Source organism: Gordionus sp. m RMFG-2023, chromosome 1 (assembly GCF_954871325.1).
Source record: "Gordionus sp. m RMFG-2023 chromosome 1, tfGorSpeb1-WG-v2, whole genome shotgun sequence".
In the NCBI taxonomy this organism is placed as follows: Eukaryota; Metazoa; Nematomorpha; class Gordioida; order Chordodea; family Parachordodidae; genus Gordionus; species Gordionus sp. m RMFG-2023.
The window spans coordinates 1-53,519 of record NC_088775.1 but is presented as its reverse complement, the minus strand read 5'-3'; the positions used below and the strand labels follow the sequence as shown (position 1 = coordinate 53,519).

Sequence of the window (53,519 nt, the reverse complement as noted above, 5' to 3'; positions counted from 1 at the left end):
AAAAAGGGGGAAAATAGAAGGTATAAATAATTATATTATAAAAATAATAAAAATTAAATTAAAGGAATTGATAAGGTATCGAGAAGTAGTGGTTAATAAATAATAGAGATAGGAAGAAAAGAATGAGATAATAAAATTTAGTGATAAATGAATTCACTAAGGGATGGGAAAAAATAAAGAAAGAGTTACTTATAAGGGTTGGAGATTATAAGTAGGATAAGAATATTTAAATATTTGAATATATTTGGTTATCTTCTTAATTATTGGTTATGAAAGAAATATATGAGTATAATTGTGATATCAGTACAGACAAAAAAAATATATAAGTTGAGTATCTTGTAGAGAAAATTACATTAATGTGTAATTGATAATATGAGATAAAAATTGATAAGGTAATCTAAAAAATAAAGAAAGGAATAAGTGAAATAAAAAGTTAGCCTGAATCTTGAGAAATGAAGAGACATTGAAATTTTAATTATTTTTTATTCACTCTTATTCATATTCAGAAAGTTGAGGGAATATCATCATCCATTTTTCCGCAGAATTTTCTAGCCCAAAAATATTTCCATCTGTTTATATAAAATAAATAAATAAAATCAACAAATAAAAAAAATAAAAATAAATACGTACCGATGACATGACGTAGCAATGACATGACGTCACGATGACGTAGTGAGGACATCGGAAAATTATAATATAGATAATAGATCTATAAAATTACTAAATAATATAATATATCAAATATAATTTTTTATAAAGTGAGTAATTTTAATTTATTTATCTTAATAGTAAAATATAGTTATAAAACTAGTGATTAAATCATAAATTAAATAAAAATATTAAAGCACAATCAGTGGAATATTATATGTCGTAGATTTACAGTATATCTAATTTTATCAATTATCATATGACAATCAAGTAATTTTTACCAATATAGCGAGTTATATATTTTACAGAAATCTACATGTTGATAGGGACATCAGAAAATATCTTTTAAAGATATTGTGGGAAAATATAATATGAATATTATATTTTGATATTATTTTTTCCTTAAAATAAATAGATGGCGTTAAATTATTGCGTGCAAATTGTCGCTATATTTATTTTCAAGAGCATTGATTAGTAAAATGTGTTAAATTATTAACTGTAATATATTCTCTAACTGTCAAACATGTCTGTAAAAGTTAAATTTTACCTAGTATTTTGTAACTAATTCTATATAATAGAGGAATATCAACTATATGAGTACTTACTTTTTATAAATAAATTTTTTATAATTGTTTGGAATAAATTATTACCATGCTTTTATATTAATGTATATACAAGTAATTTATTATATTTTATATAAACTAATAAAAATGAATTTCATATTTGTTCCAGGCTTATTTTTTTTGTAAAAATATTTTATGACTATATATAGACTAAGATAACTTGGCGGAAGGCCGGACAAAAGCGGGCCGAAGGCCCGCCCAAAAGAGGGTTTGGAGACAAAGTCCCCACTTATTTTTTAATTCACCACCACCTTTATGAAAATCCTGGCTAAGCCTATATAATGGCATATAAAATAAAATGCAATATTAGTTTTTCCAAATATATAAATAAAGAATTTTTACACATCACAGGGGTCACCCAGGCCGTGATGTTAGTATTACTATTTTATTGCTTGTGCCTGCCCTAAGCGACCATGATGTGTGAAACTATGTTAATCAGTGTCGTGGATATCAAACAACACGATAAGGAATAATTGTAACTCCGTTATACTCTTGAATATACCAACAATTCCGTAGAAGCTGATGCATATAGATTTTTTAAGATCTATGGATTCGTTTTATTGATAAAACAAGTGGATTCATTTCAGTGGAATGTGAGTTGCTAAAATTAATGAAAACTAATAATTTAGTAAATATTTTGAAAAGTTGGAGTGCGAGATTGTCGAATAATAGACAGCAATTGATTTTGGCATATATTTCGATAATAACTATATATACTTTCCACATTATTACAGGTACTATTTACTTAAATATTATAATAAAGTGCTAATACATTTTTCAAAATAGTATTTAGTTAACGACGTCCCATGTTTTTGTTATAATTTAAAAATTTTATAAATATATTCCTTGTTGATAAAAGTGTTAAAACATGTGTAAAAATTATTTTTAAAAATGAGAATTGCAATCATAGGAGCGGGTGTAATTGGCCTTTCTACTGCAACAGTTTTACAATCTCATTTTAAAGATGCTGATATTACAATTATAGCTGATAAACTAAATAAAAATACACTAAGTGATGGTTCTGCTGGCTTATTTAGGCCATCACATAATGTAAAAGAGGAGTATGAAAAGTATATTTTTAGCAATATTCAAAGATTTATTATATAATTATTTAGAGAAATTTACAGAAATTCATTTGCCCATTTTTTACGAATATTTCAGTCTGAAGAAGCAGGAGAGTATGGTGTACAAATGGTTTCAGGTTACATAATTGCTGAAAAATTAGAATTTGTTGCTGTAATATATTTAAAACTTTATTTTCAATTTTTATATATAATTTTATATTTTAGGATTTATGGTATAAAGATTTGGTATTAGATTTTCATTTTTTAGATAGCGAGGAACTCAAAAAATTGAATTTAAACAAAAAGTATTGTGCATCATAATTTGATTAAATTAAAGATTAAATATATATGTTTAGATATGGTTGTTTTTTTACTTCTACAGTAACAGAATGCAGGAAATATTTACCAAAATTGTTAAAAAAATTTCTGAATAATAATGGTCATGTCATATTAGCTAAAATAAATGGCTTACATGAAGTTTGTTAATTTAATTTTTTCCATATAATATATTTTTGGTTAGTAATAAATAAATATGGATATTTAAACAAGGATAATTAAATATTTACAATAAGATTAAAAAATAGAACTTGTAGGAAAGGATGTAAAAATAAATTTATTTGGTTCTAGATCAACAAGCTACCATATAACACAGAGAAATCTGAATACAACTTTGTTATAAATTGTGCAGGTCTCAATGCTGGTCAAATTATAAATGATAAATCATCAATGATTCCCATTAAGGGCCAAGTAATAAGGGTAATATAATTTTATTTTATATCTTTCCCTCAATGCTTATTTTCATTTTATTTTTCATGTTTCTATATTGGCTAATCAAATTCAAAGTTATTTACATTTTTAGTTCATTGAAAAATTGTTATTTTATATAAAACAATATATATTTTTGTGTCATATTTGTTTAATGAATTATTAATTTACATATTGCTAGGACTGCAAATCCATCTAACTTGAAAATTATTAAAGATATTTCTTTTTCATTTATGGTTTATTAATATGTTTTGGCAGGGGAGTAAGCCAGAGAAAGCCTCATATTTTAATCATGTGGATATCTATCATATGTCCAAATGATACAAATCCACAAATTTTTAACTGATTTGATCTTATTTTTTTTAATATATTCATACAATATAATCCTATAACCAATACTGATACAATATTTGATTAATTTTTATTTACCTTCTATATTTGACAATGCCATAAAGAAATCAATATTTTGTATGCTAAATTTTTTAAAATATATACAATGGGAAAAACAAGAAATTTTAAAATTTCCCATTTCTATTGATAAAGACAATATTTAGGGCATTCAATCAAAATAATGATTTATCCCCATTTTTTCAAAAATATTCAACTTAAAGCTGTGTCATTTTAATCAGTGCTGCTAAAGGGAGCTTTTATAAAGAAAACCACCACACATCAAGGTGCCAGCTGGCTACCTAAGGAAAGTAATGAGAGCCAAGCTAGATGGAAATTATGATCACTAGTTGGCAACTAGAAAATTAACAGACTTAAAGGCATTGCCTTTGCACAGTGTATAAAAGATATGCCAAGCAATGCGAGAATAAAGCCCACTGCTGACCTAACACTGAGAATCAACAGCAATCCAGCTGGAACCACTTGACACTTTGTCGCAAACACCTTCTTTAGTTGCATGGTCAGAAACACAATTGTTCTGTTGCCTAACCTGGATGAATTCAGTGCTTTAAAATATAAAGTCACAGAAATTATGAAGCATCCAGCATTTTAACATGTTGGTGCTAACTATCTTTGTGAGGGTGTAGCGGGATATACAGATAAGTTGTCTGGTACAAGCACTCATTTGGCAACTTATAAGAAGATAGCAGAAATGTGTGGGGTAGAACCTAGCAAGGAAATTATTGTGCTGATGTTATGGCCAAAGAGGAACTTGAGGAAGAAATATTTAACCCTGATGTTATTGAAGAGGTTCCAATGCAAATTATAAAATATAACTATAAAATGTATGATTGGAAAGAATGAATGAACACATTTGATACCTCATAGATGATTTAAAATAGAGTCGATGAGGAATCCCTTTTAGGTAAAATTTGACCAATCCTATTTTGGCATTGTCAAGATAATCTTCATTTTAAAAAAATCTTGTTTTTTTTTATTTTGAAGAGCATTTCATACTTTGATTTTATTATTTTATTTTATAGATAAATGCCCCTTGGATCAAGAATTTTTGGTTTCTCAGCGAATCATTGGAAAATGATTTTAAGACCTACATTATTCCCACGTAAGAATCATTAAAGATATTATTTATATTACCGTATCATACCGTTATAATAATAATTATTATTTGTTATCTGGGTAACAAATCATCATTAATATGATTATATAAACAAAAAAACAATTATTATAAATTGAATGTCCTAAAATATATAGTATAAATAACCTTTAAATTTTGTGTTTATCGTGGAATTATTTGGTCGCTTAGTTTACAATTTCAGAAATTAATCTAAAAAGTCATATCCCTGTCTTGTCCTACTAACCTAGAGGCAGGTTCAGGCCAGCTTAGCTCTTGAAAATCTCTGATCCAGAAAAAGTTTGAATTTTGAACTTTAAATTTTTTTTGCAAATTTATAACCCAACCGGTAAAAACACGTCTGTCCAGCCCAGTCCAAAATGGTCGTGCCGATTTGACCTCTAATCCACCCAACATTCTTGCTGATCTTCCTTTTCCTAAGGCCGAGAGTTCTTCCAACTACCTAAGAAATCATTTCTAATTTCGGATCGGAGTTATGAAAAATTAAGTGGGAAAATTATATTATAAGCAAGCTTGTGCAAAATAAGATTTTGCACTGAGTAAATAACTAGAACTTTATAGTGTTGTTAAAATTAGATATTAACAGATACATAATTACTTAATTGTAACTAGACAGTTGTAACTAGAAGCTTACTTGTAGCTAGTTATGACTACCTACTTTATTAATACTCAAACTCATTCTATATAAATATTTAAATTTAACTCGTAATTCTAACTTTTTTTAAACTACTTATTATTTAGAGATGTAAATTGTATCAAACTTTGACAACACTACTAACTGTTACTTTGACAGTAACTTTTATTAACACTATTAAAAACACACTGGGAAAAAAATTAGAGTAGCTTCAGTCTAAAAGAGAATATTTGTCCAGTTCTATTCGGGTCGAAGAGAAAGTCATTCCGATAAATATGAGTTTTGACAGATAAAACTCTATAGCAAGATCGCTATAAATTTATCCATACTTAATTTTTTTTTTTTGAAAACTAATTTATAGCATTTCCTTTAAAACTTCAAAACAGAGATGCTCTAATAGTAATTCTTATGCCTTAATTTTTTAACCATCCTAATCACTAAGATTCATTTTTTTTCCAAAAAGTGAACATTGAATGGTATAATACTCAGGCCCACGATTATATAGTAATAATTTTTCTCCAAATTATATTGTAAAGCTTCCCAAAAAATTTATAAGTTAATTACGTTTTTCAAAATCAAGTTTGATCGTAAAATTTTCATGTTTTATTCTGTTAAAAACTATTTTTTATTTTTACTTAAACAAATAATTGCGAGCATATTCTTACAATTTAAACAATTTTACAATAAATCAAAAAAACACATGATAATAATTGTAAAAAGAAAATAATTTCAGCAGCACTCACGGACGACAGGTCCTAACTGTAAAAAATTTAGCACAGTGGTCGCTTACAGATAAAAATGACTCTGGTTAACTCCTTCTTATATTCAGCCGCCTTGCTTAAAGAAGACTTCAGTAACCATTTTTTTAAAATATTAAGCCTCCTCACTTTGGAGCGGTAATTCCTTTTTTTAATATTTAATTATAAACAAAAACTCTTAGTATAATTTAATCAATATAATCATTTTTCAATAACACGATTTAAATATCTTTATACAAATACGACTTATCTTAACCCTAACAAGAATATGTGTTATATATTATACTATGGAATATGATATTAATATTCTAGATTTCATCTTCCTTTTTATCTTTTGGCGCGTTATCCTCTTTTTCCGATTCATTAGAATCATATTTTTTTTTTTACGCGTTCCCCTTTCTTTTTGAGCTGTTTTGCTTCTTCCAAGTTCTCAGTCTTGGCAATAATTTATCTTTGTTTAACTATAAATTTTATATTTTTTACTAATAATTTTAGCTTTCATGAAGCATCTGTGCCCCATTTGCTCTGGAATTGCACGTTTTAAACCCACCCTACATACAATTATGAAATAACAACTCTCTCTACTAATCTTTAATCAAGTTGTGTCTAGAGGTACTTTGAAGATCTCATCTCGAAGAATGGAAATAAGAAAAGCGCCATAATGCCTGATTATATTTATTGTGAACCTTGCTTAAAATTGGGAGATAATCATGCAAATCAATAAATCTGATTTTAGGAATGGAGTGAAGAAGAGCAAATGGAAGCACAAATGCTTCATGAAAGCTGAAATTAGTAAAAAAAAAATTAAATTTATAGCTAAACAAAGAGAAATTAAAGTAAGTATTGCCAAGACTGAAAACTTGGAAGAGGCAAAACAGCTCAGAAAGGAAAGGGGAACGCGTAAACAAAAGATATGATTCTTTAATGAAAGACGAGGTCTGACAATTTGATGGAAAAGGAGGATAACGCGCCATAAAGATTTAATCGGAAGTTGAAACATGCTCCAGAATATCACTCATCATATCCCATATTGTGTAATATATGAACACATATTATTGTTATTATTTATATAAGTCATATGTGTATAATATTACACACATTATTGTTGTAAGTATGATTAGTTATTTAATCGTGTCATTGGAAATGATTATTATTGATTAAATTATATTATTAGTTTTTTTTTATTAATCGGACACTGAATATAAAAAACGGGATTACCAAAGTCCTCTTAAGTAAGGCGGAAAGGAGTTAACCAGTTCCATTGTATCTATAAGCGACCTTTTAGCTAAATTTTTTACAGTAAGGTCTGTCATATTTTTTATAAAATAGTTTAACTAAATATGCTCGCAAAATGGCAAATTTATCTTGCATTCTTGAACCCACATTCTGCATAGATAAAAAAAACGCCGCCCTGACTGCAAAACTATAGTCCCCTTTATATCCAGCGAACCCTTGGTCTGGGATTTTACTTTCATAGACCCTCTTGCCCCTTTTAATAATATACATAACCCCTCTTCTCAGGGCTGAGTCAGTGAAAAGCCAAAAATATTCCCACCTGATGGGCGATAACCGCACTTTGTCACCATCGGCTACGTCATCCTGCTCCTTTGGGCAAGTCGCTTTGAATCATCTCAAAACGGTTTCGAAAAATGCATAAGGAATAAAACATATATCTCTCCTTTGTATAAACTTAAACAAGGGTATTCAAATACCGTGATAAAATAATATATTCAATATTCTTTCTTTCTTTCTTTCTTTCTTGCAAAATTTTCAGGCTTGCTCAATATTATTCTAGTCGAGCTGTTTAACAAACACTAATTTTTGTTCGCAAGAAATTAATTTATTTTTTTAGTTTTTATTAAATATTAATTTTTTTTTCTGCCAAAGTAAATATTGTTTTTTTTTGAGTTTAATTTATTTTTTAAAATAACCTGGCACTTAAAGGATATTACCGTAAAAAGGTAATTAAAGTATTTTAATAATTAGCTTTTACTTAATTTCCTATTTAAATTATATATTTTTTTTTACAAATAATATTGGTATAAGGTAATTTTATTTTGTAAAATTAATAAAACCAAGGATTTCTTCCAAAAAATTACTTAAGCCGGAAGTTGAACGAATTCTAAAAAAAAATGGAACGAAATTTAAATTAACACAAAAGTAATGTTTAGACCCTTGTTCCTTTTATGAGTAAAATCTTCTGTGCGTAATAATTTTTCTGGATGAAATATTGAGTTAGCTGTTTTTAAACTACGTTTAACAACTTATAGGAACACTAATGAATTCCTTTTTAGATAAACGAAGGAAAGATAGAGGAAGAACGAACGAAAGAAACGATTAAATAAATTCTCTTTTTGAAATTCTTTAAAAAAGGGTGAATATTGTTAATACTAAAGAAAATATCAATGAACTAAATAACAATTTTTAAGAATATTATTAATATAGTGTGTATAGAGTTGAAAGATTTGAGCAACAACCATTGTAGAAGATAAAAAAAACCATAGTTGAAATCGAAATAAATAGATGATAGATAAAATAATGAAGGGTATGAAGATTGAAACAAAATTAACATTCCTTTATCAAAGTAATAATATACTAAATTAATATTATAAAAAGTTTATAGTAAAAAATTAATAAAATTAAAATTAACTAAAAGTATAATAATATTCACAAAATCTCAAATATATATATTTTTTCCTTTAATCATCACCTCGTATACATAGTCTATAACATTAAATAATATCCTAATTAATCTTCTAGTTCGAATAAGACATTTTTTGCTTAAAAATATTCATCTGAATATTACAACTAGTGTTGTTAAACGGCTGGCTCTATTTGAGCTGATTTTTAAAAACGGCTAGCTTGGTGGACACATATTAGTGAAATGTTGAGTCTTTACCAATATTTTTCTGGCTAAAATATTGAGTTGGTCGTTTTTAAAAGTCGCCTCATCGAGCCGATTAACAACCCTGATTACAACAGTACGATTTCAAAGTAGGGTAAGGATTAGGGTTAGAATTCACTGCTAAAAATGCATAATATTTTTGAACAATATGTACTCTCTTAACTTTTAAAAGACCTTCACTCATATCTAATAGAACTACTATTCATTAGCCGAAATCGAGCCTTGTTCGAATGATCTATGTTTTAAGAAAAATATTCTGATTAAAACCAAATAAAAAAAATAATATTATATTTAACCGACGTGATAAAAACGGTTACAGCCGCTATTACTATTATTAAAAAATGTTAAAAAAGCAAATAAGCTAAAATGGCTGACAAAATGGCCCCTATAAGTTTGAAGCGAGAGATTTAAAAATACTAAAAATTTAAACTTTACAGATTAGACAGATTTTACTATTTAAAGTAAATTATTTAATATTTAAAGTAAATTATTTAATATTTAATTAATTTGATATAAAGAAAAGTTTATAAATATTAGAAAATATATAATTTTAGTATTAAATATTTATATAAATTAATAATATAATATAATATTGAAAATACATATTTATTTAAATTAGATATAAAGAAAAATATGTAAATTATGATGTAAATATATTAAATTGTAAGATTATAAGATTTTATTAAAATATAATAATTAATATAATTTATTTAATATATTTATAATATAAATTGCATATTTTAATATTATTAACATATTTAATAAATAGAATTTATTCAATATTATATATATTTTTTATAATAATTCATAACAAATTTTTCTTCTGCATTAGATAACTTATCTGTTTAATAATAAAAATATAAATCAATTTTTTTGTAATATTTATTCTAAAAAAATAACCTAGAATGGTAAACTAGGAGTCATTTATTTACCTCCTTTTCTGTATATAATTTCATGAGACTTGTAGCTGGGTAGAAAATAATTTGAGGGTAAATGGAAAATAGATATTTATTATTTCTATAAATATCACATTTACTCATATATTTTAATATTTTTTGTTATTTCTAATGATTAATGAAATCGTTAATTTTTTTTACTAGGAACTATATAAAAAAAATTTTTACAGTAGGTATATATACTTATTATTCCTTTAAATATCTGATTAACATTTTTTTTTGTTATTTCTAATGATTAATGGGATCGTTGATTATTTTTTCTTACTAAGAACTCCTTTGATAAAATTTTTATAGTAGGTATTTATACTTATTATTCCTTTAAATATCTGATTAACTCATTTTATTTTGTCATTACTAAAGATTAATGGGATCATTGATTATTTTTTCTTACTAAGAACTCCTTTGATAAAATTTTTATAGTAGGTATTTATACTTATTATTCCTTTTAATATCTGATTAACTCATTTTTTTTTGTTATTTCTAAAGATTAATGGGATCGTTGATTATTTTTTCTTACTAAGAACTCCTTTGATAAAATTTTTATAGTAGGTATTTATACTTATTATTCTTTAAATATCTGATTAACTCATTTTTTTTTGTTATTTCTAAAGATTAATGGGATCGTTGATTATTTTTTCTTACTAAGAACTCCTTTGATAAAATTTTTATAGTAGGTATTTATACTTATTATTCTTTAAATATCTGATTAACTCATTTTTTTTGTTATTTCTAAAGATTAATGGGATCGTTGATTATTTTTTCTTACTAAGAACTCCTTTGATAAAATTTTTATAATAGGTATTTATACTTATTATTCCTTTAAATATCTGATTAACTTATGGATACATATTAATTTCTTTTTATTTCAAGTATAATTTGACAATACAAAACATTAAATTATTATTCATTATAAAATTTTTCTAATTAAAAATTTATTTTATAAGAATTTAATTACATATATCAGGTTAAATAAAAAAAAAAAATTTTATAAAAGTGCGCGAAACAATAATAAAAATGATAATTTTGAATTGAAATAATTTATAAAAAAAATATAACGACAATAAATATAAGTTATACAAACTGATAAAAAAATATACAAAGGAAGAGTTTAGTGCACCAATCAGGCATTCCAATCTCAAGAACATTATGTGATTAGTATTATGAACTTTTACCATATAAAACTCTCCACAAATGATGATATAACAATAGTTGAGGAACATAAATAGATTTTGAAATTGCCATATACCATTTCAGCCAAACCCAACTACAATAAAATAACTTGGATCAACAGTAATGATATTTTTTTAATGATTTCAAAAAAAATATAAAACAAATTGATTAGATGATGGGCAAAAAGTCACCAGTATAAAAAAATGAGCTAAACACCAATAAATTTTTTTGAATATAAATATCTGGATGTTTTATCCAAATATTCAATGGGACTATATAAATTTCCACAATAAAGTATCATTATCTCTCTTATTTTATAATCTAATAAGATATATTTTTTTCTTCTTTCGGTAACTTTCGCCCATCATCTAATTGTATCTACATAAGATCCATATCTTGTTCTATATTTTTAATGATATCAATAAATAAATAAATATTGGGGTGAGGATAAGGAACGTATTCCTCTAAAGCACGATTAAATCCTTCAACGTGGTTATTCGTCCTCACCCCTCTAACATCAAATGTGTTCCACATTTCATATTTGAACTTGGCATTACTGTTAATCCAAGTATTTTCAAAATAATTTAAAAAATCTAAAATAGAACTTAATTGAAAAGATCTAGCTTGGTTAGTTAACTCAATCATTATAGATGGCACATCCCTTTCTAATAAAAATGGGATGGCCATTATAATACGAAAAAATTTATGAATATAAGGATTTCGCCTGTGGGCCATTCCACGTCAAATCGATCAAAAAAGGCTCATTTTCGACCGACCCCTTTTAAAATTGTTAAAAAATTTCTGGAATTATTTAGAAGGGTACATAAATGAGAAAGCCGTTTATTTTAGCTCGCTAGCACACCTGGTTCTTGAGATATAGGGGCTTATAGGTACAAAAAAGAGCCAATTTGGAATCTGTAAAATTTTTAAAATGCTTATATCTCAAGAACTATTTATAGTAAAAAATAATATAATATATCATATTGTAGGTAAAAAAAATCTCTAAAGGACTATTAAAATAAAATAAAAATTGGAGCCAATTTGAGTCTTTAACTTCCGGTTTACCTATAATGCTTTACCTGTATTTTAAGCAAAAAAGGGAGTTTGTTTTCGAAATTTTTTTATTGCTTTTTATTTAGACACCTTTTATAAATATATGTATGATGTCAAAACCTTGGCGACGCTATCGACTCTTCCAAAATATACATTTTTATCAAAAATCGTAAAAAAAATAGATGGCGCAAATGTTTAAAAAAATATTATTTCTAAAAATAAAAATATTTATAAGAAATGCGATAAAATTTTCCAGTTCTGCTCGCCCCCTTCACCATCCTTAAATTTTTTTACATATTTTAGATCTCTGCTTTACTACTATAATAGCGAATGGCTTTTTGGCACGATAATGTATAACAGCTGCATTAAAAAAGAATTTATATTAGACATATTATCGATTATATTTTACGATAATAATATTTTAAAAAATTAAAAGTTTAAAACAATCTCTCTTTCTGTTTAATATAATTTTTTTTTCCGATCAGATTAATTTTAAACAAGCCATATTCTAGGTTCAAATTAAATAAAATTTTATTCTATATAAAAGATGGATATACCAAATATTAAAATATCAAGATGTTGTAACCCATTTAATTTACAAAAACATGCATATTATCGCAAGAATCTAAGAAAGATTCAACCTTGGATGACCAAAAAAAATTTACCAATCAATTTAAATATGCTAATATGCTCTTCATGCCGACAAAAATTAGCAAAGCTTCCTTATAATGACAATGATATTGATTCTCCTCCTCATATAGTTAATCAAGAGGCAATTGAAAACATTAATATATCCCTACAATCAATTGGGGAATCTCCCATTAAAATAAAACACTTACGAAAGAAATATCCAAAGAAAAAAATATCTAGCGTGAAAAAAGTTTTAGCGACTAAAATTATACCATTATCTTCATCAAATGATGAAAAATTCGATGAAATTCTCGATACCTTAAAAATCAATTTCCCACAGCTTTCAATAACAAACAAATATAGATTATTAACATTATTACCATCAAATTGGACAGTAAGAAGAATTATAGAAGAATTCAATATTTCATATCATATGGCGATAAAATCTAAAGGTTCAATAAAAGAAAAGGGGGTTTTTTCAACACCTAATCCTAAACCCGGCAAAACAATAGATGCCGCCACCGTTGATATTGTCAAATCTTTTTATAACAATGATCAATATAGTAGATCGATGCCTGGGAAAAGGGATTTTGTAACCATAATAAAGAACAGTGAAAAGATTCAAGTCCAAAAAAGATTAATTTTAATTAATTTACGAGAGCTATATCTTAAATTTAAAGATATTCATTCAAATATTAAAATTGGATTCTCTAAATTTTGTGATCTTCGTCCCGAGAATTGTGTATTTGTTGGCAGTAGTGGTACTTATCTCCTATATTATGGAAGATGAATATGAGAAAGAACAAATAATTTTAAAAGAGAGATTCGACAAAGCCCGTACTATACCAGGGACGCAAAAATTTCATGCTTTTTATCCAATTTCTCAGGATAAAATTGAAACAAAATTTTATTCTAATTCAACAGAATCGCAAATATTAAATATAATATTTCACAAATTTTTTAATTATGGAATGAATATGATTGTCTATCTCTATTTCTATATTTCTATATTATTAATATGAATGAATAATAAAAAAATTATACGAAAGATTTTATTATTGGAAATATATTACATTATTAAGTGTCTAATGGGCATTTACCCACACTGCCCCTCAATTTATTTAGTATATTTAATAGATATTATAAAATATTTTTAGTATAAAAAGTGAAAATATCCGTTTATTGATAAGTTCGCAGCAAAATTTTAACCAAAATCCGTAATTTCATTAAGCGCCATCTATTATTTTTTTAAAATTTTGGAGTCGATAGCGTCGCCAAAGTTTTGACATCGTATATATATTTATAAAAGGTGTCTAAATAAAAAGCAATAAAAAAATTTCGAAAACAAACTCCCTTTTTTGCTTAAAAATACAGGTAAAGCATTATAGATAAACCGGAAGTTAAAGATTCAAATTGGCGCCAATTTTTATTATTTTTTGATAGCCTTTTTAGAGATTTTTTTTACCTACAATATGATATATTATATATCTTTTTACTATAAATAGTTCTTGAGATATAAGCTTTTTAAAAATTTTACAGATTCCAAAGTGGCTCTTTTTTGTACCTATGAGCCCCTATATCTCGAGAACCATGTGTGCTAGAGAGCTAAAATAAACGGCTTTCTCATTTATGTACCCTTCTAAATAATTCGAAATTTTTTTAACAATTTTAAAAGGGGTCAGTCGAATCGTGATCGATTTGACGTGGAATGGCCCCTGTGTAGTTGGGTCAGGCGATATTCTTGAATGCGTCTTACGATGCATTGACAGAAATGGAAATAGCAACCCTTTACAATAATTCTTAGAAAAATTTCCTTTAGGGCTAAAAATACGCCATTTTCAAAATCTATTATTGCACTTGGTGGCGAAAAAATTAAACCTAATGATAAGCAATAATTTTTTAATAAATAAAACATTCGAATATATGTATTTTTATATTTATCTGGTAAAAGAATATACGCACAGATAATTAATGTATTATTTATAATAATATTTATAGTGTAAAATTGTTTAAATAGTTTAGGGGCGGCATTAAACTTGCCATCTAGATATATTTTATTTGCCAAACAAAGGCGAGATAAAAGTATACGAGTAGAAAAAATAAATAATTTATTATTATCATTACAAATTAAAAAATTATTATTAGTTATTGTGACTTTATGTTCCTCAAGCAATGCTATATCAGCATTTGTGCGAGGTAAAAATGGCCGCGTCGATTGAATAACGCGTGCCATGATTGTTTTTACCGACAAAAATGTCGGTAAGGTTTTAGGATGTCGCATCGCAAAGGAATCTAATTTCCTTTCGCGCCTAACCTTTTTATATATTTTATGTAAGCTTAAATATTTATTTAATATTGTTTGATTTTTTACTTCATTTAATGTAAGTAAAAGTTCATAATACTCTTCATCATTATCATGATTATGTTGCTTAGTCATCATAAAATGAGTACCTAATATACCCCTTCCCTTACAACTTTGTAAACGACATTTATAAAAAAATCCTCTATTGCGATGATATAAATATTTATTTGAATAGATTAAATTATTATTAAATTTAGATTTTATAAATTTATACGAATAATCTTCAATACCTATAAAAGATAATTTCCAGATAAAATTAGTAGCATATTTTAAATTTACTTTGGTTGGTTGGAGGGATCATATTATTTGATGCTAAGAATAAAATTTCCAGGCTAACAAGATAGCATATTAGTAATATATTATATAATTTACCTTGGTTGGTTATGGTCTCAAATGTTGCTGGAGAAAATATTTCAGATAAAATTTTAAAATAAAGTTAGAATTATATTTTACTTTGTGTGGCTATAGATTTAACTTGTGTTATTTCTAAGCAGGCAGGAGCTATAATATAATTATTTTATATAAGATTAACAAAAAATATATCTGTACACTGTTTAGATTTTTGGTAGGTATTATTTTTAAATATCCCTTTCCCTGCACATGATGGCCTGGTGCATTTGTAATACATAGTAGTATTATAACTATCATATTTTCTAATATAAGGTAATATTTATAAAGTAAAAGTATATATTGAGCAATCAGCTTGTTAAATTGAGCATACAAATTTTAAGCTTAAGCAAAATTTAGCAAAAAGTCATGCGAAAAAATCCCTAATTATGGCTGAAAAATAGTAAAGGCGGTACGATACGTAATACTACTATGTATTACAAATGCACCAGGCCATCATGTGCAGGGAAAGGGATATTTAAAAATAATACCTTCCAAAAATCTAAACAGTGTGCAGATATATTTTTTGTTAATCTTATATAAAATAATTATATTATAGCTCCTTCCTGCTTAGAAATAACACAAGTTAAATCTATAGCCACACAAAGTAAAATATAATTCTAATTTTATAATTTATAAAAATTTATTTTATAGCTGATCCCATAAATGTAGATAGTATATCAGTAGCCACTCAAAGTAAAATATAATTCTAACTTTATTTTAAAATTTTATCTGAAATATTTTCTCCAGCAACATTTGAGACCATAACCAACCAAGGTAAATTATATAATATATTACTAATATGCTATCTTGTTAGCCTGGAAATTTTATTCTTAGCATCAAATAATATGATCCCTCCAACCAACCAAAGTAAATTTAAAATATGCCATCTTATTAACTTGGAAATTTTATTCTTAGCATCAAATAATATGATCCCTCCAACCAACTAAAGTAAATTTAAAATATGCTACTAATTTTATCTGGAAATTATCTTTTATAGGCATTGAAGATTATTCGTATAAATTTATAAAATCTAAATTTAATAATAATTTAATCTATTCAAATAAATATTTATATCATCGCAATAGAGGATTTTTTTATAAATGTCGTTTACAAAGTTGTAAGGGAAGGGGTATATAAGGTACTCATTTTATGATGACTAAGCAACATAATCATGATAATGATGAAGAGTATTATGAACTTTTACTTACATTAAATGAAGTAAAAAATCAAACAATATTAAATAAATATTTAAGCTTACATAAAATATATAAAAAGGTTAGGCGCGAAAGGAAATTAGATTCCTTTGCGATGCGACATCCTAAAACCTTACCAACATTTTTGTCGGTAAAAACAATCATGGCACGCGTTATTCAATCGACGCGGCCATTTTTACCTCGCACAAATGCTGATATAGCATTGCTTGAGGAACATAAAGTCACAATAACTAATAATAATTTTTTAATTTGTAATGATAATAATAAATTATTTATTTTTTCTACTCGTAAAAATAACTTTTAGTCTAATCTAAATCATTTTATACCTATAAATACTTTTTTATAATCAAATTCATATAATTGTGCAATTCCTCCTGAAAAATACATTCAAATTATTACCTTAATTTAGTCTTTTAATTGCTAGAAACCTAATATTTTCCAAATAATATTAAGAGACGATATAAAGTAACTAATTTTTATGGAAAGAGTTTGTTTGATTTATGTCATAGCAAAAATTAACTATGGCTCTCAGTTAAACAGTTTAATTAATATGATAATCACAGAACACGCATTCTGCAATAAGCAAAGCTTTTTCTTTGGTAGCTTTATTGGGATGAATTAAAATGGCCTCAGAATAATTTACTTAATAATGGTATTCGATATATTTAAGGACTCAAACCGTAGTGTTAGGCGCAACGCGTGACGAAGGCGTGAGCGATGATACCGTGTGCCCAGAAGATTCCGAAGCCATTATGCAGAGGTGTGCTGGATTAGTTCCGAGCGTTAAAGTATTTATTTTTAATTATAAAATTTCAAACTCATTAAATATTCTTACCCAAATATATTTACCAGAGTTGTTAAAAGATACCTTTTAAATGGATCTAGATACAGATACATCGTCTAAAATAATATCTAGGTACAGATATTTTGATCAAAAATCTATCTAGATACAGATACCACATTTTTATATCTAGATACTTGTATCTAGATCCTTTAACAACTCTGATATTTACCTAAAAATTTATACCTTAATTATACGGAACATAAAAGATAAAAAATATCTTATTGCGAACCGAACCTTAAAATTGCGCGAATCAACTAAATTTAAAATAAAGGCCATCTTTATTTTGCAAAAATATCATTTTTTTCCACTAATTCGCGCGATTTTAATTTTTGCCCAAAAAATAGACTTGAATAATCATTATAAGAAATTTGGCGCCATCTAGAATCACTTAACATTATTTTTGCATACTAGAATTTTTATTTAAATAATATTATATATTGCAGATTGATTATTATAGAGTTCTAACTGCTCTAAATTAAGTTATGATAAAAATATTATTCTCTTTCAAAAAAACGTCATAAAATTAATTTTTAATGTTCTTTATATAATAAAATGCAGACTTTTCTAACTCCATCTGGCTCAATATTTTAATAATAATTATTTCTTTGATCGCAAAATATTGACTTTTGTTAAATATAAAAGTATTTATGTTCGCAATATGAAATCAAGAAGGTCGATTTGTTTAGCCAATCATAAAACTGTAGTTTTTATCACCTTCTAATTACAAAAATATTTAATTTAATCATAATTGTTGTGAAAGAATCTAATATTTGCAGAAAGCGTAGGCAAGCCATTGCTACACCAGAGTCTTCTCAGCGTTACGAAAAGACAAAATTCTCTCCTACAACAAAAATATATTTATTTTACTTTAATATAAAAGTAAATGTTAAATCATTAAATTTAATTCTTCTTCGTTTTATGCCGATTTCCAGGTTTACCGTTACCCAGGTGGGCCATTTTTCCCTCTGATTTTTCTTTTGTTTTTGACGGTCCTTAGCATTAATATTTGTAAGATTCATGTTTCTCATATCCGCCGGTATACCATTTGTCCGCGTCATCTTGGGCCTCCCACTAGGTCTTGATCCTCCTACTTCCATCAAGGTGCATCTCTTCCAGTCATCTTTTGTCATACGTTCCACATGCCCAAATAACCTTAGTCTATTTTGTCACTTTGCCACTCCAATCACTTCTATTCCCATTCTTGCACGTAATTCCTTGCTAGTTTTTTTCTCTCTTTCAGAGGTACCCCACACATTCATCTAATCATCCCCACCTCTCTTCTTTCTAATTTGGCTTCGTGGGTCTCTATTAATAAATGATTTCGCCAAAATGTAATTTTTTTATAACTCTTTGAAAACAAATTACTCATCCTTTTTGTTCCTTATACAATTTAACTTTCTCGCCCTTATATTCGATTCAAATCACACGATTTTGAATTACGAATAATGAACTTTCAAATGATATTTTTCAGAATGGGTACCATTATATTTGCGTAAAACTTTTTTTTGTTTCTCTTAAGCTTTCAACTTTATTTTGGTGTTAAGCTCTCTTTCTCCACTTTATTATTCATGATCTATCTCTTTTTATCTCTGATATTCCCCCACCTCAGTTTCCTTATCTATTCCATTTGGATCTTCCGCCTGAGTATCGCATCAAACATTATATTAAAAATCGCAAATAAGTTTGCGATTCCTATATTATTAAACACGGTTGCCTATACGTTTTCATTTCTTTCGATTCGCATTGTAAATCTCAACAAACTCTAAATTTGTGAGAACTATTACATTAAAATGAAAAATGATTTGTTTTCATGAATTAATAAATATTCTCAGCTTTGTAAAATCTAAAAATTATATCTTTGTTTACATTTTGTGGGGGCGTTGGAAGAATTTTCTAGAATTCGAAGTAAGTCCACCGAGTGAAAAAAAAACACTCATCGTGAGAGCAATTCAGTCCATGATATTTTTCTGGCTAGAAGTGAAAGTCTAAGAAGTTTTAATTTTCTCTTTTTTTCTGAAAATTAATAGCCTTATCTTACCGGTTAGGATAGGGAGAAAAATAATAAGTTAACATTCTTGTTTCTTAATCTACCAGATTATCGCTTTTTACTTGTGACTAGTTTTGTTAAACGTTCAAAACGGCTAACTCAATATTTTAGCCAGAAAAATATTGCCTAAGCCTCCAGATTTTGAACATATGTGTCTAAACCTTTGTTCCTTCTATGAACAAAATCTTCAGGCTTGCATAATATTTTTCTGGATGAAATATTGAATTAGCCGTTTAACAACACTACTCGTGACTATTAAGTAAATTATTTAAAGTATCATGACACTCTATCAACTCGGGTATTAAATAATGGCGTTATTCATTATTTTAAAAAATATTCTCCTTTTCCAGAGAAAAACTTCCAAATTCTTTTTCTTGTAACTTTGCGATGTTTTTAATTTTTTTTTAGATTAATTCTTTTAAAGGACGTTGTTTCCAGTTTACATATGATTTTAAAACATGATTGATTCGCAGTTGTTATTTGTACACAAACATTTTTATTTTTTATAGGGGAATGTAAAAAAATGTTCATAAAATTACTTTTATGAAATTTAATTTTTTATATATGGCAAAAATATATTTAATTTTTCATTATTAGGATAATTATGCAAAATCGTTTAATTTTTAAAACATTCATTTATCATGCTGATTAATTTGGAATTACTGGACTTTGAGGGATGTCATAACAAGTGACATTAATTCCCTAAAATACGAAATGGAGATCAAGGATCATACCAAGGCTACCAGAAAGAAAATTATAGCGACGGCGCCCAAGGAATGACCATGTTTTAGGTGTCAGTCGGAGGTACACATGATTGGTCAGTGCAACATTCACCCATGAAGTACTGCGCCCATTAAACCTAATTATCCGGCGGATATGGAGAGAAACACGAATAAAATTCCCGAGATTGATCCGTTCACTAGGATTATTGATCCCAAGTTAGCTGCTCGCCTGCCATGTTAGTGCGAAAGGACAAAGAGGAGGGAAAAGATTTGACGGATCATTAGATGAGTACTGATCTTAGTAACAAGGGGAACTATCGCCTACAAAGATTTATTATTATCTGCTTCATGTGATTCAGAGTTACTTGGTTGCCCTCTTCCTTCTTGGGGATTTGACTGTCCGATCAAGTATACCTCCGACTGACACCTAAAACATCGTCGTTCCTTGGCTGGCCATGCACGAATTTTCTTTGTCGGGAATTTTTAAGATTCAATATCGTGGCCTTGGTAGGAACCGTGATCTCCATGCCAGTATTCTAAGGAATTAATGTTACTTGTACATGACATTCTTCAAAGTCCAGTAATTTTGAATTAGTCAACATAATGTAGGAATATTTTTTTTACCATATATAAAAACGTCAATATCAAAAAGTAATTTATGAACATGTTTAAAATTCCCCTAAAAAAAATAAAATAATAAAATGTTTATGGACAAATCACAACTGCCAATCTATGAATCACGTTTTAAAATCATACGTAAACTGGAAACTACGCCCTATTAATCTAAAAAAATTAAAGATATCACATATGTTACAAGAAAAAAAATTTGAAAGATAATATTTTTTAATAATGAATATAATTTAATATCCAAATAGATAGACTGCCATGATACACTAAATAATTTACTTAGTAGTCGAAGCAAAGATAAATTACATTCATTAGATAAAACTTTGTCCATTTTAAAAACCAAAAGTCTCAAAAAACCACATCGACTTGGAATTAAGCAGAAAGTTTTTATTATAAATTTTAATTATTTTTTCCAAATTTTTCCCCTTGCTCATTTCTTATATTTCTAGAATACTGAATATTTTTCATCGATTAAATTATATATTTAAATTTTCTCTGCCGAACAAATTATATTTTATATGAACGCAATAATTATATTAATAATAATATTTATCAATTTGGTAAAAATAATTATGATTTATAATTTATGCATCAATAAAACGAACTACTTATCGTCATTAATTTATCTGATTAATAAAAATTAAAATTTATTAAACACAATTTTAATATGATTTTAATCATTAAAAAAAATTAAAAATATTTAAAGACACCATCTAGCGGAAACAATATTATTTTTTTTAACTTTTATAAATTGAAAAAGATTTAAAATCAGTTTTTTAATTTTTATAATCTTCCATACTTTCTTAATCATCATATTATTTAACAAATGTATCGTTAAAAGATGAAACTGCTTATTTAAAACCTGAATATTTAAAATGAAACATTAATTATATATACGAAAACTACGATGAATGCAGAGATCAAAAAAATTCAATTTCTATTTTCTTATTTAATTTAATAACAAATATATAGCTCTTATAGTTGACATATTCCTATATATATAAATTTTTTATATTATAATTTTTAAAAAAAATATAGGTAGCAAGATAAAGAGCCCTTACATCACAACTTAAATAATAATATACAAATTAGAGATCTGCAAAAGTAGGCTCGACCCGTACCCGGCCGGATTCCGGCACTGCCCGAAAATTTATCAATTTTATGTTGAATTTTTTATGTAAACTAAAAATATGTGATTTTTATTTATAGAAAGTAGACGCCACAATAACATATATCGTTTGTTTATTTTGAGTAATTATAAAATTAATTTTTATATTTAAATACGGGCCGGGTCGGTTAAAACTTTATAAAAAAAATTTCGGGCCGGGTTGGTCTTGTAGATGCAGATCAATAATACAAATTATGTTTTTTGGGAACTTGTAGTCCCACCTCCGTTTTTATAGAATAAGGTTTTATTTTATTTTTTTTAAAATAATTTTTATGTTAATTTTCATATTTTTATTATATATACTAAATCCTTAAGAAAAGAAGAATTATTTTAAGGTTTTTACATATAACAAAATAAAAAAAAGAAAAATTAATAAAGTAAGAAAATATTTTCTATACACAATAATAATATCAGAAAGAAAGAAGTAAAGGACACTTCATAAAATATACAAAAAATCAGTTTTGAGCTAAATAATATGTTATAATAAAAAGTTCTACATGGAAAATATATTATGATATGATACTAAGTATATTTATGTTAACGTGAATGAATTGAACACATGATCAGAGGATCGGCTCAGATTAATAAAAAATAGTCATTTTTGATTCCACCCGGCTCCAGTTTTTAAACTTTGGTCATTTTTCTAATTCGACTCGACGGTTTTTAATATTATTTAACCCGGGCCTAGTTATCTTAAAAAATCCTTGATTATTGGGAATTAATTTTGTTTATGTTTTATAATGGAAGTGGAAAAGAGGGTAATGAATTTTTTTTAAAAGATATCAAATAAGTTAAAAACTGATTTCTAAAAAACAAACTGTAACAAAAAAAGGTAAAATATATATTTATAATGCCACATCATATATTATATATATATATTAACCAGTTAGCCCCAATTTTGACTGAATGGGCAGGCCTCAGACCTTACAGAAAAGAAACCTTACACACTTCTTCGCCCAGAATTGAACTGGAACCGCTAAAATGTTTAGCTGGCAATTTCGATTTTCCTCAATATTTAGCCGAATCTCGCACGATAGTTATACACAATTACGGACATGGCGGAAACGGTGTTAGTATGTCCTACGGCAGCGGGCTTAGGGTCCTCGAATTAATGGAAAATTACCTGGTCGATAATAAAGATTATGATGATGATGATGGTCATTTTTGATCATAAAATTCAAACATTTTTATTTTATTTTTTAATGTTAAACATCACATTAATTTAAACCAAAACTTGTGCATAATATACTTTTCATATGTAAATTTTATATTTGGCATTTATTATATTAAACTCCGTCCTGCACCAATATGATATTTAGAAGATTAGATGTCTCCCTATATTTAAAACCCATATAAAATTTTTAAGAATTTGTATATCATACGTTTTTCAAAAAATTTATATACTTGACAAGGAGTTAATGGGACTTTTTTTTAAAATCCCTTTTTAAGCCCATTTGCCCAAAAGATCTTTTTATTATTTATTTTTCTTGCGAGAGTCAAGCTTAAACCAAGATTTTATATTTATTTATAAAATATTTCATATATCTCAAAATTTTAAATTTATAATATAAAATCAAATTTTTTTTAAACCATTTAAATTTATTAAATATATATTATATTAATTGTGAATTTTGTCAAATATTTTTTATAGATATGTTCCCTTTTTCCATTTACCTGCATTAAATATAATAATAAAAATATATTGAATAACAATAATTTTTAAAAACTTTTTTTATAATGTAGGCAGTATTGCTATGTAATGATGAAAAATTGGCAGATTCTGCTATGCATGCAAGTATATGCCTAAAACAATTCCTAATCATTGAGGCTTCAGTTTAATTTATTTATAATTTCTTCAAAGTTGAGCTATATTTCTTAAAAAAAATTAGGTTTAGGTAAGAGTTTTAGTTAAAATTAGGTTTAGCCGGAAGTAGAATTGTTAATAGTGTTGTTTTTGTAAAATAATTAATTGAGTATTAATGTTACATATTGTGTTTATTCAAATTTGTTATTGACTATTAATTTAAATGTTTTGTTACATATTGTGTTTATTCAAATTTGTAAAATAATTTATTGAGTATTAACTTAAATGTTTTGATTGAAATGTTTTAGTATATATACCAGACGATTATTATACATATGATCATTATTATTTTATATTTTTAAAGTAGAAATAAAATTTATTTAATAATAAAAACTAAAACCATAACTTGTTTCATTTAATGGTTTTCTTTAAGAATGACTACAAATTACCAAATATAATAGTATGCAGAGATCTATCAACTATTTTTAAATAGCAAAAGGTAGATTATATGACATAATATGGCTAGTCCAGTATTTGACTGAAGAAAGACTAAAACGATTATGAATCTTCCGATTATTTTTATGTCCATTATTGCTTTTAAGTTTCCTCCATTTATTAAAATTATTGATTTCAAGAAAGAAGCACGCGTATTTATGCTACATTGTTAGCTCTTTTTCTTTTTGGCATATTTCAAAATTCTTTAAAATGATGGTAACTTTTTTTATCTAGGCATTAACAATTGATTTTGTAGCGTTTTATATAAATATAAAGTAAAATCATCAGAACTTTCTATCGTAGAGCGAGAAAGTTCTCGCTTCGTTTGAAAACTAATGATTTTACCTCGTAATATGATAAGTATATAAGGATTAGAATGTCCATTTGTAGATGGAAAAATTCGAGAATATATTTATATCTTCTTCATTTTTTTTGTTAAAGGGATTCCAATTTTTATCCAATGGAAATAAGAAGACACAAATCAAGTCTCAAATAAGGGATTTGCTATACTCTTAAAGCACTTCATCTTTATTTTAAATAGAGATTATTTTAATTATAATTAAAAAAATTGTTAAAATTACAGATATCATAAAAAGAAATGTTTGTTTCTTGTAATAAGGGAGTCGTAAGATTTTGAGCAATCAGAGTCGTAACAGAAAATCCTAAGAGAAGGAGGTGGCAAGACATAATTTTTATATAATATTTATCACGCGTAGTGTTGTTAAATGGCTTTATAAGCAGGAAAATATTGCCTAAGCGTTGAGAATTTGCCAATAGATGTCCAATCCTATGTGCCATTTTCTGGATAAAATATTGAGTAGGCCGTTTTTAAATATTGGCTCAAATAAACTTTTAACAACACCAATCACGCGTTGTTATATTTTTAAAAAGGCTAATTAAAAAATTTCTCATTACATTGAGAATAGAATTAATTAAACAATTAAGTCAAACATATGAAACAATGAAAAATAAAATATTTTTTTTAAATCTAATAGACAATGATTATTATAAATTTACAAAATCGGGGTTAAAAATAAATTAAAATAAAATATATCAAAACTTGTTAAATTAATTTGGAAAAACACTTCATAAAAGTCATTTATCTCTCCAAAATCCATTTCCTCCTTTTAAAATGAAGAATCATCACTTAATAATTATTACCATGCCAGTAGTTTATTTTATTAAATAGCGGAAAAGAAAATTTTCGTAATTTACAAATTTTTTTATAATAAAAGGTGTTTTCTTTCATTGAATTTGACATTAAATTTAAATGAGTTGACGGAAAATTTATTGTTTGTTACACTGTTATTATTTTGAAAAATTAAAATTATAAATTTGCTTTTATACCTTGATTGGGAAATTGAGAAGAGGGGTATAAGTTAATTTATTTTTTATTCACTTTAAATGTAAGTAGACCTAAAATACAATGTTATTTATTTTTTTATAAACGTGGATTTAATTTAAGAGAAAGCTTAGGGAAATACTAATTAAAGTGTAAATGTATATGCCAGAGATCTGCAAAGCAACCCCGGCCCTGGTATATTAGAATAATTAAAATACAGTCCGAACCCGTGTCCCAGGACCGGGCCTGCAGGTTTCTTAGAATCTGTCCTTCTAAGCTATCCCCTTTGCGCGCTCTAGTTGCTAGGATGATGAGTTTACGACTTACTGATAAAAGAATTTGTATTTTTTTTTGGATTTCTATCTAGAACTTAATAACTTTTAAGAAGAAATTGGCCCAACTCGGCCCAATTATAATTTTTTTCCTATTATTCAGGCCCTCGGATTTCTAAATCTACAAACATTTAAATTTAATAATTTGTGTCGCATATTTGAATAGATTTTGAAAAGAAATCAAAAAAATACGAGAAATGGAATAAATCATCTGGTTTTTTTTTGCTATAATTTTAAGAATTTCTGGCAGGGGTAAAGTTGCAAAGAAAAATTTCTATAAAAAGTAAAAAGGTTCTTACTTACATTTTTTGAAACCAACTTCTTGGACTAGGTTAGAGTATGGCCAAAATGGTTGCCAGATATGGGGTATGGAGATTAATATATAATAAAACATGGTTTTACGAAATTTGTTCGTTGTTTAGTAAATGTTAATATCAAGTGAGGCAGAAAATAGTAGAGAATTGAAAAACACTTATTTTTATCCTGATATTTACGATAATTTTTTAAAGTCGGAAAAGATTAGCTTATACTTGAGACCCATATTAAAATTCTTTGTTAAAATATTCCTGATTACATATGGCTAATATTATATATTAAAATATTTCCAAGCGTCCAAGACCTTAATAATTTTGAAAAATATTTCCCAAGCACACCCCAAAATATACCTGACAATGGATCAACCAGAAATTTTCCTATCTTATGAGATGTCATTCAGAAATTTATATTTATTTAGATGAGGGTTTCTCTAAAATTTTCCATTATTTTTATAAAATATGTTTATAAAGTATATATTTAGTTATTTTAATTTATGTGCACAATAAAAAACTTTCAAAATATTAAATTTTTATTCATTTATATTTATAATTTATAACCTAAAACATTTACATTTTCCCTTATAAATATAATGCTATTTAAAATAAATATTAATATGATAGATGGCGCTAAATAATTTAAATATTTATAATTTAACATAACTTAAATTGTTCAAATTGTGTTAATATTAGGTAAATCTAATTAAGAATCACTCCCAATTTCAGTAGGACGAATTTCCAATAATTAAAAAAGAAATAGATTATTAAATGATTCAATAACAAAAATATATTTGACTATAATCAATAACTAATTTATATGTTATGATTTTTATTGGATGAGTAATTTTTTAAAAATTCTATTGTTTTTTTTTAATATATACGGGCCGGGCCTAAGATTGTTGAACCCGGGCCGGGCCTTAATATTTTTTATAAAAATTTATACATTATTTAATGGTTATATGATTATATTATATTATAGTTATGATCAATATAATATTGGGTGATGGTTAACACTACCTAACACCCACAGATCGATCAAATTATTGTTTTCCTGCCAATTAAATTACGCATTAAAGAATTGAATTTTTTATAATTCAGCATCCAAGTCTATAGCTTATATTTTACTAAATTTATTAGTTTTATTTTTTTTAAAATGTTTTAGATAACCCCTTATCTAAATAAATATAAATTTCTGAATCACATCTCATAAGATAGAAAAATTTCTGGTTATTCCATTATCAGGTATATTTTGGGGTGGGCTTGGGAAATATTTTTCAAAATTATTAAGGTCTTGAACGCTTGGAAAGATTTTAATATATAATTTTAGCCATAGGTAATCAGTAATATTTTAACAAAGAATTAATATGGGTCTCAAGTACAAGCTAATTTAAATATATTTTGACTCACAAAATATCACTCTTAGTCTTAATGGGTTGGAATTGGCTTGAAGGGGGAGGGGGGCAAAAAGAATAAAAATTGGATATTTAAATAAAAGGTAACATTTGTCGTAAAAGAACAAAGAAAATTCTTATTCCCCGTCATTTTTGAAGGGCTATCTACTAGTATTATTATAATATTTATATTAAATATTATAAAACTTGTCAATTAATAAAACCAATTTATCCTCATCCACATATACCCCAGTTACCAGGTATTTTTAATATAAATGAGAAAATATATGCAAAAGATTTTAAAAAAGATAATTGGATACCAGGTATCATCGTTAAAAGAACAGGACCAATGACGTTTTTAGCTGAAACTAAATTAGGGGTATGGAGAAGACATATTAATCAGTTAAAACATAGGTTCGTCGACTCCGATTTAAAAAATAGAAAGGAAGGAAAAGAAGACGAAACGATGCAAACTGAATATTAAAGTATAGAATTAACCCTTTTTTTCGGAAGTGTTCTTGGAAGATCCAGGTATGTCCTACAATAAAAAAAAATATAATGAATAATATTTCATTCTAAAATACTAATGTTACATTGAACCGTCTATTAAAATGTCACGTGGAGACACACATTAAAGGGTGGTAACCACGTCTCAAGATAAAACACGAATCCGAATAGGTTTCAATGTTAAAGGACCAACCTTTTATGTGTTATCTTGTTCAAAATCTTATGTCAGGTTTATTTTTATTTTAAAATTTTAAAAGTTTGGAACCAGAACATGTTTTTAATTTTTTTTAGTAATTGACACCGCTATTTTTTCAGGTCTGAACTTATCTAACAAAAAAATTTGTCTAACCAATCCGAGAATTTATTTTCAAAATTCCATGTTCGACCCTAATTTTATTTTTTGAGAAATAGGCTTTACAATCTCAGGGGACGCTCAGCTTTCTTTTTAAAAAATAAAGGAAATATTATTATACTATTTGCCAAAATCCCACATTTATTTTAAACTAAATAAATTAGTATTTCTTTCTAAAACCTTTTGAGTTGCTTCCTCCAACTTAATATCGGATGACTTGGGTAGCATTACTTTCTTACCGATAGGTGACTCGGCATCGTAGTTTGCTCCTGAATCAGAAAAATTTAGGAGATCAGGATGATTTGTATTATCCGTGTGTTTGTTGTCACTGTGGAGGGTTTTTTTTCCATGTCAAAATCGCGAATCTTGGGAAAAATTTTGAGATAATTTTATCTATTAAATAAAAAAATATAATTATAATATTATGAACCCAATGGATATAGTAATATGTATATAGTGACCTAATAGATATTGACTATTAGTTGTTAAATATCTAATTATATAAATGTTGTATCTGTATCTCATCAGATATATTTCTAACAGTATCTTTCATTAGATACATTTTATTGTAATCGGTTCTATATTGATATTTAAATAAAATTGGGGATCTTGACATTTCCCCCCATTTTTAGCGAATTTTTTAAAAACTCCATTATTTTAAATATCCCTCTTAAAATTTTCTTGGATATAAACAAAATACTAAATTAATTTTGGTTTTATTGATTTAGAATGGTACTCATTTGTTTATATTAAAAACATATCCTATTATTTTGGGACATTTTATTTTCCAAAATATTAATAACATAAAAATATATAGTACAAAGCAGTTGATAAAAGATACTTTTTAAATAGATCTAGATAAAAATACATCGCCTAAAAAGATCTATATACCGATACTTTGCCTAAAAAAGTATATACACAAATACAATTTTAAAAATGTATCTAGGTGCCGTTGTTCTCGAACAGAAACTCTGATTATGAGAGTAAACATTTTAACATTTTGTTCTCATTCAATTCCAACACCATATAAAAAAATAATGTCAACACCCATAATTTTATCGTTTTTTTTAAATTCTCATTTAAAAGGAGCATTTATTATAAGAAAATTTTTTACATTAAACTTATAATTTATTAACTAGTTAGTGGAATATCTATAAATTAAAAAAATTTAATAAATTTAGTTGCTTAAAATAATTTTGTGCATCAATTTGTTTTTAATAATTCATGGACGTTATGGCTAGGCAAGAATTTATATATTCCTTTACAAGATAAAAATATCCTTCACAATCTTGAACTGATATCTATAGATTTAAATGGGGAAAAATGTTATGAATATTTATATTTTTTTATATACAAGTTTTAACATTTTATATATATATTTTTTTAAATTTTTTATTATACATTTATTTAAATTATATGCTCATATGAGATAAAATGAATTTTGCATTCAAATATATTTTTAATTTTTCATTAAATATTTATTTAGATATGCTCATGAGATAAAATGAATTTTGCACTCAAATATTATTTTTAGGTAAAAAAAACGTTAAATTCCAGTAATATGAAAATGTATCTTAAAAGGCTAAAAACGGATATAAAATAGTGTCTAGATATCGATACTTCCTATAAAATGTATTTTGATACAGACACGATATTTTGTATCTGGATACTTTAACAGCTTTGGCATAAAGGAACGAAAATTTTTAATTAAACATATGATTTTAAATTTTTTATATAAAAATATAGTTCAATCTCATATAAATGTTTTAATTATTATAGGATCCGACTTATTCATCCAATCAAAAACCATTCTCACCACATAATTATAAAAATATTGAATTTTTCAAAATGTGTTTTTTTAATTGAAAACTATAAATAAGGTTTCTATTGAGAATTTTACCATATAGTATCTAAAATATGGACAACTTATTAGTAATAAGAACTTACAGCCCTTTCTCTCTTATGGTATTGTAATTGATCACAAAATTCAATCCATACTTTCTAAAATCCTCAGACAAATCGGCCGGTAAAGTAATTACAACTAAAGGAAATGTTAAACATTAAGGTTAAAAATAATTATAAAAAAAATTTAATAAATGTAAATAATTTCAATAAAAATTAAATATGAAAGAAATTATTTATAATTCTGAAAATAAAAATATAAAATGAAAATTTGTTTTTCCTAAGTTCTCCCAAGTTCTGCAGACGGATTTCATAAATCTAAAATCTATCAAATATAAAGCAAAGTTAGCTCCGTGAAGTTGGCCGAACGATTGGAAGCACTAACGATGAATCATATGTCATTTTTTAGTGCTTCGTTAGTGCTTCAATCCGTATAGTAGCCGAATTTAAGGAAAAAAAGTTATAAGCAAAAATAAAAATTTGTGCCAACTTCACGCTTAAAAGTCGTTTTGATATCACCTTATTAGATGCATCTGTTAGAATTGCATATGTTTGCACATCTTTCAAATCGTCAAGAATTGACCTTCTGGATTTATATCCTAAAACCAGGGATTCGAACCGAACCCGAACCCGGAGAAGTGAACCCGGGTTTTTAGAAAAAAACTCTGAACCCGAACCGAACCTGAACCCCATTTATAAAATTTTCAAAACCCCGAACCGAACCCAAGAATTTTATTTGAACCCGGGTTCAGTGTATTATTTAAAATCATATATTAATATATGTAAATACAAATATTATATATTCAAATTTCCAATTAAATGAAGTGTTAATAAATTTTAAACAACTTAATTCATTTATGCCATTTTTAAATTTATTCTCGATTCCTATTGGAGTGTTAAAAAATTTTAAACAATTGAATTAATTTACGCCATTTATTTTTAAATTTTTATCTTATTATTCTTAAAGATTATTAATTAGAAGAAAATGGTTAACAAATCAAAGTAAAAATTATTATATTGTTAATTTAAAAAATTCTAAACATCTAACTTAAAAATTGTTAAATGTAGGCAGTTTTTGTGAACTTATTAAAATGATTTTAAAATTTATATATGCTAATCATTTATTTTTGGTTCAGTTTAATTTTTACAAGATATTAATGAAGTGCATATTATAAATGAAATTAAATTTATAAATATCTCTTTTTTAATTCTGAAATCATTGCTATTTAAAAAAATTGTTCTCTTTTTATAGATTTAAGATTAAAGATAAGTCATATTTGATAAGCATTTTACCCTTAATACAATAGAAAAAAAATCAATATGTTCATATTGCAAAGTAAAAATGTCTGGTAATCACTTGTCAAATTTAGAAAGACACCTGGAAAGAAATCACAACAATGAATATTTAAATTATTTATATGAAAAAACCAAATATCAGGAATTGTTATTGGCAAAAAAACCTAAAATTAATATAGAAACCTTTTTTCCAAAAAAGCATATAAGTATAAATATATCATCTAATGATTTGATGAGTTCTATACTAGAACTTGTTACTGTAAATGGCTGGCCTTTATCAATTATTGAAGATTCGGGATTTCAAAGAATTATAAATCCACTCCTATCTGGGCTCAATTTAGTTATAAACAAAGAAAATTTATCCAGAACTATTAATAAAACAGCCCAATCAATTAGAGACAAAATATCGAGAGAGGTAGAAGGAAAATTAATAAGTTTAAAAGTTGATGCAGTTCGACTAGATAGGTCAATTCTTGGTGTAAATATTCAATTTATATCAAAGTCCATTATAAATTTGAGGACTCTTGGAATTGTAGAGCTGTAAGAGAGATGTACAGGAGAATATATAAAAGAGAATAAATTAAAAACTTTACTAAAATTTAAAATTAATATTCAACAAATATACACAATTACTTCTGATAATGGTTGTAATTTTTTAAGAGCTATAAAGCTCCTGCAACCTGAAACTGATTATGATATAAGGAGTGAATCAGCAGATGAGGAAAATATGGATGTAAATGTATATAAATATGATATTGATGATATACAAAATACTTTTTTATCAACTATTATATCCTATCCGATTTATAGTGTACGGTGTGCAGCTCATACACTTCAGCTGGCACTTCAAGATGCTATAAAATTATCACCTATTGTGGAAACCATTGCAAAAGCTAAGAGCCTAAATTTAAAATTAAGACATCCCACTTACCAAAAGTTATTAAAAAATATGAAACTCCATAAGCCGGTGTTAAGCTGCCACAGATGGCATTCAACCCATGATATGTTAGAAAGGCTGATTTTACTAAAACCCAATATCGAAGATTTTTTTACAGAGCAATCTGATTATTTATTGACTGAAGATTGGAAAGAGATAATAACGAATGTTGAAATTTTAAAACCGCTAAAAATCGCAACCAAACAATTCCAATCTGAACAGTTAACACTGACAGATTTTTATGCAGCATGGTTAAGATGCTGCATCGAACTGGAAAAAAATCCAAACCATTTTGCTCAATTACTATATTCTTGTCTTGGGAACAGAGAAGAAAGGTTTATAAAGAACGAAATTCTCTTAGCTGCCATATACCTGGACCCAAGAATTAAAAGCTTAGTAAATTAATTATTTTAGATTTATATTAAAATTGTTATTTTATGAAATATTTAAATATAAACAATATAAATCCTTAAATATTACAGGTATTACTTAGTGATGATGATAAGATTTGTGCGAAAAAACATCTTGTCAATTTATGGAGACAAATTAAAAGCTTAACAACGCCGATTTTATCTGATGATATTAGTTCCGATGAAGTTATTGAACAAGAAGATGATTTAGAGAAATTGATACAACTTAAAGAAAGGCAGGAGAAAATACTTAAAAGAGGGCCAACGATTGCTGAGAAAAGTATTGGAACAATAATTACTGGATTTAGCGATTATAAAAGATTAGATAAGAAGGAAAATATTTTGCATTTTTGGGAGTCTGCTAAGCTGGAACACCCTGAATTATATATTTTATCTAAAATCTTATTTGCTGTTCCTGCAACCCAAGTTAATTTTTCATATTTTCACATATAAATACATTTAACATAGGTTAGCGTTGAAAGATCTTTTTCACATTTGAAATTCATTCTTTCACCACATAGATCGAGGATGAGTGAACAACTCTTGGAAGATATTATGCTAATACGTCTAAATAAAATTTTTAAAATTGATACATGACTATATGCTTTGTATTTTTAACTATATTTGCCTATAAATAAAATAAAAAATTTATTTTTTATATCAAATTTATGTCTAATTTTTTATTATGATTTAAATATAGAATTTTTTTTATCAACTTAAAAATTCTTGAACCCGAACCGAACCCGAAAACCCGGGTTCAAAAATATTTCCCTGAACCGAACCCGAACCGAACCCACCTTTTTTTTTATACCCCGAACCGAACCCGAACCGAACCCTGGCAAAAATTTTGTCGGGTTCGCACCCCTGCCTAAAACATTGATGATAGCCTTGCTCATTTGTATTCTACAAAGTATAGTTTTCATTTATATTAGTCGTTAAATATTATGGGGAAAGATTCTACCAAAATTGTGATGTTAAGTAGCTCTCTGAATGTTGTACTGCATGATAGGTATTTAAATTTCTGGTTCATCCATTATCAAGTATATTTTGGGGGGGAAATATTTTAATATATAATATAAGCCATAAGTAATCCTAATCAGTAATATTTTAACAAATAATTTTAATATGGGTCTCAAGTGTAAACTAATTTAAATATATTTTGACTTACAAAATATCACTCTTAGTCTTAATGGGTTGGAATCGGCCTGAAGGGAGGGGGGGGGTAAAAAGAATAAAAATTCTATATGATTTTTAAATAAAAGGTAACATTTGTCGTAAAAGAACGAAGAAAATATTACCCGTCATTTTTGACGGGCTATCTACTAGTAGTTAAATATTAACGATTTATATATATTATTTCTTAAATAAATTAGATGAGACAGACTCTGAAAAAGAAGAGGAAAAAATTTGCAGAGAAGCAAAAAAAGAGTTTAAAAGGTTTAAACAATTTAACCTGAATAGAAAAGGCAAGCTAATAGAAAAACTTGATAAATACGAAAAAGAAGAAAAAATTATAAAATCTAAATTAAACAAAAACCTGAAAAGATTAAAAACAATATTGGAATCAGATGATGAATCATCGTAATTTTTTTTAAAAAATAATCGATATTTTTTTTATATTATTTTTTTTGATTAAAAAATATAATATTGTTTTATTATTATTATTGTTTTTTTTTTAAAAGTTGTTGAAAAAAGAAAAATATTTTTTTGATTAATTTTTTGAAAAATAAAAATTAATAAAGGATTAAAAAAAAAAGGTAGTTGTAAAAAAAATTACTATTAAGAGTTGAAGAAAATTAAAAGACAAGGAGTTGATGTAAGATTTTTTTTTAAATAAGAAAATTATTATCTAAAGTACAAAGTGGTGAAGTAAATTAAAAGAAAAGGAGTTGAAGTAAGATATTTTAAAATAAGAAAATTGTGTTAAAAGATATAAAAAAGGGAGATGAATTAAGCAGCTAAATTAAGTGTTGAACGTTTTTAAAAGTGAGAAATACCAAATGTCGATCGTTTTTTTTAAAGTGAGAAATATCGCATTGGTGCCGTGACCAAAGCCTAAGTGTTGTGAATTATTGAATGAATTTTAAAGAGTTGAATTTGAACAGAATATACAAGTGTGTTGAAAAATTATATTGTAATTATTATATTGTAATAACAGGTTGTAATAATAAATTGGCATAAAACAGAGTTGTTTTGGAAATTGTTGATAAATTGATATTAAATAAAATTAGAGGAGAGATTCGAAATGAATTTAGCGAAGAAAAAATTTTGAGTTGAATATATATATAAGTGTATAATTGGAGTATTTACGATATTAATACTGTCCTTATTAATTCCTGCACTGGTAACCAAGTTACCTTTCCCATCACATCCTCCTCTCTATTATTTCCTTCTATCGTCAAAGTCTGCCCCTTGATCCTAACACTTCGATTACGCCTAGTTCTTTTTCCTAGGATTAAACTAGACATCCATATACCTAATACCAGCAACGCTCCAATAATATTATATTGCACTTCCCAGTATTTTATAAATTTAAAACTTTTCATGTCACAATAAATTAACAATCACCTTAAAAATAAATATTTTAATAACTTGTTCATCCATTATCAGGTATATTTTGGGGTGGGCTTGGGAAATATTTTAATATATAATATTAGCCATAAGTAATCAGTAATATTTTAACAAATAATTTTAATATGGGTCTCAAGTGTAAGCTAATTTAAATATATTGTGACTTACAAAATATCACTCTTAGTCTTAATGGGTTGGAATCGGCCTGAAGGGAGGGGGGGGGTAAAAAGAATAAAAATTCTATATGATTTTTAAATAAAAGGTAACATTTGTCGTAAAAGAACGAAGAAAATATTCCCCGTCATTTTTGACGGGCTATCTACTAGTAGTTAAATATTAACGATTTATATATATTATTTCTTAAATAAATTAGATGAGACAGACTCCGAAATAGAAGAAGAAAAAATTTGCAGAGAAGCAAAAAAAGAGTTTAAAAGGTTTAAACAATTTAACCTGAATAGAAAAGGAAAGCTAATAGAAAAACTTATAAAAAACGAAATAGAAGAAACAATAATTAAATCCAAAATAGAGAAAAATGCTAAACGCTTAAAATGCATTTTAGAATCAGAGGACGAATGATATTTTTAATTTTTTTGATTTTAAAATATTTTTATTCTATTATATGTATTTATAAATTCTATTTATTAAAGATTATATCGATAATATTATCTATATTAATAAAAGGCTTAAAATATGCTGTGTCACAAGATTAGCCAATAGAATTCTTTTAAAAAATTTCGTGCCTTATCAAGTCAATATAAATTAGGCTGAGAATAAATTTGAAAATTTTTCTGTCGGTGCTCTCTCTAGGACCCAGGATAGGTCGAGTTCTTCTTAAGATTTCGTTATTTTTCCGTACCAGCTATTTTTGTACGACAGGAAAGGCTTATGATATGAAGGTGGGCCTTCATATAATTCACGGCTCATTTTGGGCAGGTCTATGACCAACGTGCTAGATAAGATAAGATAAGATAATATAGATAATATTATCAATATAATCTTTAATAAATAGAATTTATAAATACATATAATAGAATAAAAATATTTTAAAATCAAAAAAATTAAAAATATTATTCTTCGTCAGATTCTAAAATGCATTTTAAGCGTTTAGCATTTTTCTCGATTTTGGATTTAATGATCGTTTCTTCTATTTCCTTTTTTTTAAGTTTTTCTATTAACTTGCCTTTTCTATTCAGGTTAAAGAGTTTAAACCTTTTAAACTCTTTTTTTGCTTCTCTGCAAATTTTTTCTTCTTCTTTTTCGGAGTCTGTCTCGTCTAATTTATTTAAGAAATAATATATATAAATCGTTAATATTTAACTACTAGTAGATAGCCCGTCAAAAATGACGGGGAATATTTTCTTCGTTCTTTTACGACAAATGTTACCTTTTATTTAAAAATCATATAGAATTTTTATTCTTTTTACCCCCCCCCTCCCTTCAGGCCGATTCCAACCCATTAAGACTAAGAGTGATATTTTGTAAGTCAAAATATATTTAAATTAGCTTACACTTGAGACCCATATTAAAATTATTTGTTAAAATATTACTGATTACTTATGGCTAATATTATATATTAAAATATTTCCCAAGCCCACCCCAAAATATACCTGATAATGGATGAACCAGAAATTTTCCTATCTTATGAGATGTGATTCAGAAATTTATATTTATTTAGATGAGGGTTTATCTAAAATTTTCCATTATTTTTATAAAATATGTTTATTTAGTTATTTTAATTTTTGTGCACAATAAAAAACTTTCAAAATAATAAATTTTTATTCATTTATATTTATGATTTATAACCTAAAACATTTATATTTTCTCTTATAAATATAATGTTATTTAAAATATATATTAATATGATAGATGGCGCTAAATAATTTATATATTAAAGTTATAATTTAACATAACTTAAATTGTTCAAATTGTGTTAATATTAGGTAAATCTAATTAAGAATCAATCCCAATTTCAGTAGGACGAATTTCCAATAATTAAAAAAGAAATAGAGTATTAAATAATTTAATAGCAAAAATATATTTGACTAAACTAATTTATATGTTATGATTTTTATTGGATGAGTATTTTTTAAATGAATACTATTGGCTAAATTTGATTGATGTTTTTTGAGGATTAGACAGCCCGTCAAGAATGACGGGAAATCAGAATTTTCTCTTTTATTTAATGATAGGTGACTAATAAATTCCCCTTTATTTGATAATGGATGAATCAGAAATTTACGTATAAGGGGTTATTATAAAATTTACAATATAATATATGTTAATGAAGTATATATTTAGTAATTTTAATATATGTGCACAATCAAAAATCTTTTAAACTAAATTTTTATTTATATTTGTAATTTATAATCTAAAAAATATATTCTTGCTAGGTTAGAGTTTTGTGGGGTTTAAATCGAAAATATAATGGAAAATTTTATAATAACCCCTTATCAAATAAATATAAATTTCTGAATAACACCTCATAAGATAGGAAAATTTCTAATTCATCCATTATCAAATAAAGGAGAAAATTCTGATTTCCCGTCATTCTTGACGGGGTATAAGCTAGTAGCTTATATTTTTAATAACGGGTTCTTAAAAAATCCCTAAAATATATGTAAATTCAAGGCAAGATCACAACAGACATTATATTTTTTTGTTATTTATGCCAAAATAAAAATGGATTAATATTTCTTCCATATATACACTTTACAATGGCTTTCTTTATTTTCTTGTGTCCAATAATTTCATGAATCCAACGATTATTAGAAATTATGTGGCAAATGATTTAAATAAGGCATATCTGTGGTTTGCCCATTCCTTTAAGTTCAAATAAAGTTAGATGAGAAATGAAATAATTCAGTTATTGAAATTAGAGACCTTCAAGGGTCTTGATTTATTATTAACTATAACTATTTGATTTTCTATATTTTATAAAATCTTATTTATACATTTGCATAAAATCAAATAAATTTATTTTTTACATTTTAAAATTAATATTTTGAATATTTTGGCAAATCATAAAAATAAAGAAGCATTACAATCTCCTCAAACATGAAATCATATTAAATCTTATTAATAAATATTCGATAATAGTAATAATATTCTTACTTTGGTATTTCTGCAGCATAATTTAGTGAACCTTTATTAAATTATATTCTTCTAATTGCAACTGCATATTAAGAGCATATAGTAGATTTCCTATATGTAAAATTCCTAAATATACTTCTGCCATTTATTTTTGAAAATTTTTTTCAAAATATGACAGCTTTTATAATCTATTTATTTTTTAAAGGTTTGTAAAATTTTAAAATTCTACGATGGCGCATATTAGGAGGAACCTGTCAACCAACATTATGCTGACTCAATTCTGTAAATACACCATGGTTTTTGCCAAATTCACTGAGGAATTATCAGATCAGAAAGCGGCCATGCAATTCATTGGTAATGTCAAATCTGCCATATTTACCATTATATATGGTTAGCTATGTCTTTGGATATTTCTCTGGAGAAAATTTTTTTAATTTTATTGAAATGACATTAATTTTGTTGAAATAGGGGAGGATCAAGGGAAATGTTTTGATATCTCCTTATTAGATGCATCTGTTAGAATTGCATATGTATTGATGATAGCCTTGCTTATTTGTGTTCTACAAAGTATACTTTTCATTTATATTAGTCGTTAAATTTATGGGGAAAGATTCCACCAACATTGTGATGTTAAGTAGCTCTCTGACATGATAGGTATTTACCATTTCCGCAACTGTAGTTGTATCTGTATTATTTCTTATTTTTGAAGAATATTTTTGTTTTGAAATAGATATTAATAGATTGCCCTGAACTGATTTTTGCTTTGAAGATTTTTGATGCCTCAAAATATCATATTCCCCCCCCCCCCATTGTATTAACTAAATACTGTAGAACAACTTTCCCGCACTGATTATAATAATATAATGTGAAAAATAATTATCATTACCTGATTATGTATTTAAACGTGATGATTAAGCGCCTATCCCTATAATTTTATACACAAACACGCATATTGAGGTAGTTTTGCGGGACATTGGCATAATAAATATTTTTTACATTGTAAATTTAAAATTGTTTGTTTTTTTATAAAATTTTATTTATACATTAGCATAAAATATATTTTTTTTACATTGTAAAATTACAATTGATTATTTTTTTTTATAAAATTTTATCTTGTTTACATTCTTTTGTATTTAAAAAAGATCGTTGGTTATTTTTAAACAAAATTAATATATTATAATAAATCAATATGTTATTTTAATAATAAAGATAGTATTTAAGAAATTTTGTGTCGTACTATAATTACCTATTTTGAAAAATAGTTGCGTATTTTATTTTGGAAAATAGTTATCTATTTTATTTTGAAAAAGAATTGGCTATTTTATTTTGAAAAATAATTACCTATTTTATTTTAAATAGTTGCCTATTTTATTTTGAAAAATAGTTGGCTATTTTATTTTGAAAAATAGTTGGCTATTTTATTTTGAAATATAATTACCAATTTTATTTTGGGAAATAGATTCAATTTTATATTTATAAAAAATAATAAGCGTATAACTAAGTCAATTCTAAATTCCGGCCGCAGGCCGGGCCTTTGCTGGCCTTCGGTCTGCAAAAATTATTTTTTTAGCAATTTTCATATTTCTCCCACAATTTTTATATTACTCCCACAAAATACCTAATTTCTCCCACAATTTGAAAATTTTGACCTGGCAACCCTGGTCATGAATAATAAAAATAAAACTAAAATTAAAATACATCATTTTTTTTGGTTATATTTTTTTAAAAAATATTTTTATTTACCCGCGAAGAGTGGCATTAAAAATTAAAAAATCTCGCTGAATAATAATAAATCTAAATTTTTTTATGAAAACTAGATTTAAGAAATTTACGTAAGAAATGTATATGACATGTCATACCTTTTCACTTATTACAAAGAACTTATAGGAATTTTGAGTTATTTTCTCTAAAACATCCACCAATAATTTTAAAATCATTCTTCGCTAGGCTTTATTTTAATTGTATGCGGTTTTAGATGAAATAATTAAAATGCTAATGTAATTATAAACGATTTTTTATTAATTATGGAAAATATGGTAAGAATAACTATTATCAGCTTGGATTTTACAGTTTATAAAATCGTTTTTAAATAAGTGTTCTGAACAGTGGCGTAGACAAAGGGGAAGAGCTAAACCTCCCTCACTGGGAAATATGATTAATGACAACTTTCTTGTAAATTGATAAAACTCCTTCCATAGTCTAAAGAAAATTCTTATTTAAAAAACAACATAAAAAAATCTTACAAATCTAGGAATAAACAATACCATCATTTTATTTTATAATCCATTTTCACAATTTTTTTTACAAATTATAATTATAAAACGGAACGCTTCTCAGAGAGGTTAAGCGCACTTAATATTACGTTATTAAACAATAGCACTTGATGAAAATTATTAGCTATCCTAATTGTTTTAAATTTTACCATAACCAATCCTTCTCATTTTGATATAACATTTTCCAAAGTTGCCGCAAGTTATGTCATCTGTCGGAAAAGTTTCCAAGCTTAATTTTCTTTTGGCTAAAATATCGAGTATCTTTAAATCCTCATATTTTGAAATAGGAAAAAAGTTGATTTTATAAATAAATATATTAATATTTTTTTAAGATATTTCATTTAATTTTTTTTATTATAATTGCTTTCTTTAGATTCTTTGTTTAATCTTATAATGTTTCAAATTTTTGAAATTCTAATACTTTTTGGTTCATACTTAAAGGTTTGCTATTGTCTATTTCGCTTATTAAAACTAGTTTTTGTTTATTGACTGGAAAAACTGATTGATGTAATACTAAGTAAAACCCAAAAATATTTGTTTGTTTTCGCATGTTGTTAATCTTGGCAATTATCTTATTTTGTCAGTAAAAACTATCTACCAAATGAATTGAAGAATCAATGTAATAATTATTGATTTAAGTTCCAGATTTATTGCTTTCAGAAATTTGATTGATTTTACGCTTTAATGGGTGATATATTATTTTTCTTCACGGTTGCCTTTTTGTGTGTAAAAAAAATGACTGAAGAATTAATAAATATTAGCGCAAACCAGCTATTTTCCCTTCTATCAATAATGCCTGAATTAGGCAATTTTTCTTATTTTGCTAATAAACTTTTTATTTATACTGTCTAAACGAATTAAATTATAATTAATAAGGAACATCATAAAAATTTTCTGAATAAATTATTTCAGTCGCTTAAATCATAATAGATTTGCCAAAATTTTGTTACTAATAGTTTTTTTCCTTTTACTAGCTATTATACTCGTTTAAGTACTCAAATGGTACTAATAAAGCAAGAAATATTGATATAATTTACAATTAATTCGTAGAACTATTCAGCCGCCAAATTTAACGGCGATGATATTAAGATATATAAATCCTGTCTATGCCACTGTTCTGATATACAAGTTGAAGCATATAAAGAAATAACTCAGAATTATCAAAATTTTATGGTAATTATAGATATAAATATCTTAAACCTATGATAATGAAAGAAGTTCGAATATTTTGAAAGAATTAAATAAAAATGTAAATATAAGCCCTCCTTGGAATATTTTTATTTTCTTGATTTGGAACATTTTCTATTTATTTTCAAAAAATCCTGATTTATTTTAATTCCATTTTATTAGAAAAAATTAGTAAAAGTGCCTACAAATTGAGTAGGAGCATTTAGCGGTGTTTTCATAAAAACGCTGTGATTTAAATTGAACTGGTATTATTTTAAAAAATGGTGAAAACTATTTTAAGTTTTTTAATTTTTATATTGTTTAGTAGACTTGTGAAATCAGCAAAAATAAAAAACTAAAATAACTGAGGATCTAATGATTTATTTCAATAATTTATTCTTCATAAATATTACAAATTTATGTAATCCAATAGAATATTTTGAATTTTTTTTTTATTAATCATAACTTTGCAAGTTATTTCTATTTATTAAAATGCGAAAAGAAGAAAAAGAAGAGGTCAAAATATTCAAATAAATTAGTTACTATTATATCAGAAAGTTATATCGATGTGCATTATATAAAAATTATAATTATTAGGAGGCATTAATTATCAGTAAAATCTTCTATAATTTTTAAAAATAATCTGAGAAAATCAATAAAAAATTCTTAGCTTTCTATATAATTTTTCATCTAGATTGGGAAAAAGGTATATCAGGAAATTTTCTTTAAATGACATAAAGCACACAGGGGGGGGGGGGTTATCTTATTCTGGTAAAAACTTAACCCAAAATGTTCCCTCCATACTTACAACCATGAGTGAGTGAGACCAGAAAGAGTAATGTATTTTGTATCACATCAGATAAATGTTACACGCTTATTAAATAAACAATACGTAATAAAATATTCTTAAAACATTCGCGTTTATGATTTAAGAAACTTCCTAAAATGAATTCGTAATTTTCGAAGTCATACGCTCGCTATAATAATTTCGCGCACATACATTCGCGGTAGAAAATTCGCTGAGTTGGCGATTAAAGTTTTGCTATAAGTTTCGCTAAAATTTATTCGCTCTAAAGTATTCGCGGTCAAGGTTTCGCGGAAATAAATTCGCGATAATAAGTTCGCGATATTGTCTTCGCTATAAAAGTTTCGCGAAAAAGTGTTTCGCGATAAAAGTTTCGCTGAATTGACCTGATACGATATTTTGGGCCGGGCCGGGCCTGAAAAATTAGGCCCGATGTAGATCACTAATTCAAAGCTATTATTTGAATATTTTGTTATAAACCTTATTATAGCAATTATATTGAAGTCAATGTAATTGCAAAATATTAGAAGTTAAATTAATTATAAAATAGTATAGGGGAGACTAGAGTTAGGTAAACCCCGAGGCTTGGAAAACCATTTAATCTCATTTTAAAATTAAATAAACCAGAAGGTTAAAATTTTATCCTATTATAGTTTTCATTAATAAATGATTGCTAAAAATTTTATTTAGAAATAAAATTTTGTGAAATTTTCAAAAGATTTTTACATGACAGAATTTTAATTTTTATTAAAATATATAATAATTTATATATTTTAAATTTTATTATAAAATTTATAAACTCTTCTATAATTTGAATAAGTTTTATGAATATTTATGAAATCTAGACATAATTTCAATCATGATTTGTCAATTTAGAGATAGCGAGGTTTGCTAAACCATACCCGACAATTATGGCAGTTAGTAATAACGGGCGTAGGCTAAAGTCAGCTCGTTTCAGCAAAAAAGTTGAAAATAAATATTATGACAATTGTCAACTTTTTTACATCTTCACTGAAATTTTATTTTAACATCTTTACAATATATATTTTTTCCTCTTTACTTTAAAAAAATTCAAAAAAGTTAAAAAAAACGATTATGACAATTGTCATTTTTCTATGGTAAATCTTCACTGAAATTTTATTTTAACATCTTTATACAATATATATTTTTACCTATTTGCATTCAAAAAAGTTCAAAAATAACGATTATGACAATTGTCACTTTTCTATGGTAAATCTTCATAAATTTTTACTTAATATGTTTACAATATATTTTTACCAATATGCTGACTAAATAGATCAACTTAGTCGACTAGTAGTTTTAGTCGACAATTAGTTGTTTTAATCGACTATATTAGTCTTTTTAGTCGACTATATTAGTCTTTTTAGTCGACTATATTAGTCGTTTTAGTCGACTAAATTAGTCCTTTTAATCGACTATATTAGTCGTTTTAGTCGACTAAATTAATCACTTTAGTCGATTATATTAGTCGTTTTAGTCAACTAAATTAGTCGCTAAAGTTTTTAGTCGATTATAGTTAAAAAAGACGATAGTAAAAGATTTGTCCTAACTAATATTACACACGACATCCATGATTATTTTTAAAGAATTAAATTAATTTTGAAATGTTATATCGTATTTTAATTATTTCCTAAATGTCTAAATAAATATAAAACTAATGAGCATTGATTTTATGAGTCTCAAATGTGATATTTTAACTCAACTTGGGTGTATTATCACACCTCACTTTATCATGGGAATTAAATAATTTATCATTCTCATTAATATAAGAGTAGTCTTAAACTATAAGATATCTAGCTCCAGGCGCGTAACCAATGGATTATGAATACATTAACATTATTCAAAAATATTGATAAAATGGAAAGATTTTTAGTCAAGATTGAAATCAAACGGTAATTTATTTTATTAGTATATATAATTATTTTATTAAATTCAAAATTATTAGTGTGTTAGAATTAATAAGTATTTTTAATAATATTATAATTTATTAAAAAATATCTATAATTTTTTAAATATTTTTCATTTTTACTTCCATTTTGTAAAACAGAAGAAATAGAAATACAAAAGTTAAATAAGGCTGAGTATGAAAATATGTAATGTGTCGTCGGAAGCGATATTATGAATTTAATTGATCAATCAGAATTTCATTACTGCTAGTGGCGGAAAATATATATGAACAGGTAGATACAATAAGAATAAATGTAGATGAATATTATTATAATATTTATCTAGATGTTCAATCGAAGGCTAAATTTTATGATATAACACTAATTAACCCTCGTCTAGCACCTAAGCAATTATTGAGATGTAAAAAAATATTGGCTCAACTGAAGAATATTATAAAAAATCTGAAAGGACTTTTTCCAACTTGAGAAGTTTGAAAACATATTTATTGCCCCTGAAAAGGTACCCTAACCTGAATATCTTAATTTAATTATAATATTATAAAATATAAATTTTACCTATCTAACCGCTAAGCGAATGTGGTGAATTAATTAAAAATAAAATAAAAAAACTATATTTACATTTTTATATATTTGATAAATTAAAATTTAGAATCATTCTATAAATTTAATTTATAGGGTAAATTATTTTTAAAAAAACAAACAATTAAAATAAAATAACAATATGTTTTTTTATTTTTGCACAACCCTCAAAAAATAAATGACAATCAAATATATAATATATAACAAAACAGATTTAAAAAATACATTAAAAATTGGATATTTTAATTTTCGTTTTTTCTTTATATATTCTCCTTTTTCTAAATTCCTTTAAAACTTTAAAATATATTTCAATATAAATTATATTTTTATAAATTTACCTTAATTCATTGGTTGTCCTCGATAACCAATCTCCAAAAATTGATGCATTTTATTATAATAATTTGAAAAATCAAAAGGAATAGTAAATTCATTAAGAATTGATGTTACATTATTAATTATTTCGTTTCGAGTATTTGGTCGGGGATTGAACGACCTATATTTGTTTTTTAACACTCCAAAAAAAATTTCTATCGGGTTTAGTTGCGGCGAATAGGGTGGCAAATATTCTATTCGCGCTCTAAAACAATCAATGAGGTGGCTTTTATGGATGGTTGCATTGTCCATAACAATAACTGCATCACTCGGTTAGAATCACCACTTACAGAGGAAGAATTGCATATGGAAATTATTTGTAATATTAGGTATTGAATTTGAATTAGATAAAACAAGGATCAGGATTTAATGTAAATGAATTTGTATTACTAGATAAAATTTGTCGTATATTAAACATTTGAAAAAAATATTAAACTCTATTTTATAAAAAAAATTAAGTTATATAAAAATTGTAAATGCAAAAAAATTACCGTATGTATTTTTTAAATCTGTTTTGTTATATATTATATATTTGATTGTCATTTATTTTTTGAGGGTTGTGCAAAAATAAAAAAACATATTGTTATTTTATTTTAATTGTTTTTTTTTTTTAAAATAATTAACCCTATAATTATTCAAGCATTATATATATAGAAGACTAGATGTAAAAAAATAGAAAAATGATCTTGAAAACATTTAACATATTTTGACAATACCTTAAAAGAAATAAATTTATAATTTCATATCAAATCAACCATGGTTTTAAACCCACCCCCTTCTATATTTCTTATATTTTGCCTATTGGTTGTATATACTGTAACTAAAAAATGAAATTTTACATCCTACTGCTTACCCGCTAAGATAGGGGCGTTTAAAGCGCGAAAAAATGGTAAGTATCGGTTTTTATTTTTTTTACGATAATTTAAGTTATCAGGCGTCTGAAGAAAGATTTTTTATTTTCTTTTTAAATTAATATATCTTTTTATATTTAAGATATTTTTAAATAATTTTTTCTAAAATTAAAAATTCGTACAATTATTTAAGGGAAGTGACGGGGGCTAATAAGGGAAAAGGCTAGGGGTAAGGTAAAATTATTAGATTATGTACAAAGCGGGTAGGTTAGGGGCTAAATTTTTGATATATGAAACTTCGCTATTTAAAATTTGTTTGGTTATGATTCTTTTTATACAAACTTAATATGATTCCTTCTATACAAACTTAATATAATTCCTTCTATACAAACTTAATAGGATTTTTTCTATACAAACTTAATATTATTTCCTCTCTTTTTAAAAATCTTTTTTTTTTAGATATTTTAAAATAATTTTTTCTAAAATTTGTATACAGAATTTAAATTTTTTTAGTGATATTATAATTAAAGGAAGATTCCAAAAATAAATAAAATTTAAGCATAACAATCGAAATAATATTAAACGACATAATTTTATTCATTAAATTAAAATATACTATTAAAATTTATACAATCATTAATAAAATGAATAAAAACATCAAAACATCAAAACGATTTAATAATCTATATTTTCGAAAATATCTATATTCAAGAAGATATTCATGAATATTATCCCGATCCCCATGTCTTTTAAATAAAAAAAGATATATTAATTTAAAAATAAAATAAAAAATTAACCAATAAGAAAAAGAACCAATCATAAAAAAATAACAAAAAAAATTGCATTAAAAAATAACATAAAAAAGAATAAAATAAAAAAAGAATAATTGCCCCTGAAAAGGTACCCTAACCAAATAATGAAAAGATAAGAAAAAAAATATATAAAAGATTCGTGGTGCCAGAGTGACGAAGGAAGGATTGGTTATTTATTTTTTAAATAATAATTATAAAAATTATTAAATAATTAATAAAGAAAATCGCAATATTATTGATATATTTCATTATAATATAAAACATTTTTTATTTTTATTAATTCTTCTGAAAATATGAATAATTATACATTTTTCCGTATTTGTAAATTTAAAATACATGTAGTCTGACTTAACATATAGCGAAGATTTTATAGTAGAAGAAATGTTTAATTCAAGTCAAATATGAATATCTCATGTACATCTCAAAATAATAGTTCAATTGATATAAAAACAATTTTTCAATTGAATATGTACCAAATGTTCAAAAATCTTTAGAATTCACACTGCACCAAGGACTTTAGTACACGGATGGTGTTAGACCCCAATTTTAAATGTATATATCTCCAGTTATTTTCATTATTTTAGAAATAAAATAACTGTTTATGTTTTCTTTTCATATATCTCATTCAAAATATAAGATATTTAAATTTTGTTTTAATAATGTATATTTATAATTATATAAATTTCTTAAAAAAATCTGGTGAGGTCGCTTATAGAAACTACTCAACCAAAATATGTGAAATTTGGAATATAGTTTCTAAGATATATTTAATGAAGCTACTGAAGAATCCAGATCATAATAATTAATCGTTTTTGCGCAATTTTATTATTATTATATTTAGTAGATTAACATTTTTAGGTAAAGTAGGGGATACTGGGGTTAGTCGCTCCCATTTTTACAAAATTGGTTATAGCTCTTGGTTTTTTTTAGCTAATATAAAAAAAATATATCAATAATTCTTAGGACGGCCGAGCTTTTATATGTATGGACCCCCTCTAAGGAAAATTTCTAGCTATGCCACTCAAGCATATAATCATTTTAATTTAATTTTTTGTAAAAGTGAAATTTTTGTCCAACAAGCCCCAATAGCGGGGTAAGGCAAACATCTTCAAGGGCCTTCCTAACCATCGGTTTTTTTAGGGCATAATAAATTGAAATGCAATAATGGTACGCACAGAATAATTTTATTGTTTTATAGTTCCAATTATAATATTTATGAATTGAAGCTAATTTTATAAAAAATAATTTTAATTAATTTAATAAACATTTAGTACATATAAAAATAAGATCTTAAGGAGAGATTATGATTTCTAAGTAAAAATTCTAAATACCAATCATAAAACAGCCATAAAATTGCCTTTTCAAGAATTTGCAATTTTTTTCATTATTAACTGCAATATGATAAGCTCTGAATTGCCAAATCATGATTGAAATAGTATCTAAATTAAACAGGGTTGGCAAGTCGGTCAATTGACCAGTCAATTGACCGGAGGAGTATTTGACCGGTCAAATACTGTCAAATACTCTAAAAAAATTAAAGGAAAAATAAATTAAAAATATGTTTAAAAAAGGGAAAAACGATGTAAATACATGTGATCACAATGTTTGCTTATTTTTTGTGTCATAAAAATAGAAATCGATTGAAGATATAACACATAAGAAAAATTGATTAAAAAATATTAAAGAAAATGATAATATTGAATATGAATCAGAACAAAACTCTGCTACAGATAGCTACACGTTAGTTATTGAATGACAATGAATTTAATAAAAAATTAATATTATAGATTCATTTTACTATTATATTCAAAATAAAGTTAATATTAAATTAAAAAAATATATATTGGAATTTGACCACATTTGACCATATTTGACCGGTCAAATATCGGTCAATTGACCGAAACGTATTTGACCGGTCAAATGCACAACCCTGAAATTAAATACTCATGAAACTTTTCCAAATTATAGAAGAGTGTTTAAACTTTGCTATAAAATTTAATTTACGTATAAATAATTATGTATTTTAATAAAAAATAAAATTCTGTCACGTAAAAATCTTTTTAAAACTTTATCAAAATTTTATTTCTTAAATAAAATTTTCGATAATTAATTATTTCAATTGTATTGATTTGATATAGAATATATATTTCGTATTGGGATATGTAATCCATTGAGATTCGAAAACCTTTCAACTTTAAGTCATTTACTGAGGGCGAATTTTAAATATGAAAAATCTAGTTTGTCCAGAAATGTAATAGAGCTTCCACATTATGAATTTCAGACAATTTTGCCTAGAACTTTTTAATTTTTCTTAACTTATATCAATTTTAAAAAATATTTTTTTGCATGTTAAATAAATATATATATAAATTTATGGCGATATCTGAAATTTATAATATGATAAACAAAAATAAACAACAAATTATAACTTTGAGTCGGGCATATCGATGTTAGAAAAAGCTATTTTCATTGCGCTGAAATGGCTATTAAAATCATCCAAATTAAGTTTTTTTTTAAAATATATAAATTTTGAAATTCTGAGAATTTTATTTTATTTAGGACACCTAAAATAAAAGATAGGGTGTCATATTGGGATGTAATTCATTTTATTTTCTACCAATCCTATATCATTTATTGAAAGCGATTTTTAGATTAGGAAAGTCTGATTTGCCAGGAAATGGATTTTAGCATGTGTTGAGTAACTAACCTATGAATTTCAAACAATTTTAGCCATGACCTTTTTATGTATTTTTCAATTTATGTGAAAGTAAGCGTAGTTCATCAGTTAATGGCTTGTCTGAAATTCAAATTGTGAATACTCTTTATATGCTATAAAACTTTTCCGAAAAAATTGTCTTTTTAAAATCGCATTCAGTAATTGATTTTAAATAAATTCGAAATCCTCAATACCTAACATTTTCGAGGATAACATTAATTTCATAAAGATGAAATTGAAATAAATATATAGTATAATATATTTGCATGTGGCAATTGAACGATCTCTAGGCTGGAACATCAGGAATCATGTTTCAGTTATATGTTAAAATCACGTCTAAAACTTAATTCATTTTCAAATAACTGTAATATAATGAGAATCACTTTACTAGTGGACACATTTCTACTTAAATTTTAAAAAAATTTCAGAAAAAGGCCAGACTCAGGAAAATTCCAATGAATCACTTTATTTCCTGTATAAACATTTATTTTAATCATCTGTATAAGAATTTATTAAAAATTATAGTTAAAAATTATTATGGGAATTAATTATAACTGAAAAATGTTTAAAAATATTTTGAAAAAAAAAAAATTAATCTTCTATCATTATTAGAATTATCACAAATAATCACTATCGTGGAAATTTTAATATAATCATTAGATTCTCACAGAGATGGATAAAATAAGAATGATGCAAATTAACTTTTATTTTTATAAAAAATAATAATAAAATTTGTAAAAATAAAATTTGTCGGACATTTTACAAATGTAACTCATGATACTCTCTATTCTTCCTGAGATACTTTCCAATTATTCTAATTTTTTTATTTATTTCATACTTTATTTGGTCAATTAATTCAAATTTCTTTTAATTTTAAACCTAAGGCCTCATTTAGAGCAAAAGCGTTATGTTTCAAGCGGTGCGTAGTTTACAAAATCAAGCCAATAATTAAGTACAATTTATAATTGTGGAGCATTACGATGATAACGCTATGATAAATTTGAGAAGCATATTTGGCAATGCCATAAATTATTAACACTGAAAAGAATCAGCTATAATTTCGAAGCGTTTTATGCAACGCTTAAACATAACGCCGTTATTATAAATGAGGCTTAAATATCTAAGACCTTTGAGATTTCGAATATTTGCATATTAAAAATTTCATCGTCTTCGCTAACTAGCATTTAATTAAGGACCGAGTTTATAGTAAACTCGCATCGCTTTGATATTTTTCAAAAGTAAGCAAATAGATAAAATTTATAATCTATAACCACGTCATCGCATCGGTTTACCTATCATTTGCTTGCCTTTGAAAAATATCCAGCGATTCGTGTTTACTATATAAAAGGCTTTTATTCTAAGTAATTACTATATTTTTAAAGCAATCGATATTTATATATGTAATATTTAAAACTAGAAGTACCCTGTATAAGTTTAATATATTTATTTTGTTTAAAAATTTTATTTATGACTATCAAACGCACAAATTTTTTTAAGCGCTAGGACGACTTTGATAAACTTCTCATTGGCTTACAAATTAGACAGCTGATTACATTTAGAAATGGCCAAAAATAATGATTTTGACTGTAATTAGAGAATTGCAAATCAGGGCTCGGTGTCCATTTTTAGAAAATTATTTCGGTTCGGGCTGGGTGGAGCTTAATATATCCTTAATTTCGGGTCGGGTCGGGTCGGGTCGGGCCGGGCTTAAATTTTTAAATACGATATCATCACATTTTGTCAAATAAATTGATATATTTTTAAAATCTTGCAAGAAAATAGAAAAAAAATTTTGCGAAAAGAAATATTAAATTAATCTATATTTAAATAAACTCGGGCCGGCCCGACAAATAATTTTTATTTTGGTTCGGGATCGAACCGGGCCGAACAAATTTTTTTTAAAAAAATTCCGGACCGGGTCGGTTTAAAAATTCGCCCAGATGGAGATTACGAGATTCCAAAGAAATCAAATCATATGGATGGTTTTATTTGCGCACAATCGATAAACTGTGAAACTAATTATATAAAACTGTTTTTACTATTTTTTTTACAGCGGGAATGAATAAGTAAACCATTATACTAATATCATATAGATTCACTGTTTAAACAAAATTACATGTCAATTAAAACTTTTATTTTAATGAATGAAAAATAAAAACTATAACGTAAGCGATATAAATGTCAAAATCGAATAAATCCAAGTTTTTGGCCTAAAACTATCAGTTTGGCCTCGGGGTTTTTCTCAAAAAGATAGCAGCTAACGTTTGAAAGAAATTAATATAAATTAAAACGCCTTAATGTTAACGGATTTTCTCCAGCTGGCGCCTGAAGAATGAGCCGAATTAGCCGATATTTAGCATTACCCAACTAGTCATTCTATTATGACGGAAAACTTATGACACAAGAACAACAGATATTTATTAATATTTTATTTTGATTGAAAGTTTTACCAAATAACTCCGAATTTTCCTCCTCTCTTTTGTAATATATCATGAGAATAGAACATTTCAAAATATCAATTTAATTCTTCAAATTATTGTTTGTACATCTTCAAAATTATACGAAATGGAAATTAATTATAATTTAATTTTATTAACTTTTTAAAGCAGACGATAATGCGCCCTAAAAATTTCATATAAATTTTATTTTTTCTAAAAAAAATTTATTAATTAATTGTTCTTTTTAAAAATACTTTATTCACATTGAACTTTAAAAAAAAAATGATTGTTTTTCTAAAAATATTATTTTAATAATTAATCAAAAATATAATATTAAAACCTTAAATTTAAAAATTTAAGAATATATATAAGAAGTTTAAAAAAAAGTTTGAATATTAATAAATAGATTAATTGATTATATTTTGGATTCATAAATATTTGACAATATGAGCAACACATTACCTCAAAAAAAAATATTTATTTGACACAGAATAAAGAAATATATTATTAAAATAAATTAAAATTTGGGTAAATATTAATATGGTACAGTACAATATATTCCCGTTAAAATTCATTCGTATTAATTTTTAACAAATAAATAATAATTTTTTAAAATATGAGTACAATTTTTTAGTTTTACTAATTAAATAATTGAGTTTGGATTTTAGGGGTTTTCACATGATGTAAACTTTCTCAACTTGGCTATAGGCAAAGG

At 25.7% G+C, this 53,519-nt stretch overlaps 1 protein-coding gene across 1 annotated transcript; it reads left to right on the top strand.

The window, feature by feature from the left end:
- Positions 1–2,125: 2,125 nt before the first annotated feature.
- Positions 2,126–23,750, top strand: LOC135922413 (D-aspartate oxidase-like). The gene is made up of 8 exons (XM_065456797.1): positions 2,126–2,341; positions 2,387–2,507; positions 2,561–2,649; positions 2,692–2,812; positions 2,963–3,091; positions 4,531–4,610; positions 17,383–17,500; positions 23,007–23,750. The coding sequence occupies exons 1-8, from the start codon at positions 2,163–2,165 to the stop codon at positions 23,286–23,288; spliced, it is 1,119 nt and encodes a 372-aa protein (XP_065312869.1). The 5' UTR covers positions 2,126–2,162; the 3' UTR covers positions 23,289–23,750.
- Positions 23,751–53,519: the final 29,769 nt, after the last annotated feature.

Excerpts from the sequence above, each read along its gene's own strand:
- LOC135922413 (XM_065456797.1), top strand. The coding sequence starts at position 2,163 with ATGAGAATTGCAATCATAGGAGCGGGTGTAATTGGCCTTTCTACTGCA. Across the intron at positions 4,611-17,382 it reads AAGACCTACATTATTCCCAC|GACTCAAACCGTAGTGTTAG; the intron begins GTAAGAATCATT and ends GATATATTTAAG. Across the intron at positions 17,501-23,006 it reads GATTAGTTCCGAGCGTTAAA|TTAGCCCCAATTTTGACTGA; the intron begins GTATTTATTTTT and ends TATATTAACCAG.